General features: G+C 42.8%; 2 protein-coding genes and 1 long non-coding RNA gene across 4 annotated transcripts; 2 read left to right on the plus strand and 1 right to left on the minus strand.

The window, feature by feature from the left end:
* Positions 1-8,046: 8,046 nt before the first annotated feature.
* APOC3 (apolipoprotein C3) lies at positions 8,047-15,483 on the plus strand. The gene is made up of 5 exons (XM_075840809.1): positions 8,047-8,055; positions 8,558-8,858; positions 9,492-9,560; positions 13,684-13,813; positions 15,101-15,483. Exons 1-5 carry the CDS (start codon positions 8,047-8,049, stop codon positions 15,198-15,200), a joined length of 609 nt encoding a protein of 202 aa, XP_075696924.1. The 3' UTR covers positions 15,201-15,483.
* Positions 15,484-15,690: 207 nt separating this feature from the next.
* LOC142662007 (uncharacterized) lies at positions 15,691-48,540 on the plus strand. Of its 2 annotated transcripts, XR_012850860.1 has the most exons (5): positions 15,691-16,085; positions 21,812-21,953; positions 40,537-40,601; positions 41,075-41,154; positions 48,364-48,540. It is a non-coding gene; the product is annotated as an uncharacterized LOC142662007 (long non-coding RNA). The 2 variants fall into 2 exon arrangements; XR_012850861.1 differs by lacking the exon at positions 41,075-41,154 and having other exon boundaries at positions 15,694-16,085.
* A 2,388-nt stretch (positions 48,541-50,928) lies between these two features.
* LOC142662006 (uncharacterized) lies at positions 50,929-54,789 on the minus strand. Its single transcript, XM_075839806.1, has 4 exons — positions 54,754-54,789; positions 54,375-54,453; positions 53,490-53,634; positions 50,929-51,690 (listed from the first exon to the last, which is right to left on the minus strand). Exons 2-4 carry the CDS (start codon positions 54,415-54,417, stop codon positions 51,108-51,110), a joined length of 771 nt encoding a protein of 256 aa, XP_075695921.1. The 5' UTR covers positions 54,418-54,453; positions 54,754-54,789; the 3' UTR covers positions 50,929-51,107.
* Between the last annotated feature and the right edge of the window lie 17,300 nt (positions 54,790-72,089).

A 72,089-nucleotide genomic window follows, 5' to 3' on the forward strand; every position in this document is an offset into this window, starting at 1 on the left:
GTAGACGGCGCCACACAGCGCCCCCTTGTAGATGGCGCCACACAGCGCCCCCTTGTAGATGGCGCCACACAGCGCCCCCTGTAGATGGCGCCACACAGCGCCCCCCTGTAGATGGCGCCACACAGCACCCCCCTGTAGATAGTGTCACCCCCACTGCATATAGTGCTACCCCCCTTCCCCTGTAGATACCACTGAAGCTACCCCAACTGAAGCAGAGGAATCCCCGGCCAGAGCATTGCCGACGCTGTGGCCTGGGATTCTTTCACGAGGACCCCCTGACTCCACTGTCCATGTATGGACAGTGACGTCAGTGGCTACTCCTTGAACGGAATCCCCGTTGCCAACTCTGGCCGGGGATTCCGGCCAGATTATCGGCAACTGGGATTCCGCTGAATCAGTAGCCACTGATGTCACTGTCCATACATGGACAGTGGAGTCAGGGATCCTCCGTGAGGGAATCCCCAGCCACAGCGTCGGCAATGCCCTGGCCGGGTATTCCTCTGCTAGAGGGAGCTTCAGGGCTCCCTCTAGCCTGTCAAGAGATTCCCCGAGCACAGCACTGTGCCCGGGTATTCTCGGCGAGCGGAGGAGGTCCCTCTGCTCCTCCACTCTGAACTCATGCTGAAGCAAGGACCTGATCATTCCCAGCTTCAGTATTAAGTTCAACAGTGTCTGCGTCCAGAGGGCGCAAACACAGTTGACAGCGAGACATACACCCCACCGCACAGAGCAGTGGGACACCGCCCGAAATCCGGGACTGTCCCGCTGAATCCGGGACGGGTGGGAGGGTAGTCATCAGGGGCTCTTGATTGGAATACCTGGCAATGCTATGACCGGGGATTCCGCTCCTAGCTCACATCCAACTTCCCGCTGGGTGCTGCTGGAAGGTGGATGCAGCAGCACCCGGCATACATCCGGCCACCATTTAAATAGATAGGATACAGCACGGGACCTCCCTGGGAGCCGGAATCAAAAACGCTGCAGGTAAAGTTTTTGGATCAAGCTCCCAGGGAGGTCCGGCACCACAACGGATGTCCCCTGTGCCAGAACAGATCCCATAGAAATCTATGGGATCCATTCCAGCATCAGTTTGCCATTAGCTGTTCTTCAACACGCAGGAGGTAAACTGACGCGAACGCCTTGCATATGTGAACAGCCCCTAAGTGAATTATGGAAAAAGTAACTAAAAGCCATATGGCGGCACGCAGACTCCCTATGGGCCTGTACTATAGACCCATTGGCACTCCAAATGATGCCTACAATAGGCACTGTATTGTCCTCTAGGAATATTGCTTCTACGGGAGAACACTGCTGTAATGCAGTATTGGAACATGCCATAATTTTTTTTCTTACTGATTCTGAATAAAACACAATGACACACAAGATGTACAGCATGGGCCAGTTGTAGAGTATTGGTGCCACATTACAGAGCTATACAACACAAATCTATAATATATCTGTGTTCGTGATCCTTTAATACAAAGCTTCAGCTCAATTTACATATGTTTTATGATTTTCCATACAGTATAGTAAACGTCTGAAACTAAACAAAAAAGGTTTCTGGACGTATACTGGATGTAGACTTCTATGGGGCACACGGTTCTTTTGACATAAGTCTGTCAAGTTTAGGCCTGGACACCTTTTTTTTGATTGTGCAAAAGATCTTGGGTTGCAGAGATTTTCAAAGCAGTAGGGACACAATAAAAATAAAAACTTTACCACTAATGTACAGTATTATTTTTTTTATAATGGAAGTATTGCAGATATATGGATATATATTTGAATACATTTTCACAATAAATTTAGATTTGTCTGAAGAAAAGCTAAATAGTCAAGTCAATACCCCTTAAAAAAAGAAAAATGGATGCCAACTGTATGCAACTATCTACCTTTTTTTCTACCGATTAATTTGACGGATGTTTCAAACAGATGGAGAAAATGTGCGCGCTTAGAGACTTTCGTGACGGCAAACGTTCTTTAGTTTCAAACATATACTGTCAGGTTTCCTAGCTAAACGTGGTATGAGCCTAACCCTATGGGAATTTTCATAGAAATCCCAAAGAAATATTATCCCCTATTTGTTGTGTTTACCTTTTTCCTTTTCCACCAATATTAACTACATTTACCGTAAGTCTTTTTATGGATGACCCAGGGGCCTTATAATGGATTTTATCTATATTTACTATATATATAATTTTTCTCTTTTGTACAAATTTACCTCAAGTCTCAGCAAATGCAAACAGCATTCTACTACCTGCAGATTTGGTCTCCGAGGAACTGTATTTTGGGATTAGTTTTTATGGTCCTCGTACACCTGCGAAAAGATTGCAGACAAGCAGCTGGCAAGCAGATGTTTGTCTGAGTCTCTAGTAAATAATTTTTTGTCTGGGCAGATGGTGGTTGATGGTTGTGTTTTTTTTATTATAGAGTTGCTGTAGCCTGGAATGAACTCCTTTTGGAATTCACTGTGAAAATGATGAAAATCATCATCACTTCTAGAGTATTATGCCCCATATATGTTATTCTCTATAATTAAGCAGAACTTAGATGATATTAGGGCAGTGTTTCACATTTCTGGAATTTGGAGCTTCTACAGTGTCATACACGTGGAAGTAAGCAGACAAAGATAAATATGTTGTTAGCACAGAGTCTTATCTCCCTGCGGTTAAAATAAGCTGTGATGTGTATCCTGTACCAAAGTCTGCTCTTTTTCCATGATCTGAGGGCAAAGTATCTGGTGAATACAAAAATTTCACACAGCTCTGATTTTCAGGGCCGGCGTTAAGGGGGGGGGGACTAGTAGGGCCCCCTGCCCACTATAGCATCCGTAGCGCCTGCTACGAGGCCCGAGGGGGTCCGCGCTGCCTGGCACATAACATTTATGGGCCGGGTGCCACAGACTCCTCATGCTCCAGTGCTAGTGACAGCCACGTTCAATTGTATATGCATCCTCAGGGCACAGATACAATTGAACACCATAGGCTGCAGGCCACATAAGGCCTGCAAGCTATAAGGCGCTGGGAAGAATACCTGCGCATGCCAGCATGATGATGTCAATACATTACACCGGCCTGTGCAAGGGTCCCGCCTCGGAGGCTGTGAAGCGCTCCGTCCATCGCGGGAACTGGGCTAGGTAGGTAAAAAAAAATGGGGGGGGGGGGCTGTGTGGCACTATATTCAAGGGGAAAGGGTTGTGGGGTACTATATACAAAAGGGAGGGGGAGCTGCGTGGCACTATATACAAAGGGAAGGGGCTGTGTGGCACTATATACAAGGAGGGGGCTGTGTGGCACTATATACAAGGGAGGGGGCTGTGTGGCACTATATACAAGGGAGGGAGGGCTTTGTGGCACTATGTACAAGGGAGGGGGCTGTGTGGTGTGGTCGTCTATACAATGGAGGGGGCTGTTTGGCACTATATATAAGGGAGGGTGGGCTGTATGGCACTATATACAAGGGAAGGAGGGCTTTGTGGCACTGTGTACAAGGGAGGGGGCTGTGTGGTGTGGTCGTCTATACAATGGAGGGGGGCTGTGTGGCACTATATATAAGGGAGGGTGGGCTGCATGGCACTAAATACAAGGGAGGGAGGGCTTTGTGGCACTATGTACAAGGGAGGGAGCTGTGTGGTGGTCTATATAATGGAGGGGGGCTGTGTGGCACTATATACAAGGGAGGGGGCTGTGTGGTACTATATACAAGTGAGGGGGCTGTGTGGCACTCTATACAAGGGAGGGGGCTTTGTGGCACTATATACAAGGGAGGGGGCTGTGTGGCACTATATACAAGGGAGGGGGCTGTGTGGCACTATATACAAGGGAGGGTGTGCTGTATGGCACTATATACAAGGGAGGGTGGGCTGTATGGCACTATATACAAGGGAGGGGGCTGTGTGGTGTGGTAGTCTATATAATGGAGTGGGGCTGTGTGGCACTATATACAAGGGAGGGGGCTGTGTGGTACTATATACAAGTGAGGGGGCTGTGTGGCACTCTATACAAGGGATGGGGCTGTGTGTCACTATATACAAGGGAGGGAGGGCTGTGTGGCAGTATGTACAAGGGAGGGGGCTGTGTGACACTATATACAAGCGGGGAGGGCTGTGTGGCGCTATCTACAGTGCGCTGTGTGTGGCACTATCTACAGGGGGCTGTGTGTGGCACTGTATGCAGATGGCACAAAGGGGGAATTATTACAGTGGGGGCACAGTTACTGATGGGGCACAGTTACTGATGGGGCACTTTTATTGTGTTGAGCACTGAGGGATCATTATTACCATCTAGGGCAATATGGATTACGAATTTGTTTAGAGGACGGGGTATAGGTGTGGCGGATGCTGGAAAAGCATGTCTGTGTGTCAAATTCTGCCTGGACGAATCGTGGCTGGAATACGTTGTCACAATGGTCTGGGCCGGATGGAGAAAAAAAGGGAAAGTGAACAAATCTAATCAGAGAAAACATAACCTGTGAGTCACTGGATATAAATGTGCTGTAATCACTTATATGGTCTGCAGAGCTCCTGTGTATAACTGGCATCTACCACTATATAGTCACTACATGGTGGTAATATTGGTCTTTGTATGGTGGTTTTTATTCAGTAACAGTATGGGGGTATTATTCAGTCACTATGTGGTGGTAATAGGTGGATATGCTGTGGCGGTTTTATTCAGTAACAGTACGGGGTTATTATTCAGTCACTATGTGTTTATGGTGTAAAGGTATTATTCAGTCACAGTATGGTGGTATTATTCAGTCACTATGTGGTTATGGTGTGGCGGCATTATTCAGTAACTGTATGGGGGTATTATTCAGTCACTATGTGGTTATGGTGTGGAGGTATTATTCAGTAACAGTATGGGGGCATTATTCAGTCACTATGTGGTCATGGTGTGGCTGTATTATTCAGTAACAGTGTGGCTGTATTATTCAGTAACAGTATGGTGGTATTATTCAGTCACTATGTAATGATAGGGGTAGGGAAACGGACAAGTGAGCCCTAATCTACCCACCACTCTGTCCCTGCCTACTTGCAACGACCCGTCCTAGGCGACGGGGTACAACTGGGCGGCGGTCCCTATGCTCAGTAAGTGCACGAGACAAACAGACAAGGGTACACAAAGCTAAGGGAAATGGGGCAGTTGCCCACGGCAACACCGTGAGCAACAAGAGAGGTGAACGAGCCGGGTCAAACCAGGAGTGTATGAGGTACCAAACGCAGAGCAGGAGAGTAGTCAGTAAGCCGGGGTCAATATGGAGCAGGATCAAATAGTCAGAAGCTGTAGCTGGGCCAGGAAACCACACGAGAAGAATCACAAGCAAAGGAGGAACAGGAAAGGCAGGTATAAATAGACAGAGGGAGGGAGCTAGCTGAGTCTGGCCAGGCTGCGATAGGCTCTCCCACACCTAAGCCTGCCAGCCTGAGTGGTGGAAGCTGGAGTCAGTCTCAGAGACATAGACTCAGGTGAAGACTGATTACCTATGGGCGTTAACCCCGAAGCTGTGCCTGGCAGATCCTTTACACACTATGTGGTTATGGTGTGGCAGTATTATTCAGTAACAGTATGGGGGTATTATTCAGTCACTATGTGGTTATGGTGTGGCTGTATTATTCAGTAACAGTATGGGGGCATTATTCAGTCAGTATGTGGTTATGGTGTGGCTGTATTATTCAGTAACAGTATAGGGGAATTATTCAGCCTCTATGTGGTTATGGTGTGGCGGTATTATTCAGTAACAGTATGGGGGCATTATTCAGTCAGTATGTGGTTATGGTGTGGCTGTATTATTCAGTAACAGTATAGGGGAATTATTCAGCCTCTATGTGGTTATGGTGTGGCGGTATTATTCAGTAACAGTATGGGGGTATTATTCAGTCACTATGTGGTTATGGTGTGGCGGTATTATTCAGTCAGTATGTGGTTATGGTGTGGTGGTATTATTCAGTAACGGTATGGGGGTATTATTCGGTCACTATGTGGTAATTGTGTAGCGGTATTATTTGGACCTTATATTGTGTTATTATTGGCAATATTGGTCTTATAATAGTGAGTTGTGTTCAGTAACAGTATGCAGGTAGCATTTAATTTGGTATAGTGGTATGATTTAATAACTATATATATATAAGAATTTTGTGTGAGAGCGGGATGTCCTTTGGGGCTTGCAACACTCCTGGACGATGCAGTTCTCTGCACACCGCCTTCTGAATTGACTGCATTATTGATACAGTAATTCAGCATTTGGGGCCCCACTTTTAACTTAGCCCGGGGTCACACTTTGTCTAAAACCGGCCCTGCTGATTTTCTCCCAAATACCAATATGCATGACACGACAGCTGTAATGGTTATATGAAGTTACACAAGACAAAATCATGGCCAAAAAGCTGTTCAGATGGCTTAGACCAAATGGTCTTCCAAAAAATACTGTATAGCTTTGTGTGTTCTGTTCAATTTAAATTGTCTTTCATAGAATAAGGGTATGTGCACACGATAGCAGGCATTTACGTCTGAAAAGACAGACTGTTTTCAGGAGAAAACAGCTGCCTCGTTTCAGCCGTAATTGCTCCTCCTCACATTTTGCGAGGCTTCTCTGACAGCCGTAAATTTTGAGCTGTGCTTCATTGAGTTCAATGAAGAACGGCTCAAATTACGTCTGAAAGAAGTGTCCTGCATATAATGTATATAAGTGTCCTGCATATAATGTATATAAGTGTCCTGCACTTCTTTTGACGAGGCTGTATTTTTACGCGTCGTCGTTTGACAGCTGTCAAACGACGACGCGTAAATGACAGGTTGTCTGCACAGTACGTCGGCAAACCCATTCAAATGAATGGGCAGATGTTTTTCCAACGTATTGTAGCCCTATTTTCAGACTAAAACGAGGCATAATACGGTCGTGTGAACGCAGCCTCAGAGGAATAAATGCGACTCAAATGCTGAAAATTCAAGAATTCACAAATTTAAAGATGGAAATACCCCTTTAAGAATCAATCTTCCACCTTCCAAATCTCACTTACCCGTGGTTCCATGCTTCATAGATCTTAGGGTCTCCTGTCCTGCTTCCTCCAAATCATACTCAGTGGCAGTCATCTGTAGAGAGAAATTCTTCATCTGCTATCACTGGATCCAGAACAGTAGGGATTTCATGAAATATGTAATATATAATGCACTACTGATCTATTAAAATGTTAAAGGGAACCTGTCAAAACATGTTCTTCCCCTAAACTGCCACCATGGGTTTATACACCTCGCTTTACTGCGCATGCGCCAGATGCTGCCATTGCATGACTCCTCAGAATTCCGGGACCACCCACATGACTCTTCACGGATAATTAACATAAAGTGCGTGCTACTTTGCAACTTCATTTTATACTACAAGGGAAAGTTTAGACAAGGGCATCTTTAGAAACCTATTACGTTGTGTATAATGCAGTGGTGGTGGTGGATTATGTGACAGGCTCTCTTTAAGTAGTGCTGTCCGTTCTCATAAAATCACATCCATTTAATATTTGACCAACCATTTCATACCATATTATCCATAGATATAGCTTGGCTTTCATAAATCTGGGATAAAGATTCAGTTCGCTAGCCTATCCCTGTATCTAAATACCCTAGCCAAGTTGCAGTGTCTTGTTAAAGACTCTATTGGCACCCAACAAGTGCCATGCTCTGCCAGCCCTCCAACAACTAAACTACAGAAGGGCTAGTGGCATGTGTTAATGACGCATCACCATTATTTCTGAACCAGCAACTAAGCAGGATTGCTGCCTGACAAGCACTGGAGCATGGTTGGATTTCTAGGTGTTATTCTTTTTATTTGTGAGCTTTAAAGGGCGCACAAAGAAGAACTTGCAATGAACTATTAATCTTCATTCCAGGTCTTTTTTTAGGTTTTTTCTTTTTTTTTTTTTACTTCTCATTGTCTGTCTGATACTGCAAAATGTTTGATTATCTGGCTCCTGATTGGTCCTAAGGAAGCCAGAACTGAGGAACTTTTGGTGAGCCTAGAAACAAAGATTATACCGGACAGACTTTTGCTTTAGTATGGAAGATGCAGAGAGTAAAATGCATCATTATATATATTTTTTAAAATGTACGTACATTACCGACAGATTTACAACTTATACAAAGACAACCTCTTTCCATATGCCCTTGTAGAGCATATTGACCTCATGAAGGGGGATTCCCTGTTTGGGACCATCCTCTAATAACTCGTCCAAAGAACCACTATCAAAGAGTGGCTCTTGCCGACCTGGACTGTCCATGTATTACATGGTCAGACATTTATTTGAATGGATAGAATATAATGCTACATCTATAGATGTACGGTTGGCCAGAGCTTCCTCCAGTGATGCACCTGATCGCCGTGCTGGCTACAATTTAATAACTGCAAGAGACAGACAGAGGGCAATACATCTTTACAGAAGATGTTCTAGACTTTAGTTTTACTAAAAAAAAAAAAAAAAAGAATTAAAATAACATAATAATATTTTTGGGACACATATTAACATTACTTGTGTTTTTGTTTTTTTAACAACTATACATTTTGACTTTTGTATCAGAATTGCGGGAAAGCAGAAACTGGTAATCCCTTTAATTTAAAGTTAATACATGCAGATAGTTATAGAAAATATATATGGTTTGAGATTATTTCCTATCAGTTGATCCCTTCCTATCTCTTCAATACCATAGTCAGCAGTTCCAGCCGCACATTTTCTGATCTTGCTCTGCAACCTTCACCCCCTCTTTACACACCTCCCCTCCTCCCTTTCAAGCCATTCCCTTTAGGCACAGCCTATATAACACCAGCACCTGTGTATTGGACCAAGAGTCTGGACAGAGCACAAGGTGCAGCATTGCCTGGTGAGTTTCAGTTTCCATGTTAATAATTTGTGACTTCACTTCCATATATGTTAGTGCAATGTTAAATAAAAGGCTGCCTGGATACTATATATTCACTCCATTTCCTTATTGCAAAATATAAAAACATATATGATATTGGCTTAATATAAGCTACTGACAAGCACGATTGATAGCTAAATCAATCAATCAATCAATCAATCAATCATTCATTCAATCAATTGATCACTTAGTAAATCAATCAATCAATCATTCATTCATTCAATCAATTGATAATTTAGTTAATCAATCAATCAAATTGACCAGTTTAAAACTGTGTGGGTCACCAGCGCAGTAGCTGAGCGCTATTGATATGGCACTACAGTCTGAACGTGGGCAGGGAGTGGATAGGTTTCCTTTTCTTTGTCCCATGAGTAATACATAAAAAGCAAAATACCATAATATATGGTGAAGGCAAACACATTATTATATTAACAGTTATCATTGTATTGAGGCTTGTTATAAAACACAATGCAATGATAAATGTGAGAATAATTCTCTCCTCCACCTTATATTATGACTTGTGCCTTTTACATATATACGTCATTTGCAGCATTTTTGTATTCTGTGTATTATGATGCTTTTCTTCTTTTATAGGTCAGCTATTTAACCTAAACATGAAGCTCTTGGTTATCTCTGCTCTGCTTGTCCTTGCTGTCTGTGCGGGTGAGAACTGTCTCCTGTCTTTCTTGTGAAGCTAACAAACTAAAGTTCTTAATGCAACTAAGTGTATTTACATGAGTAATTTTTTTTATAGGTTTTCAGCATATTTTGTTGTTGTAATTTTGTAACCGTGGCAAAACTGCAATTTTTTAAAAACTGCTACGGTTTAATAATTTTTGGAAAAGCGACAAAAACAACTTAAGGAAATACACGCTAAATACTGTAATTTGCCTCTATTTCCTAATATGTCGGCATTGTAGTAGCTAAAGGATTTTTAGTGGAACCAATTGCAACTGGGCCCAAAGACCTGGAGAATTAATAAGCCACTCTGATACATAAACTGGGCAGCCACAATGACATATATAGCCTTGTTCACACAGTGCAGATTTGATGCAGATGTAGCATTTATTTACTAAGTCAAAACCAGAAAGGGAACCTAACAGAAGAAGTATATAAAGGAAGGCCTTAGGCTAGATTCAGACGAACGTTGATTATGTTCGTGTGATCGCCGTTAATACAACGGTCGTCACACGGACCTATGTAATTCAATGGGCCGTTCACACGGCCGTTGTTTCAACGGACCGAGTGAAGTGTCCGATAAAAAATAGGATATGTCCTATTTTTTTGCGCTTCATGCATTCCTCCATAGACTCTACTCGTAGTTTTTCAAGTCCGAGGTTTCATAGGCTTATGTGAATCTAGCCTTAAAGTGTCTCCTCTCCTGGATCCAATTCTTGTTTGACTTAAATAATGAATGCAAAATCTATAACAAATCTGGACCATGTAAACAAGACCTGCAGTCACACCTGGCAGATTTTGTTGCAGAAATTTCTGCGACTGAATCAGCTCTATTCATCTGAATCTCTTTCAGAAATCCATATACCTGCTGTGGAAACAATCACATTCAGATAAGTGGAACTGATATTTTATAGTCCCAAAAATTTCTGCAACAAATTCTGATGCGTGTGGATGTACCCTTAGGGTATGTTTACACGAGGGCGTCCGTAACGGCTGAAATTACGGGGATGTTTCCGCCTGAAAACATCCCCGTAATTTCAGCCGTAACGGCATGTGCAGGCGCTTGAACGCCGCGTCCATTACGGACGTAATTGGCGCTGCTATTCATTGGAGTCAATGAATAACGGCTCCAATTACGGCCAAAGAAGTGACAGGTCACTTCTTTGACGCGGGCGTCTATTTACGCGCCGTCATTTGACATCGGCGCGTAAATTACGCCTCGTGTGAACAGACAAACGTCTGCCCATTGCTTTCAATGGGCAGATGTCTGTCAGCGCTATTGAGGCGCTATTTTCGGACGTAATTAGGGGCAAAAACGCCCGAATTACGTCCGTAATTAGTGTGTGTGCACATACCCTTAGGGCTCTTGTACACAACCGTGTGTGCCGCCCGAGTCCCGTCCTTGATCCATGGAAATATAGGACATGTTCTATCTTTCCACAGATCAGAGATTCGGGTTATTTTCACAGACCAGATTCACCCACTGAAGTGAATGGGAATGAAAACTATCGGGTGCCACTCGGATGCCCGTGAAAAATGGCAGTCATATGCAAGAGCCCTTAGACTGAGTTCCCACACAGCGTAAACACTGCGAAACTTCCGCACCAGAATTCTGTGCTACTACTGTAAATGCTGCGGATTTCAGCAAAGTGGATGAGATTTCTGCAAAAATCAGCCACGCAACGCGAAAATAAAACATAAAAAAGTTGTGCGAAAGTGTTCTGCGGTGCAACTTTCAAATGCGCAGCATGTCAATGCTGCATATTCTGCGCAGAGATGCTGCATGTTTGGCTCTTAGACTTCAATAGGGAGAATAAATTTTGCTCTAAAAATTACAAATTGAGTTGTGTTGCGGCTTGTATAGGGATTCTGCAGTCTACATTTAGACATGCCATTTTTAACCGTTTTTTGCTGTGATTTTTTATACTGGTTGTTGCTTTAATGTTCTCTACCATGCGCTGGCTTCCTCTTTCTTTTGTCTGACTGTGAGTCATGAACTCTGATCAGACTCTTCTAATATTGTACAGTTTTGTAATAAATATATTGATTCGTGTCTGTGGTCTAGAGGGAAACAGAGGAGCAGACATCAATAATGTTATAGGATGAGTTTTCTAGATATATCTGAGCTGTCTCACTCACCGCTGCAACTACAGGCCGGATCCGAGCCACTACCAAATTTAAAGACAAAACTTTAGGGCTTGTCCATACGTGACATCAACTGCAGACAGTCGTTTCATGTGTTTTTTTTACTGCAGAAAATAGTGCCGATTTTTTTGGTTCTGTTTTTGGTGTGTTTTTGAAGCGCTGTGTGCTGGTGATATTTCTTCATCCTGTGATGTCATTTCCACCTCCTGTAAGAAATTCTGCACGGTTTCCGCAGCAAATTATGCAGAACATTGTAGTTTGCTGCGGAATTGTTGCTCATCATTAATTTCCATGGGGAAAAAATGTAGAAGATCAGCCCACTTTCCGCAGCAATAATTGACATGCTGCGGAAATAAAACTACGCACCGCAGGTAAATTTCTGGACAGGGTTTTCTTCCGCAGTGTGTGGATGACATTTGTTGAATCACACCCACTTTTCTGCTACTGTATTACACTGAATATTTTCCGTACGCAATTCCAGATGGAAAATACGCAGCAATTCTGTTACATGTGGACAAGCCCTTAGAGTATAAGGTGTCATTTGCAAAAAATGTTACACAAATAAGACACAAGTCACTCAAGACAGGTCTCTCTAACTATGGCTCATAGATAAAGCTACCCCTTAAAATATACCACCTTTTTGTATAAAAAAAAACTCAACATTGACCTGCATTATGGATCATGTTATCATGTAAACTATAGTTCCCTACTGTAATGATTCCTTTAGGCCTCATTCACACGGCAGGGTTACCCGGCCGGGTGCCGGCCGTTCATAAATCGGCCGGCACCCGGCTGCATTAGGAATAATAGACCCCTAATGGGGCTATTCACACGACCGTTTTTTTGACGTCCGGGAAAACCGTCCGTCAAAAAATAGGACATGCTCTATCTTCGCCCGGGTACCCGGCCGCCCGGCTCCCATAGAAGTCTATGGGGCCGGGTAATACACGGCCATCACCGGGATGTGTCCCGAGTGATGGCCGGGTTTTCCGGAGCTTGCGCTCTATCTCCTCCTCCTCACAGCGCAGAGTGCATGTGAGGAGGAGGAGTTGATGCCATTCTGACGAATGGCATCACTGTACACTGTGTGGCAGGGCCGGGGTGTACAGCAGGTGGAAGGGAGCGCTGCGCTGGCTCCCTTCCCCTGCTTGAAAAGCACCCTGGCCCGGCGACACCTTCGATGGCGCCGCTAACAGCTGCAGCTGCTGCGGCTGCTACTACTGTAGCGACGCCAATATAGCAGAGCGGGGAGGTATCTCCCCGCTCTGCTATGTGCTAGCTGCACTTTAGCTCCTTGAAGGAGCGGAATCCCCGTGTGTTCGGGGATTCCGCTCCTGGACAGAGCGCTTGATGTCTTTGTCCATATCTGGGCAGTGACATCAGGGGAAACTCCTGAAGCGGAATCCCCGAACACATGGGGATTCCCCTTCAGGAGTTGCCGCTGATGTCACTGTCCGGATCTGCCCGGCCCGGCACGGATGCAAAACTTAATGCAAACCGGCCGGGCAAAATGGTCGATTTTACCGGCCGACACTCGGGAACGACCCGGCCCTGTGAATCCCGCCTTAGGCTCCCTAATGGTGTGCACTGATATAGAGCAGTGACCTGAATATGTTTAGCCATTATTTACAGCAGGCACAGTACTCGGATGGCAATGGTGGATCTCCATGCTTCTTTGGAGACCAGTGTTGTCACTTTATAAGGGAAGGTGGCACATGTTTATTAGATGCCAGGAATACTAAAGAACTCAATTCCAAGCAACGAAAATGTTTACTAATCCCCAAAAAAGATCTATTAATTTTTTTGTAAGGACCAAGAGTTATTGTTATCAATATGTCTGTTTAAAAAGGGGGGGGGGGACGATGAAGTTTTTGTTTCCTTGCTAGTGTTTTTTCAATCTTAATTTACTTCTTATTGTAAATTGACTGCTGGTTTAACTGTTTCTTTTCTCTCTCGATCCCAGTCTCTGCTGAGGAGGACACCTTCCTGTCATCATCAATTAACTATGTACAAGACTTGGCCAGTGATGTTGCCAGCAAAACAACAGATGCTATAAACCAAGTTAAGGAATTGCCCCTGGCACAGCAGGCTATGTAAGGATATTAGACATATACCACCAACATAATAGCATCCCTTTACTGTCATTTAAAATGATTTACCTTTGTGCATTCATATAGGTCTTGGCAGGTATACATTTTTTCCAAAAGGTATTCCCTCCATACTCATGTCACCATATGTACTCTATTACGGACCAGTCCCTGTAATATGTTGCACTTGCATACGGCCACATATTAAGCTGACAGATCCGCTTTAATAAGATTTAAAATTTGTGATTTTATATTGGGAAAGTCAGTTCGAAGTACTAATTTTGCATACATAACCGCAATCCTTATAATGTATTTGTTGGTTAGATAAGCTGAGTAGTAGAGTGTCCATATTTAGAACCCCACTGAGAATCATCTTGTAGTGTCTTCACTGTATATACCTTAAAGGGGATTTCCCATCTTTGACAATTATGGCATATCCACCTCTGGGACCCGCACCTATTTCTAGAATGGGGACCCCTAAACCACGTTCTAGCTTACTCGGCTCTCGCTGCCTTCCGGCCACTTCCTGGCTAGGTGTTCGGGAGTTACGGAAACAGTCAAGTTCACTGAGCTACGCTGTCTCCGTAACTCCCATAGAAGTGAATGGGACTTACGAAAACAGCGTGGCACGGCGAGCTAAGCTGTTTCTGTAGCTACCGATTTCCGGAAACAGCGAAGCTCACCGTGCTAGACTGCAATAATACAGTATTGCAGTCTATGGCAGAATCAGTGTATTGCTATTGAGACCTGCCACAGGCAGATCTCAATACCAATCTTCCTATAGCAGGGCTGGGAGCGTTCACAAGGCTCCCAGCTGCTAGAGGATTACAACGGCTCCCGCGATCTCGCCGCGCGGAAGCCGGTGACCGGCATTAAACTGAAGTTGAAAGTGATAACCCCTCAGATGCCGGTGGTCACATCTGACCCCGGCATCTGAGGGGTTAAATGCTTGCGATCAGAGATGTCTCTAATTGCAAGCATTGCTGCCAGGACACGGTGGCTATGGCGCCCCCTCGAGTTCTGAGCGGGCGCCATGTTTAACCCTTTCCCGTAGCTAATCTGACGATTTACGTCGGGAAAGGGTATTTAAAGCGTATTACTGATAATCTTCATCCAAAGAATGAAAACCAAAGTTACCGATTTCTGGAAATGAACTTAAAAAAAATCCTTCATGTTATAACAATGTATAGTTAGGCGATAATATGAGATAATGAGGAATAAGGTACTTTTTTGTCAGACATACAACAAGAATACATGATCCCAGCTTGACTGTGCTGCTCTTTTTTGCTTTAGTGGCTTCTATGATTCCGGATCCGAGTACGTCAGCACTCTGTACACCTCAGTTATGAAAAAGGCGATGGAGGGATGGGATCAGCTGACCACGTCCTTCTAATGTGATCCCATGAGCATCTTTAACAAGCAGAGGGTTTTCCAAGTGTTCACTACTGTATACAAGTGTAGCATATCTCTGATAACGGAGCATGTATAAATCCAGCCATTACATATGAAATATTATGGAAACTGTTTCCTTTGCTAATAAGCCAAGTCCTACCACACCTGCAGTATTGTGCGTCCACACATTGCACTGGTTAACATGGAGCTGTGTGCTCTACATTTTGCTTTTTTGATGTTTTTTTCAAGCGTGTCTTTTGTAAATAAAGTCCCACTGTAGACAACTCAAATAGTATTCATTTATTTATTTAGCTTAAATGGTCACTGTCATTTCAACAAACTTGTTCCCATATTATGGACGATACAACTACAAAAAAAAATCTAATATACTTTATTGACCAGAAATTATGTTTTCCTATTGCAAAATTGCTATAAAGTCCTGGCCACTAGGTGTCTCCCTTCTGTATAACTTGCTGTCCACTGCCTGTTGTCAAGATAAATCCGTCCCTAGCAACAGAGGCACCAAGACAGATTACAGGAAGTGGGGGCGTGTCCTTGTAGGCATTGCAGCTCTCCTCTCTCTTATAAGACATGCATCAATAACAGAGAGAAGGAGTTTTACAGCTGGAGTGGCATCTCATTGGACAATGCAAGAGCATGCTCCACCAAGGGAGACGCTATGCATCCTGGGAAATAAGGGAAAGGAAGTTTCGGCAGGGAAAGTAGACTCCCCCTAAAACAGAGAGGATGCCAAAAAGGAGAGCAACAAAATCAGCACATTTTCTGGCTTTATAGGACAGTAGGAGATACAAAACAAGTTGCAATCATTTTAGGGCACAAGTGCTGCAAGCCCATGCTTTTGCTATGGTTTTTGATGAAATGACAGGTACGCTTTAAATATCAATTTACAAGAAACAGCTTCCCACATTTCATGTACTAAATACATTTCTGCACCCACTGAGGTTGTGCTTTGCCCTCACACAAAACTCTCTGGCATTGTGCACACAGACAAAGACTGAAGCTCCTGGACCCCAATGCAAAATCTGTAACAGGGTCTCTACCTACCAGGGGCCAGGTGGGACTGCAACCTCTGCACCTCCTATTTCTAACCCACATGCGACAGGAGCCACTTCCTATTTTTACCCATCGTCCAACAGGAGAGTCATAGTTGACTACGTTGACACAGTTGACTACGCTATTGTTTCCATCAAAAGAACGGAAATCTTACGGAACGGAGACTTAGCAACGGAAGCATTACCATTGAAATCAATGGTAATGCACACAGGAGCTATGGTTCCCGTTTGCCTTTCCATTGATGGGTTCCTCTGATGGAAAGGTCTGATGGAACCCATCAATGGAAACCGAACGCTAATGTGAATAGGCTTTAATAAACTCTTAGGGTATGTGCACACGACCTATTTTCAGACGTAACTCAGGCGTTTTACGCCTCGATTTACGCCTGAAAAGACGGCTCCAATACGTCTGCAAACATCTGCCCATTGCTTGCAATGGGTCTTACGATGTTCTGTTCAGACGAGGTGTAATTTTACGCTTCACTGTCAAAAGACGGCGCGTAAAAATACGCCCGCGTCAAAGAAGTGCAGGACACTTCTTGGGACGTTTTTGGAGCCGTTTTTCATTGACTCCAATGAAAACCAGCTCCAATTACGTCTGTAAAAGACGCAGCGAAAAACGCGAGTACACGCAAAAACGTCTGAAATTCAGTATTTTGCGTTTATGTGTGAACATACCCTTAATGTCTCTGTTTGATACAAAATATGTCCACAGAGCCTGCTTCTCAAGACACAGATCACACAATCCTTTTTGTTCCTGCACATGTTTTTATGCTGAAACGACATGATTTCTTGAGCAGTTTTTCATGATGAATCTTGTGACTGAGTTGGAAGGATCTGACGCAGACCAGTATAACATAGATATAACTTCTGTCTGTGTATTAATATGGTGGTCCATCAGATAGGAAGACATGGTTGTTAGGGAGTATAAACCAATATAGACCACAAAATAAAGAATATGGAGTCTGCAAAAGAGAAATAATCACAGATTGTGCGAAGGTATCTACAAGGAATTATACTACATGCATGATGTTACTGTAACAGTTTTAGCGTCTAAAGGACCTTTCACATGGGCCAAAGATTGAGTGAATAAGTGTTCATATGAATGCTCGTTCCCAATCATTGCCCTGTGTAAACAGGGCAAAGATCAGACGATGATTATTCATCAGCCAATCACATCTTCTATGCAGCTTAAAATGGACGCTAGTCGGCAGCACATCTCCCTGTGTAAACAGAGAGATATGCTGTAGAAACTATGCAAATGCATGGGGACGAACAATCGTGGTAAAGATCGTTCGTCCCCATACTAACAAACAGTGCTCAGTTTTAATGGATCAAAGGAGTGCCGAATGACAACCTGGTTTAAAGGTGTAAACACAGGCAGGGTGGGCGTTAGGAGGGGGCAACCTGGGCAATTGCGCCCCATCCTCCCAGGACCCTCTGCCCAGTGGCGGAACTACTACTATAGCAGCTGCTACAGGGCCCGCCGGCATGAGAGGGCCCATGCCACCTGGAACATAACATTTATAGGCTGGGCGGCACAAGCCCCCTCATGCCTGGTGGCGGCGACAGCACTGAGGGGCCCCCGGTGCTTGTTACTGACACATTTAATTGTATCTGTGTCCATCCCCAAGGAGCTGCTCCGCCATTCAGTAGGCTACAGGCCACGTTAGGCCTGCAGACTATAAGACACTGGGATAGAATGCCTGCGAAGGCCAGCATGATGACGTCACTGGATCACGCCAGCCTGCACAAGGGTCCAGTGTCGAGGCTGTGGAGCAGCTCCGTCTGTTGCGGGGCTAGGTGAGTACAATGTTTTTTTATTTGTCTGTGGGGCTGTGTGGCACCATCAACAAGGGGGGGCTGTGTGTCACACTATCTACAAGGCGGGCTGTATGTGGTACTATCTACAATGGGGGCTGTGTGTGGCACTATATGCAGGGGGGATGTGTACGGCACTATCTACAAGGGGCTGTGTTTGTGTTTGTTTATGAGTTTGTTTAGAGGATGGGGTATAGATCGGGAGGGTGTTGGAAAAGCGAGAAACCAACATGTCTGTGTGTCAAATTCTGCAGAGACGAGTCTTGGCTGGGAAAAGGGAAAGTGAACGACTCTAATTAAAGAAAATATCACCTATGAGTCACTGGATATAAATGTGTTGTAATCACTTATATTGTCTGCAAACCTCCTGTGTATAACTGACATCTACCACTATATGGTCACTATATGGTGGTAGTATTATATGGTCAGCAGAGCTCCTGTGTATAACTGGCATCTACCACAATATGGTCAATACATGGTGGTAATATTGGTCTTTGTATGGGGGTATTATTCAGTAACAGTATGGGGGTATTATTCAGTAACAGTATGGGGGTATTATTCAGTAACAGTATGGGGGTATTATTCAGTAACAGTAGGGGGTATTATTCAGTAACAGTATGGGGGTATTATTCAGTAACAGTATGGGGGTATTATTCAGTCACTATGTGGTTATGGTGTGGTGGTATTATTCAGTAACAGTATGGGGGTATTATTCAGTCACTAAGTGGTTATGGTGTGGCGGTATTATTCAGTAACAGTATGGGGTATTATTCAGTCACTAAGTGGTTATGGTGTGGCGGTGTTATTCAGTAACAGTATAGGGGTATTATTCAGTCACTATGTGGTTATGGTGTGGCGGTATTATTCAGTAACAGTATGGTGGTATTATTCAGTCATTATGCAGTTATGGTGTGGAAGTATTATTCAGTATCAGTATGAGGTATTATTCAGTCACTATGTAGTTATAGTGTGGCAGTATTATTCAGTAACAGTATGGGGGTATTATTTAGTCACTATGTGGTAATGGTGTGGTGGTATTATTCAGTAACAGTATGGGGGCATTATTCAGTCACTATGTGGTTATGTTGTGGCGGTATTATTAAGTAATAGTACGGGGATATTATTCAGTCACCATGTGGTTATGATGTGGCGGTATTATTCAGTAACAGTATGGGGGTATTATTCAGTCACTATGTGGTTATGGTGTGGCGGTATTATTCAATAACAGTATGGGGGTATTATTCAGTCACTACTGGTGGTATCATTTGGACCTTATATTGTGTTATTATTGGTAATATTGGTCTTATAATAGTGAGTTGTATTCAGTAACAGTATGCAGGTAATATTTCATTTGGTATAGTGGTATGATTTAATAACCGATATGTATATAGATAAGTTATTTTTTTGAGAGGGGGGACATATGCTTTGGGGTTTGCAACACTCCTGGATGCGCTAGAAATCAGCGATGAAGTTCTCTGCACACCGCCTTCTGAATTGACTGCATTATTGATACAATAATTCAGAATGTGGGGCTACACTTTTAACTTTGCCCAGGGCCACACTTTGTCTAAAACTGGCCCTGAACAATGACAAATATCTGCCTGTGTAAAACTACTTAGGGTATGTTCACACGACCTATTTTCAGGCGTAATTCAGGCGTTTTACGCCTCGAATTACGCCTGAAAAGACGGCTCCATTACGCCTGCAAACATCTGCCCATTGCTTGCAATGGGTTTTACGATGTTCTGTTCCCACGAGGTGTAATTTTACTTGTCACTGTCAAAAGACGGCGCGTAAAAAGACACCCACGTCAAAGAAGTGCATGTCACTTCTTTGGACGTTTTTGGAGCCGTTTTTCATTGACTCCATTGAAGCTCGAATTATGTCCATAATGGATGCCGCGAAAAAACGCGAGTACTTGCAAAAACGTCTGAAATTCAGGAGCTGTTTTCACCTGAAAACAGCTCCGTAATTTCAGACGTAATTTGTTAAGACGTATTAACATACCCTTAAAGTCATCTTGACTATATATCAAGTTCAGATATAAAATGGAAGTGAAGCAATACCATTCATAAATTTAGTTGCTTCACATCCACTTAATATCTGATGTTGACCACATTGTTTTTTTTATCTATATTTGAGACTATATTGCTTAAATAATATTGTATAATTGATGGTTGATCATTAACTGATACCTCTCAACTTATTGAATGGTCAAAGAGGGACACTCATGGTTCATTGTGTGAAAGACTGATTTTTGAATGCTTATCTACACACCTCAATAGTTTATAATTTATACATGAGAAAAAAAATCATCTCAATAAAGAAATTTTTAAGGTCCAAATTGCATGAAATCATTAAATAATATTCACACATGGGCCTAATAAGCTCTTATAAAACAGACAAAAGCTTTCTGGAGCAATATAGTAAATTGATTAATCCAAATCTAATTATCAGGCCAAAAAGAGGGACATATAGGTACATGCGAGGGACAGAGGGATTTGGATCAAAAGTAGTGACTGTCCTTCCAAAAGAGGGACACTCGGTAAGTATGCTTAGCCTATGGGACATATGTCATGATATGTTTTGTTACGCTTGAAAAAGATTTACTAAGCCAAAACATTGTACACTAACATTTGCATCGATTATGTGAGTACTCTCTTTATACTTCTCTATTGTTCATTCACATGAGGGGGTGAGACAGACTAAGCCCACCAGGAGACAAGCACCAAGCAAATATATATCTATAAGGGTGCAGCTAGGGTCAGACTGCCCACCAGAGAATCAGAGGATCCTCCGATGGGCCAAGGCTCTAACACAATAATGGGCCTCAAAGGTCCAGCAGAAGACAACCCCATTTGGAGCAAATCACTTTCCACTAGGATCTATTTCCCATGAGTTGATTCATAGATTACCTATTAGAACTTATTCATGATATATCCTGTGTGTACAATGATAACAACAAGGACTATGATGAAATGAAAGTGGACATGTACATGTTCTATATAGATGCGGGTTTGGCCCTCAGAATCATCTCCCTTGGTGGGCCCAAGGAATCCCAGTCTGACGCTCAGTACGGGCCAGGTATACTGTAGATAAGTTTGAGCCATCTAAAGTTTGGGATTTCATGACTTGTATCTCAATTAATGTTTTACATTTTTATCCTTAAATAAATTTTAATTAAAATCATAATTGGATCCTGGAAAGACTTGCCTATTTTGTACTTTTATCTTTTATAAAAAATGTTCCCGGGGTTTGTGGAAGGTGACACAATGTCATGGTTGCCCGCAGCAATATTGATTTTTTTTTTTGCCAACGAATGGAAGATTACACGTGTTGCATACATATTTGGCGCTCTTGTCTCATTGTGCGGAGACTCGAGTATATACTGCACAATGTGCAGAGAAATAGAGTATATATTGCACTTGTGGGAAGCCTTGCTCTATATCCTTGTCTTCCCCGACTTTATTTTATAAGCTTGTTTCGATCAGATAGGTTATCAATTAGCTGCTATATTCTTTTCATTTTGTTAAACTCATAGATAATCTGGATGTCCACCTGTTTTACACACTCATAAGAAAACTGTAAAAAAAAAATTTGTACTGAAAGTCAATATGTTCCTATATTGTAAAATGAAAAAACAATTGTTACTAATAATATTACTTGTATATTACCTGAATTATTTTTAAAAAATGTAATTATTTTTTTTTGCCACCAGATGGAACTGTATTAGCATAATGCACCACCATCTCGTTCCACAATACGTTTTTAAATCATCATGTTATCCTTTTTGGGGCTTAAAAGGAAGAGACTAATGTGCTGAGGACAATAGAGATCCTTTTCTTTTTAGCTTATCAGTGGTAAGTAAATTTTTGACCAATCATATTTCTCTTTAAAGTTTTACACCCTGTGATGGATGTTTATGCACAGTAACAGGGGTAAGCACTGACAGCAAAGGGGACCCTGTGAAAGAACTGTTTGTGGGACCCTCCCTTCAATGACACCCGCCGCATCTAAATCAAATACACACTTTATACAAAACACACATTGGACATGCACCATACACATGCCGGACAGGTGCGACACATTAAACATAGATTAGACACGCTCCGCTCACACGGTTCGTATGTCACCCATACACTGCACATGTTGGTCACACTGAACTATTATCACTGTAGTGAAATTGGATTGTTAACCTCTTTAGGGACAGGGACTAATATGAGCAATCTCTATAAACCCTCTGTTTAGCATGGCGGAATTTGTTGGCACTGTTTAAGCACTGAGACATAAATAAGCTTAGGTGTGTGATCTGGTACATATCCTGCACATGAAACAGCTTACCACCTTGGGAAAATGTGATGCCGCCAATCTTAACAAAACTTAGTTTTATGGGATCCAGTTCACAAGCTCGGCGTTCAACCCCCAGACCTATCTCTGGATATCTCCATCTTTTATGAGTACAGTTTGAATCTTTTTTTCTCTCTCTCTATGTCCTTTTCTTTCTCTCCTCTTCCCGATCACAGTAAGGTTAATTTCATGCAATCCGCCCTAACTATTTGGGTTCTCACTCATTTAGTGCCTACAATGTGCTACATGATTTATAGTTTAAAATTTATGAAACATAGGGGCAGACATACCATTGTTGCAACCTGTGCAACGGCACAGGGGCTCAATAGGTAACGAAGTCCATTGTCACCTTAACCCCTTAATAACAAACGATGGATATATCCGTCACAAGCGGGTGTTAGTTCCCGCATCGTGACGGATATATCTGTCGCTCGTATCTCGTGGGTACTGCCACTGTACTCACAAAATCAGCGGCAGGAGCACGGCTGTTATACACAGTCTGGCTCCTGATGCAACTGCCGGAATCAAAGAGTACTACGATTCCAGCAGTTTAACCCCTTAGATGCTGCTGTCAATAGCATCTAAGGTGTTTGACAGAGGGAGGGAGCTCCCTCTGTCACCCCATCGGCACACCCGCAACTCGATGATGGGGCGACGATGGGTTTCCATGGCAGCCGGGGGACTAACAAAGGCCCCCAGGTCTGCTATCTGTAACAGCCAGAGGCATGGCCTAATAGATTGCCTGGCAGTTCTACACTGACAGGCAATAATGCTTTGTTATTCGAAGTACAGTTAGGTCCAGAATTATTTGGACAGTGACACAAGTTTTGTGATTTTAGCTGTTTACCAAAACATATTGAATATACAGTTATATAATCAATATGGGCTTAAAGTGCAGACTCTTCGTTTTAATTTGAGGCTATTCATGTCCTAATTTGAGGAAGGGTTTAGGAATTACAGCTCTTTAATATGTAGCTGCCTCTTTTTCAAGGGACCAAAGGTAATTGGACAATTATCTCAAAAGCTATTTAATGGGCTGCATGGGCTATTCCCTCGTTAATCCATCATCAATTAAGCAGGCAAAAAGTCTGGAGTTGATTCCAAGGAGCTCTCAATGCAAGTGAAACAGACCATAGTTAGGCTGAAAAAAATTAATTAAGAAATCCATCAGAGAGATAGCACAAATGTTAGGAGTGGCCAAATCAACAGTTTAGTACAGTCCTGAAAAAAAAGAGCGCATTGGTGATCTCGTGAACTCCAAAAGGCCTGGACGTCCACGGAAGACAACAGTGGTGGATGATCGCAGAATCCTTTCCATGGTAAAGAAAAACCCCTTCACAACATCTACCCAAGTGAAGAACATTCTCCTGGAAGTAGGTGTATCAGTATCTAAGTCTACCATAAAGAGAAGACTTCATGACAGCAAATACAGAGGGTTCACCACAAGGTACAAACCATTAATCAGCCTCAAAAATAGAAAGGCCAGATTAGACCAAACAACATCTAAAGAAACCAGCCGAGTTCCTAAACAGCATTCTTTGGACAGATGAAACTAAGATCAACCTGTACCAGAATAATTGGAGGAAGAAAGTATGGAGAAAGCTTGGAATGGCTCATGATCCAAAGTACACCACATCCTCTTTAAATCATGGTGGAGGCAGTGTGATGGCATGGGCATGCAGCGCTGCCAAAGGTCCTGGGTTATTGATGATGTGACTGAAGAGAATTGCAGCCGCATGACTTCTGAAGTGTTCAGGGATATACTTTCTGCTCAGATTCAACCAAATGCAGCAAGGTTGATTGGACATCGCTTCACAGTACAGATAAACAATGACCCAAAACATACTGCGAAAGCAACCCAGGAGTTTTTTAAGGCAAAGAAGTGGAATATTCTGCAATGGCCAAGTCAATCACCAGATCTCAACCTGATCGAGCATGCATTTCACTTGCTTAAGACAAAACTTAAGGCAGAAAGACCTACATTGCCTGCAAAGAATTCTCTACAAAGTAATAAAAAAATTTTTTTTATTTATCGTAATGTTAATTTGTCCAATCACTTTTGAGCCCCTATAATGAGGCGGCTGTGTAGAAAAATGGTCGCAATTCCTAAACGTTTCACAGGATATTTTTGTTCAACCCCTTGAATTAAACCAGAAAGTCTACACTTCAATTGCATCTTAGTTGTTTCATTTCAATTCCAATGTGGCGGCATGCAGAGCCCAAATTATGACGATTGTGTCACTGTCCAAATAATTCTGGACCTAACTGTATGCCAAAGCATTATATCTGCGATCAGAAGATCGCATAGTAAAGTTCCCCAGTGGGACTAAAATGTAAAAGTACAGTGAAAAAAAATAATACACATATATGCTATCGCCAGGGGCGTAACTAGGAAAGACTGGGCCCCATAGCAAACTTTTAACAGGGCCCTCCTCCCTTGAGTGCTACACAACCCCCCTTGTAGATAGTGCCTCTCTGTAGATTCTGCCTCCCTGTAGATAACGCCATACAGCCCCCCTGTAGATAACGCCATACAGCTCCCCCTGTAGATAACGCCATACAGCTCCCCCTGTAGATAATGCCATACAGCCCCCCTGTAGATAACGCCATACAGCCCCGCCCCTGTAGATAGTGCCATGAAGCCCCCCCTGTAGATAATGCCATACAGCCACCTCCCCTGTAGATAACACCATACAGCCCCCCTGTAGATAACACCATACAGGACCAACCCCCCAATAAAACAAACAAATAAAAAAGCGGCCTGTAGCTTATGGGTTCTCCCACAAAACACATGTATCCCCTATCCACAGGATGGGGTATACATGTGTGATAGCTGGGGGTCCGACAGCCGAAAGTCCCCCGAAGTGTTCCATGAGAAGCCTTGGACTTCCGGGTCTGTGTCCCTCAGCTCAATAAAAATGAAAAGAGCGCCAGCGACGCATGCACACAAGCGTGACCGGCGCTCCATTCATTTCTACGGAGCTGCCGTACACAGACCCTGAAGGTCCAAGGTTTCTCATGGAGCACTTCGGGGGACTTTCGGTCCCCCATTCTCCTTAACGCTGGGGGTCCCAGCGGTCGGACCCCAGCGATCACACATGTAGACCCTATTCTGTGGATAGGGGATACATGTGTTTTGTGGAACAACCCCTTTAGTGGCAGAGCGGGGAGATACCTCCCTGCTCTGCCGTAGTGTTCAGTGGCGTCGCTACCGCTGTAGCAGCCATAGCGGCTGCTGGTGGAGCCTCCGGCCATGGGGGGGCCCCGTAGCAGCCACTATGGCTGCTAAAGCGGTAGTTACGGCACTGGGTATCGCCGCAATTGTAACGACTTGAACAATAAAGAATAACATTGATTAACCCACTGGATAAATTACGTACTAGTTACAGCTCTTAAAATGCGGCGATGCAAAAATAAGTATTTTTTTTAAAAGGGTTTTTATTTAGCAAACCCAGTAAAACATAAAACAAACCTATACATATTTAGTATCACTGCAATTGTAACAAACCATAGAATAAAGGTAACATGTTATTTACGCTACATAGTGAACGGTGGAAATTTAAATGTGAAAAACAATGCTGAAATAGCGGTCTTTTTTTACTTTTCTCCCAAATAAAAATTACTAAAAGTTAATTAATTTAATAGGTGCTCCCAAAAATGGTGCAATTACAAAATACAACCTGTCTCACAAAAAACAAGCCCTCATATGCCTACATCGACGGAAAAATTAAAAAGTTATGATTCTTAGAAATGTCACGGTGAAAAAAGAAAAATAGGGCTTGCTCGTTAACACACAACAAGGCCGTGTCATTGAGGGGTTAAAGCAGCCTTCTTCTATCTAATAGATTGCATGAAAATACCTGAGGTAATGAATTTTATGACTCACAATGGATTTTTAGAGAAACATAAGGTGGTGCTCTATGATGAGATATTGAAGAGCAAGGGGCAAAGATATTGCTTTTGTGGGGGCCCTCAGCTGTCTGTGTCCACCCCTTATGGGGCTGCCACCTGCCATGTGCCATTTTGTGTTTTCTTATGTGGCTTTTAGGCCCCTCGGGCACCAGGGCATAGGTGCAACTGCTACTTCTGCACCCCCTAAAGCTATGTATGACCAGAGCAACATCTGAATCAAGTTTTCTAATGTGCATATACTTCTAAAGTTCATATGTGTTTCCATGGGGTGCTCCTCCTACACTACAAACAACATACTTAGGTTCATTGCAATAAAATGAATTGAATAGTAGATTGGCTATTGAGTGAGAAAGTGGGAGAAAAAGAGAGATTGGCACTATTCACATGACTGGAACCCTAAAGACTTATAGCTTTAAAGGTGATATACACAAAGAGAGTGTGACTGCAGGATCAGACTACAGTGGGTTTGTTTGTTGTCTGTTACTATGGAGACGCAATGATCTGCATAGCAGCTATGGACACAAAACTATAGAAAATTTTAACTGAAGACTATTTGAAAAGTTGTTTCATTTTTCACTTTAAATGCATTGATATTGCGAGGGGAGACTTAGCCTTTAAGCTTCTGTATGAATTTCTACATTGGTTTCAGGTTGGTGATGCATCTTGATAACTTGTCTTATCATCGAATCAACAGCATGGTGCTAACAATTTTCATACAGTTTTCCTTTAAGTAACAGTGCTGTGTATTGATTTTTGACATGTTTATAAGTCAAAAGGGCAAATAAAATCAATAATAAATTAATGTTGACTGGTAGCTCCAAATACAAATTTTACAGCAGACAAATGTGTCCTTGTTTCTACTGTGATAGTGTGCTTAACTCCTCTGCTATCACAAGGAACTTATTTATGACATTATATGGCACTTATTACAATCTTGCCACATATCCATGAGTCACACCTGCAGGTCAAGGTCCTGACTGAGTTTCATCATGCTGACCACATGTCTTTCTTATGACTAGATGTCAAAATAGCTTATTTACTCCAGTTAAGTGTCTAAATATGTTTGTATAAAGTGGCACTTCAGGTGGTGAACTCCGTTTACTCAGTTGTCCGAAAGTGATCATTGCAGTTCTCTGTCTATAAATTTACTTGGGTTTAAAATGTATTCTACAAACTTCTTCAAATGCCATTTAGACTTTTGTTTTAAAATATACTATTATTTCAATAGGAAACAGGTCGTCATTTTTCATTATACTTTTTCTTTAGTGCACTTTAAAAATGTGCTGAGTTAATGGGGTTTTCTGCTTTGGACAATCTCTTTTTGTTAAAAGAAGGGCCAGCTCCAGGTTTATGTGGGCCCTTGGGTGACACAGACTTAGTGGGACCCTTTGCGGGGGAACTCGCAGCGGCAGTAAAACAGCAGAAAACGTCAGTTTGTGCCCCCATATAGAAGTTAGGCTCTGTTTATGCCCCATATACAAGTTAGGCCCCCAGTTTGTGCCCCATATATTCAGTTCCCCCTGTAGATAGTGCAACAAAGTCCCTGTAGGTAGTGCCACACAGCCCCCTCATAGGTACTGCTACACAGCCCTTCTCGTAGGTATTGCCACACAGCCCTCTTCCAGGTAGTGCCATATAGCCCCCCTCCCAGGTTGTGCCACACAGCCCCCCTCCCTGGTAGTGCCACACAGCCCCGCTCTCTGTAGGTAGTGCCATTGGCGCTCCCTCTAGGAGTAGACTCCCCAGCCAGAGCATTGCCAGTGCTCTGGCCGGTGATTGCGCTCCTGGAGGAGCCCTTGACATCACTGTCCATATATGGGTAGTGACGTCAGGGGTTTCTCCAGGAGCGTAATCCCCGGCCAGAGCGTTGGCAACGTTCTGGTCAGGGATTCCGCTCCTAGACGAGCCCCTGACGTCACTGTTCAAATATGGACATTGACATCGGGGGGCACCTCCAGGAGCAGAATCACCTTCCAGAGCATCGGCATTGCTCTGACCGAGGATTCCGCTTCAGGAGAAGTCCCTGATGTCACTGTCTATATATGGATAGTGACATCAGGGACTCCTCCTAAAGCGGAATCCCCGGCCAGAGTGTCAGCAATGCTCTAGGGGGATTCTGCTCCTAGACATGGGCTCCCTCTCTAGGAACGGAATCCCCGGCAAGAGTGTCGGCAATGGTCTGCCCTGGGGATTCCACTCCTGGAGGAGCCGTGACGGCAGCGGAAGCACCTGATGGCCAAGTGGGCCCCCCCAAGGGTAGTGGACCCGGCACTTTCCCGGGTTCGCCGGGTGCTGACGCCGACCCTGGTTAGAAGGGTACCCCAAAAATTAGCTAAACACTCCCTCTGATAAGACCGTAAGGAATAAGCTGAAATCTGCATGGGATCCTAGCAGATAATGTTAAATTCACGTGCAGCAACATCACAGGCAAATTGAAGCATTACATGGTGCCTATTAACGTCAATGGGCCATCTGTGTAATGTACAGATGTGACAGGTCCTTCAGAGCAAACAATGCTCTCTGTGGCCACTATCTGCTCTAACTAATACATGAGGGTCCTGAGCAGGGGACCTCCATTAACTATCCCATAATTCCCTAATAGGGTATTTGAAAATGTAGATTCTCAACCAGATAACCCCTTTCAGATATTTGGAGTCCTATGGAAACTATAAATAACACATCATCCAAAGGACAAAGCTTGTTCTACTACATCTGTATATCAATGAATAACTGATTGTATGAGCACAATTTAATTTACTAAGTTTTAACAGTGTCTGTGACCTTATTTTCTTCTCAAAAATATGCTGTAATTTTGTGTAGCCATAAATGTGCTGAGAATTGCATATGATAGCAAAATAATTAGTTCTGATTATTGAAAGTCTATTTAATCAGTCAGATATTTTTTTTGGTCAGCAAGCCTTCTTTTCGTAAAGACTATGTAAAACTTTGTAGCCAGGCTCATGCGCAGTAAAAGCAGTGTGTATATACTGTGATAGTGGTGCTAAGACACATCTACTGCAAATGCAAAGGACGAGAGCACACAGAGTCATAGAGTCATAGACGTGTGGGTCAAGTGACCCCCAGGGCATGACGTCGTATAGAGAAGAAGCAACACATGACCAGTAAAAAAAAAAAAGCAGAAATTCAGCAATTACAACTTTACATGTTTAAAGAGGCCCTGTCACCACATTATAAGTGGCCTATCTTCTACATAATGTGATAGGCGCTGTAATGTAGATTACAGCAGTTTTTTTTATTTAGAAAAACGATCTATTTTCACCAAGTTATGACCTATTGTAGCTTTATGCTAATGACTTTCTTAATGCCCAACTTGGCTTGTTTTTACTTTTGACCAAGTGGGCGTTGTGGAGAGAAGTGTATGTCCCTGACCAATTAGCGTCATACACTTCTCTCCATTCATTTACTCTGCACATAGTGATCCAGCGTTGTTCACTATGTGCAGTCACATACACACACATTAACGTTACTGGTGTATTGACAGTGAATAGACATCAGTTCCATACAGGACGCGATGTCTATTCACAATCCCGACACTTCGGTAACGTTTGTGTGGGACTTAATGACAGCAAGAGTGATCTTGCTGTAAATGACAGCTTACAACGTGATCTCGCGAGATCACGCTTGCTGTGCTGTAAGTCCCACACAAACATTAGCGAAGTGTCGGGATTGTGAATAGACATCGCGTCCTTCTTGGGACGCGATGTCTATTTACTGTCAAGACACTTCAGTAACGTTAATGTGTTTGTATGTGACTGCACATAGTGAACAACGCAGGATCACTATGTGCTGATTACATGAATGGAGAGAAGTGTATGACGCTGATTGGTCACTGATTGGTCAGCGTCATACACTTCTCTCCACAACGCCCACCTGGTCAAAAGTAAAAACACGCCCAGTTGGGCATTAAGAAAGTCATTAGCATAAAGCTAATATAGGTCATAACTTGGTGAAAATAGATTGTTTTTCTAAATAAAAAACACTGCTGTTCCCCACTGTTGTATGTGCTGGTTATGGAACATCTCATGGCCTCCATTCAGAACAGCACAGATATTAAAGGTATTACCATAGGAGGGACGGAATACAAATGCTCTGCATTTGCTGATGACTTATTGGTTTATCTCACAGACCCGCATGTCTCTCTCCCCTCATTGATGTCCGAGCTGTCCCGTTTTGGAACATGGTCTAACTTCAAGATCAACTTCTCCAAGTCTGAAGCGTTGAATGTTTCTCTCCCGGTCCAGTTAGTGTCGCTTCTCAAAAGCAATTTCCCCTTCTCCTGGCCCTCCAGGGGTATATCATACTTGGGTGCCCGTATAAGTAGTGACCTCACACAACTGTTTACAAATAATTTCATTCCCCTACTAGCCAAGTTTCGCACAGATCTCAATTCCTGGCATAAGACTGAATTTTCCTGGTTTGGCCGTATTAATATTATCAAAATGTCTCTTCTTCCCAGCTTACTATTTCTCCTTCAGACGATCCCCATCTCCATCCCATCTTCTTACTGGTTGCGCATACAGCAATGCTTTGGATTCTTCACATGGCCAACAGGTCGTCCACGTTTGAGTCGAGCTCTTCTTACTCGATCAAGAGATGCGGGTGGGGTTGGTCTGTCGGACTGTCGGCTCTATTACGTGGCGTCGAGTCATGCGCGTGTTTTGGATTTTTTTCATAATCGCGAGTCAAAACTGTGGGTTTGTTTAGCCCAACAATTCTGTCCTAGTACCTTATCTACCCTGCCGTGGACCCTGTCTGGGAACAGACCGACTCAAGCCTCATTTGTTGTTTACCATACACTCTTGGCATTGCGGTCTTTAGAGCCGGGAGGTTCGCTCGTAGACCCATTGGGTCCTTTAACCCCTATTACTGACAATCCAGCCTTTCCTGCTGGTAGGGCTGGTCGCTCCTTCCTTGGCAGGTCATCCATCAATCCTATGTATTTTGCTCAGGTCCTCTCGGATTCTTCTCTACTCCCTTTAGCCTCCATCTGCCCCGCTGATACGCCCTATCCTCACCATATGTTTGAATACTCCCAGTTAAAGCATTTTTACGGTGCTATTAATCGCCGCGCCCATCTTCACCGGTTGCTGACTGATTTTGAACGCTTATGTGTTTCCACCCTGCCCCCTACCCATACAATCTCCACATTATATAAACTACTCCTTTCCCAGCGGTCCCACCAACTCCCTTCCTTCTGCAGGGCTTGGGAGAGAGAATTACATACTAATTTCACTGACGTACAATGGAAGCGGTGTTTCTCCCTTTCTCAAAAAGCCTCTATAGCCATCAGGGCCCAGGAAACTAGTTACAAAATTGTTTCTAGATGGTACCGGGTCCCGGCTGCTCTTCATAAATGGTATCCGTCCGTGCCTGACAATTGTTGGCGTTGTGGTGCTATGGGAGGTTCCATGTCTCATGTTTGATGGAGTTTCCCCTCGTTGAGGAGTTTTTGGGATGCGGTACTTAAAATAATATTAGAAGTTACTGGTGTCTCTGTTGCCAAGTCTCCTGAAGCGGCTCTTTTATTTATGTTCCCTATGTCATTACACATTTATAAGAGTTCTCTAACTAGACATCTCCTTCAGGCGACAAAGTCAGTGATCCCGCGTAGGTGGAAAACGGCGATACCCCCAAAGTTAGATGAGTGGTTTCAAGAGGTTGCCTTGATATGGAGAATGGAAAACCTGGTGGCCCATTCCCCGGATGCTTCTGTAAAAAAAACGTCTACGTGGTCTCCTTGGATTGCGTTCCTTTCTTCCTCCTCCTATCTTACTGCTGTAACTTGAGTCAGACTATACCCCTGTTAAGTGTATTGCGGTTCTTGCTCTTTTCTGTTTTCACTCATGATACCCCGGAACTGGAGTCCAGGCTCCCCATGTTTTCCTTCCTCCCTTCCCTCTATTCCCCCTTCTAGGTGATTTATTCTATTCTTTCTCTTCCCCTCTCTAGGGTAATGTGCCTCTCCTTCTCTGGTTGTATTCATTGGCCTCATTGTACCTTCTGATGTTTAGGAGTCTGTATTGTTCTAAGTATGTTTCATCCTTTGCAGTGCTCCTCTTATTTGCTTTTTAGGCTCATTCATGCTGCTGCTGTATAATGAATAATGTCCTTTGTATTGGGATGTGATGCACACTTTTTTTTTTGCTTTAGGCTTTGTCCTTATTTGTTGTTTTCCTTTACTGTATGGAGGCCTTCCCTCCACTATGTTCTGTATTTGTATGTATTGAAACTCAATAAAAATTTTGAATATGAAAAAAAACAAAAAACAGTGCTGTAATCTACATTACAGCGCGTATCACATTATGTAGAAGATAGGCCACTTATAATGTGGTGACAGAGCCTCTTTAATAAATAAATTTATAAGAAAGTGGCTAACCCCTTTTTAGGGCCCTTTCACATCAGTGTACCTTTCCGCTGAGGGAGTTCCATTTGAGGTTTCCGTCGTGTTAACCCCTCAACGGAGAGGCAAACTGAAATCTTAGCTTCCGTTTCCCTCACCTTTGAACTCAATGGTGACAGAAACCTAGCTAATGGTTTCCGTTTGTTACCATTGTGACAGGGATCCGTAGTTTTTGACGGAATCAATAGCGCAGTCGACTGACAGAACCCCTCAATGGAAAAGAACGCTGATGTGAACACAGCCTATGTCTATGGCCAACTCTACTATCAGATAGGTCCACAATTGGTTTTACTAGTTGAATCCCTGCTGCTACTGATTTTGCAAACTGTCCAATGAGGCAAAATAAAATAACATACGGCTCTTTGGTTCCATTTGTTCTTTCTTCTTTTCTCCTTGAGAATCTAACAAAAATTCAATTGTCTATCAGATCTAAGACAATATGTATCAACACAGATACATTTTCATCATAGATGATATTGTAATATTTTCTGCTACTTTTTGTCCTTCTATATAACAACTTACATTGGTTAGTCTTGGGGTACGTTCACACTGCCTTTTTTTGTCTGGCAAAAAAAAAATCTTCCTTAAAATTCCTAAATTTTCAGGCAGAATTTCAAATGTCAGCGTTTTTTAAAGCTTTTTTTTTTCCCCACAGTTTTTGCTGCTTTTTTTTCCGTGTTTCTTTTAGCTGTATGAATCTAATGTAAAAACCGCCAAGCAAAAACCGCGGCAAAAAAACAATCCAAACGAGCTACACAGGTTTTTTCTGCTTCCCATTGATTTCATTGTACAGGGTGGGCCATTTATATGGATACACCTAAATAAAATGGGAATGGTTGGTGATATTAACTTGTTTGTGGCACATTAGTATATGTGAGGGGGGAAACATTTCAAGCTGGGTGTTGACCATGGCGGCCATTTTGAAGTCGGCCATTTTGTATCCAACTTTAGTTTTTTCAATGGGAAGAGGGTCATGTGACACATCAAACTTATCGAGAATTTCACAAGAAAAACAATGGTGTGCTTGGTTTTAACGTTACTTTATTCTTTCATGAGTTATTTACAAGTTTCTGACCACTTATAAAATGTGTTCAAAGTGCTGCCCATTGTGTTGGACTGTCAATGCAACCCTCTTCTCCCACTCTTCACACACTGATAGCAACACCGCAGAAGAAATGCTAGCACAGGCTTCCAGTATCCGTAGTTTCAGTTGCTGCACATCTCGTATCTTCACAGCATAGACAATTGCCTTCAGATGACCCCAAAGATAAAAGTCTAAGGGGGTCAGATCGGGAGGCATTTCTTCTGCGGTGTTGCTATCAGTGTGTGAAGAGTGGGAGAAGAGGGTTGCATTGACAATCCAACACAATGGGCAGCACTTTGAACACATTTTATAAGTGGTCAGAAACTTGTAAATAACTCATGAAAGAATAAAGTAACGTTAAAACCAAGCACACCATTGTTTTTCTTGTGAAATTCTCGATAAGTTTGATGTGTCACATGACCCTCTTCCCATTGAAAAAACTAAAGTTGGATACAAAATATCCGACTTCAAAATGGGCGCCATGGTCAACACCCAGCTTGAAAAGCTTCCCCCCTCCCATATACTAATGTGCCACAAACAGGAAGTTAATATCACCAACCATTCCCATATTTATTTAAGTGTATCCATATAAATGGCCCACCCTGTACTTGGTATCATGTATGATTGGCATCTAGTGTAAACCACTGCTTCTCAAAATCTGAAGAATTTGTTCTAATATCTACATAAAAAACAATACATCCCTTCTGTTATAGTGGATGAGGCGTTGATAGCTGATGAAACGTTATAGGAATTATTGTAAAATCTGGATTATGGAATGGTGGTAGTTACAGTAATATAGTTGTTTCAATAGTATAATAGGTTAGTGACTTGATTGTTACTAGTTACTTGTTGATGAAACTTACCGTAAATCAGAAATGTGCAAACTCCGTATTAAAACCATTTAAACTTACTATCTTATGTGCAAAATGTAACAAGGCTCTTTTGACAGTGATCTGGTGCAAAAGTCTTTTTCCATTGATCTATTCCATCTAATATTCTATCTACCAGATATTGGCAACCAGTTAATACCGGTGCTTGCTATATAACTACATATATCACCTACCACACACAGTGTGTCTATGTTTCACAGTCTTAATGACAATGGGGCATAACCTAAATATCCTAATTCTTCTTTCATAGTAAGAGACTGGTGGCACGTTAGCTAGGATAAGTCACCGCAAAAAATGGAAAGAATTAGAGAATACACTCTACTCCTGGTACTAGAGGAGCAAAGACCAGAGTCATGTGGAGTTGAATGCAGTGCCTCATAGACATTTCCATACAATATACAATATAGAATTGCATGAATTGCATCTGAATTAAAAGAATATATTGAATCTATTGTTATTTAAGAACAATTATGGTTCTTTTTAGAATATATTAGAGTATTCTGTATTGTAATTATCAAAATTATGAAATGATCTCTCCCATTACAGTAGCAATCCAAACATCTGGCTATCTAGGGAATGAAACTTTCCAAACTAGGATTCCTAGATATTTGTCAATGCATGTTCAACTAATTCTCAAATCTACATTTCACAAGTCAACATTTTCTCTTGTGCTTATGCACAACTTATAAGATGTAGGCTATCCCAGTGTTTTGTTGCATCTTTGATTACCATACGTTTAGGCTGCAGTCGCTGATCACTCCACATAAATAATATGTTTCGCTGTGCTTTATGTAAAGTGTATTATGTAATCTGAAGTTCTTTCTGTGCATTTGGGGAGTATATATAGCATAAGATATATATATAGCATATATGCTCCCCAAAATGTAGTACATGGCTTTCAATCCATTTTTGCCCAATATTCTAAGTCTCAAATTCATAAATTGTTTACCCGATTCTGTAATTCTAGACTAACCAATCCATAAACCATTCTGCAAATAAATTTAATGCAAATCGTATTTTTAATACCCAATATGTAATTTCCTACAGTACAAGTTCTATTATGAAGCTGGTTATTTCTTGCCTCCTCATCTTGTCCCTGGGTGTTTGTACAGGTGAAAACATATATGGGTGTTACTCGGTGGGTGCAGCAGATCTATGAGGGATAATAATAATAATATTTATATAGAGCCAACATATTCCGCAGCACTTTACAATTTAGAGGGAACATGTACAGACAATATCAGACATTACATAGTGACAAAGCTAATCTATAATTCAAACAAGAGGAGTGAGGACCCTGCCTGCAAGGGTTTACAATCTATGAGGGAATAAGGGAGACTCAAAATGTAAAAACTTTCAAGTATCGCATAGAGGGAAAAATTTTTTCCCTTTTAAGCCATGCCTCTAACCCCGTCCAATCCCCGCCCATACATACCCAATTCAGCCCAACAGTTTTCATGCTCCCATAGTGCTTCCCCACAGTATATTGCTCGCATAGAACCCCCCACACACTATAATGCCCCTTTAGCTGCCTCCAACACAGTATAATACCCTATAGTGCCTCCCACACAATATAATGGCAAATAGATGCCCCCACACAGTATAATGCCCCCATAGCTGCCCCCATACTGTATAATGCCCATACAAATTGCCCCATACAGTAAAATGCCCAATAGCTGCCCCGTACAGCATAGTGCCCCAATATAGTATAATGCCCCCTTAGCTGCCACCAGATAGTATATTGCCCCCTTAGCTGCCCCCATACAGTATAATTCCCAATAGCTGCCCCCATACAGTATAATTCCCAATAGCTGCCCCTATACAGTATAATGACCCATTATCTGTCCCTAGTGCCAGTGCCCACATAGTGCCATGGTGCCTGTGTAGTTAGTGCCACACACCATGCCCATGTAGATGGCGCCACAGTGTCCCCTGTAGATAGTGTCCAGTGCCTATGTAGACAGTGCCACACCCTTGAAGCTAGCACCAACAATCCCCTGTAGATAGCGCCATTGGGACAGTGACGTCAGGGGCTCCCTCTATGAGCAGAATCCCCAGCCAGAGCGCCGGCCACATTGTGGCCGGGGATTCCGCTCCAGGAGTAGCCCCTGATGTCACTGTCCATATATGGATAGTGACGCCAGTGGCTTCTCCACGAGTGGAATCCCTGGCCACAGCGTCGGCAACACTCTGGCTGGGGATTCCGCTCCAGGAGTAGCCCCTGACATCACTGTCCATATATGGGTAGTGACGCCAGTGGCTTCTCCAGGAGTGGAATCCCTGGCCACAGCGTCGGCAACACTCTGGCTGGGGATTTCGCTCAAGGAGTAGCCCCTGACAGCACTATCCATATATGGACAGTGACGTCAAGGGCTTCCCCGGGCTAGGCGCCTAAAGTAGTGCTGTTCCCAGGGAGTCCACTACTAGTGGACAGTAAATGCTGAAGCAGGGAGCTGATGGATCCTTGCTCCAGCATTGGACTCAACTGTATGTGCGTCTTGAGGACGGGACAAATGAATCCGGGACGGTTGAGAGGTATGGTTGAGTACATTGTTCCATCAATCTTTTATACACATGGGGTATTACACATAAAACTGCATGAGCCTGTCACCAGCCGGTATATGTGTATGACAGATATAAAGTGCATAACGGTGCAAGGAGTGTGGGGGATACTGCTGAATGAGTGGGTCAAGTTCTGATGTAAAGGGGGGGCCAGAGAAAGGAGTCAGATTATGGAATGTTATAGGCCTGTCTAAAAATATGTGTTTTCAGAGCACGTTAAAAACTGTGGATGTTGGGAATTCATCTGATTGTTCGGGGTAGCGCATTCCAGAGGATTGGGGCAGCACGAGAAAAATCTTGGAGACGGAAGTGGGAGGTTCAGATAATGAAGGATGTTAATCTAAGGTCGTTGCCGAACATAGAGCACAGGTAGGGTGGTAAACTGAGATGTGGGAGGAGATGTAAGGAGGTGCAGCACTGTGGAGAGCTTTATGGGTGAGAGTAATAAGTTTGAATTTAATTCTGACGGGGATGGGCAACCAGTATAGTAACTGGCAAAGGGTAGCAGCATTGGAGTATGTACACATTGTTTTTAAGATTGCAAGACTGAAATAATGAGGTTTTGTATATTATTAACACAGAAATTATTCATTGATTGTTTCAAGTGGACATGCCTTGTCATGGATGAATAAAAGTGGTCTACCTAAAATGATCATAGGGTGGGAGTAGTGTTGAGAAGGTGGGAGTAGTGTTGAGAAGGTGGGAGTAGTGTCCGGTGGGTGGGAGTGGCGTCCGGTGGGTGGGAGTGGTATTGGGACTTCTGGTTCTCATTTGCAACCAATACAATGAATGTTGTATAATGTGTTCAGGATGTAAACTCTTTTTGCAAGGAGAACTTGTTCTTCAACATGGACCTGATCCATTGTAGAGCATCTACATGTTATGGATGTATACTCCGGTATACTCGTCAGTTGACTGCCTGGTCCAAATTCAGTAGGTTCAGATTTAGCGTGCGGTGTGATATATGTGCAGGATAGATTCTTGGCTCTCTGTTTTAAACTGATGGCTGATGAAACCAGTGGAAAAGTATTGATTGCAATGTGCACTGTACAATACTTTATTCTGCTGATAGCAGGGCTGCAGACAAAATGAGCATTGACATTGCCTTTCCCCCAGAAAAAATGTCATTCCAAAAATGCCAGAATTTTTGCCAACTGTTAGGGTATGTTCACACGCAGTGTTTTCAGACGTAATTCGGGCGTTTTACTCCTCGAATTACGCCTGAAAAAACGACTCCATTACGCCTACAAACATCTGCCCATTGCTTGCAATGGGTTTTACGGTGTTCTGTTCCCACGAGGTGTAATTATACAAGTCGCTGTCAAAATGCGCCGTGTAAAAAGACACCCGCGAAAATAAGTGCCTGTCACTTCTTGGAACGTTTTTGGAGCCGCTTTTCATTGACTCCATTGAAAAACAGCTCCAATAACGGCCGTAAAATACGCAGCGAAAAACGCAAGTTGCTACAAAAACATCTGAAAATCAAAAGCGGTTTTCGCCTGAAAAAAGCTCCGTATTTTCAGACGTTTTTGGTCACTGCGTGTGAACATACCCTAACTGCGCTTTGCAGTTTAGGTGCCAAGAGCAATAAACATTTAACAATTAGGAGCACTTTATCCAAAATTGATAAACTGCTATGCCTAGGGTCGGACAGGAGGGGGTAGTAAACAATGGGATTCTCTCTTTGGTGGTATTTGAATCTCTATGTCATGCACCATCCCCTCAGGTCCAAGACTAGGCAGTACACAATGTAAATGTTTTGCCTGAAGGGTTTCTTCAAGGCCTCATGCACATGGTTGTATTACAAATCCGTGTTGTATGGATCACTAATATGGTAGTCTGGTAGCCACCGATGTTTTATTGTATGCTGTATTACTCAGGGATCCTCCCCTAGTAATACAGACCTGTAGGGATTCCTCGTGCCACCGTACAGGGTCCGTTAGCAATAACTGTGTCTGTTAAATTTCCTAAAAACATGATCAAATGCAAAGCTCAGTGGAAAGAACATTGTTTTCAGATAACAAATCAATTTATCCTGCTAATCCAGCAATGATTGTGTTTGTTGAGATAAAGAAGCGTCATATTTCTGTGGAACGGCTGTATCAGGTTTGTTTTCCAAACAAACTTGCTAAAAAAAATTGTGTCACTATACATATAAAAATAATACTTCAAATATAAAAATTTTCATACCGGCCACTAGAGCAGTCACAATAGCCTGACACTTCCTTTCATCTGTAGCTCACTAGTTAATTTTTCTATATAGACAGGGATATAATGAGAATGAGTCATCACATTGCCATTAAGGGTATATGCACACGCTAGCTTCCTTTTACGTCTGAAAAGACAGACTGTTTTCAGGAGAAAACAGCTGCGTCGTTTCAGACGTAAAAGCTCCTCCTCGCATTATGTGAGGCGTCTTTGACGCTCGTAAATCTTGAGCTGCTCTTCATTGACTTCAATGAAGAACGGCTCAAATTACGTTGCAAAGAAGTGTCCTGCACTTCTTTGCCGAGGCAGTCAATTTACGCATCGTCGTTTGACAGCTGTCAAACGACGACGTGTAAATGACAGGTCGTCGGCACAGTACGTCGGCAAACCCATTCAAATGAATGGGCAGATGTTTGCCGACGTATTGTAGCCCTATTTTCAGACGTAAAACGAGGCATAATACGCCTAGTTTACGCCTGAAAATAGGTCGTGTGAACCCAGCCTAAAGGTTTCGGAGATATATTGACAGCCCTCTTGGACTGCAGGAATACACACGGATAAGTCTCTGTGTGCATCTCCTGTCGCTCTCTTGGGTAGGGGGCTGTTCTTCATCTTTTCATGGAGACTATAATAATCTAGTATGACATTTCTCTGTCAATTGACTCCCATTCATTTCAGTTGCCATAAAGCACACACACCCTGCTGCACTGTATTACAGACAATACAGGAAGGAAGCATGTGTCTCCAATATAGCCATCCCAGGATTTAAAAAAAAAATATATATATATATATATATATATATATATATATATATATATATATATATATATATATAGAAAATAAGTAGCTAAAACAAACTATTAAAATAAGTAGCTAAAAAAAAATAATTATTGTACAGACTTACATCTAATTAGTGAATCTACAATTAAATATATGATACAGTTCTTTTAAAATATCATTGTACAGAAATGCATGTCTGTAAAGTACAGATATTTTATTGCCTCCACTTACTGTTTCAGGGGCAGCCGATGCAGAACAGCAGCCCAGTGAGACCCCAAATCCAAAGGAGGAAGATTCAAACATGGTACATTGTTGAATATTGGCTCAAATATTGGCTCAAATTTTGAAATTGTGTCAGGATGCCAGGGGAACACTTAGAGTAGGCAATCAGGCGGTGTCTTAGACCCAAAGACCCTTCTTCCACCTCATGTAGGCAACTGGGCCCATCACCTCTATACGTCTAATGGAAAGAGTAAGCACACTGCAGTAATGGCTTCCAATTTTACTGGATTCATAATGGATATGATGGATCTGTAAAGATCCATCATGATTTTTTTTCCATTGACTTATAATGGGTCAGGTATTTGATGTTCTTACTAGATAGACTATTGCAGCAGACTACACTATCCTGCCTGTTTAAAAGAAATTGAAACCTTTGTTTAGTAGTGAATACTTGACTCATATTTCATTTCTTAAGGCAACCCGACGTTCTTTTAAATGTCCTCCATACAACATCCAGATAAACCTTCCTCCACATATTTTCTCTTGTCCTTTCAGATGTTATTTTCTGTAATTGAAAAATGGTTTGATGTAGCAAAAGGCACAGTGAACTCTTCAGTAATGGTAACAAAAGCCAAGTAAGTTCGCAGTACAATATAACAGTAATTATTACAAGCTATCAAGATATAGAAAGTAGTACGATGAGCAGAGCAGACTATTCTACTCAGTTAGGAAGGATACGTAACATGGGCAACACTGCTGCTCTCTGCTTGCATATGTGTATTTTATCGTTCATGCCTACTTTATGGTCCTAGTTTATACTTCTATAAATTACAAGGATACCCCTACAAAATATTATAGCTTCTGTGATATACTCCATTCTAAATTCATGTACCCCATGATGATGATGATGATGATGATAATAAAATCAATACATACACAATATCCCCATAAACAGATAAAACAACTAAAATTTAATTGGCCAAATTTAAGGGTTAATAAGCCTATAAAATAGAGGGTAATAATCATTGGTTAATGGCATAAGTTGTATAGGAATATAGCTAGAAGAGGGTAAGGGTATGTTCACACGCAGAGTCAAAAACGTCTCAAAATACGGAGCTGTTTTCAAGAGAAAACAGCTCCCGATTTTCAGACGTTGTTTGTGCCACTTGCGATTTTCACTGCGTTTTTTACGGCCGTTTCTGGAGCTTTTTTCAATAGAGTCTATGGAAAACGGCTCCAAAAACGTCCCAAGAAGTCTCCTGCACTTGTTTTTCGTGGCCGTTTTTTTTACGCGTAAACATAGCCCGCGAAAAACGCTCCGTCGGAACAGAACGTTGTTTTCCCATTGAAATCAAAGGGTAGATGTTTGGAGGCATTCTGCTTCTAAATTTTGGGCCGTTTTTCATGCTTTTACCGTCCGAAAAACGGCTGTAAATAGGCCGTGTGAACATACCCTAAATACCCTATTACACCGGCCAATAATCGGCCGGTGTAGCGAGCTCGTTGATCGGCGCTCATTTGCTCCTGTCAGAAAAAGCTTTGTTACTCCAATCGCTTGTCCCCATACATTATTATCATGTCGGCAGCGCGTCTCCCGGTTTACACAGGGAGATGTGCGGTCGACAACAATAATATTTTACTTTTTAAAACTATACGATCAGCAGATGATTGAGCGTTTGCTCGTTCATCTGCTGATCGCTGCCAGATAATCGCCCAGTGTAAAACCCCCTTAACACTGAGTGTGCAAAAAAAGTTTAGCGCCTATGTTTAATAGGTGCTCATATTATAACACATTTATATAGTCTCTATAATGACATGGCCTGTCAAGTAGGCATATTAAAACTTAGTGATGCACTGTGTCATAGTTCATTGGTTTAAGCTGGTCATATACAGCATATAAGCCTGATGAGAAAGTGGTTAAACCAACTGCACCTAAGGCCTATCATCAAAGGAAACAAGGGATGGGTATGTTGAATTTTAACATGTCCGATCCTCTATTCCAAAAAAAGATAAGCACTAACAATAGTAGAAAATATGCATGCCCAGCTTGTATGTTCACATTTGCAGTCAATTACTTGTATTGCTCCATTGTATCTAAAGTAAAAAGTAAAGCAAATTTGCAAATAGTCCTGATTGATAATATCCTATGATTTTATGTATACAGCTCCTATGCAGACCTATGTTACATAGTTACATAGTTACATAGTTAGTACGGCTGAAAAAAGACACATGTCCATCAAGTTCAACCAAGGGAAGGGAAAAGGGAAGGAAAAATTTCTACACATAGGAGCTAATATTTTTTTTGTTCTAGGAAATTATCTAACCCTTTTTTAAAGCCATCTACTGTCCCTGCTGTGACCAGCTCCTGCGGTAGGCTATTCCATAAATTCACAGTTCTCACTGTAAAGAAGCCTTGTCGCCTCTGCAGCTTGAACCTTTTTTTCTCCAGACGGAGGGAGTGCCCCCTTGTTTTTTGAGGGGGTTTTACAAGGAACAGGATTTCACCATATTTTTTGTATGTGCCATTAATATATTTATATAAGTTAATCATGTCCCCCCTTAGTCTTCTTTTTTCAAGGCTAAATAGGTTTAATTCTTTCAATCTTTCCTCATAACTTAAATTCTCCATGCCCCTTATTAGCTTCGTTGCTCTTCTTTGTATTTTTTCCAACTCCAGGGCATCCTTTCTATGAACTGGAGCCCAGAACTGAACTGCATATTCTAGATGAGGCCTCACTAATGCTTTGTAAAGTGGCATTATTACATCCCTGTCCCGCGAGTCCATGCCTCTTTTAATACACAACAATATCCTGCTGGCCTTTGAAGCAGCTGATTGACACTGCATGCTGTTATTGAGTTTATGATTTACAAGTACACCCAGATCCTTCTCAACAAGTGAATCCGCCAGTGTAGCGCCCCCTAGGACATATGATGCATGCAGGTTGTTGGTACCAAGATGCATAACTTTACATTTATCTACATTAAACTTCATTTGCCAAGTGGACGCCCAAACACTCAGTTTGTTTAAATCTGCCTGCAATTCATGAACATCTTCCATAGACTGAACTATATTACATAGCTTGGTGTCATCTGCAAAAATAGAAATAGTGCTATTAATCCCATCCTCTATATCATTAATAAATAAGTTGAATAATAGTGGTCCCAGCACTGAACCCTGGGGTACACCACTTATAACCGGGGACCATTCAGAGAAGGAATCATTGACCACAACCCTCTGGATACGGTCCTTGAGCCAATTCTCAATCCAATTACAAACTATATTTTCTAAACCTATAGTCCTTAATTTACCCATTAGGCGTCTATGGGGGACAGTGTCAAATGCCTTTGCAAAGTCCAAAAACACTAAATCCACAGCGGCCCCTCTGTCTAGACTTCTGCTCACCTCTTCATAAAAACAGATTAGGTTAGTTTGACAACTTCTGTCCTTAGTAAAACCGTGCTGGCTGTCACTTATAATGCTATTTATTGTCACATAATCCTGTATATAGTCCCTCAATAGCCCCTCAAACATTTTCCCCACGATGGATGTTAAGCTTACTGGTCTATAATTACCCGGGGAAGACCTAGAGCCCTTTTTGAAAATAGGCACCACATTTGCCCTGCGCCAGTCCCTTGGCACTATACCAGTCACTAGAGATTCTCTGAATATTATGAAAAGGGGGACAGAAATAACTGAACTAAGCTCTTTAAGAATTCTAGGGTGTAACCCATCAGGTCCCGGAGCCTTGTGCACATTTATTTTATTTAATTTAGCTTGGACCATCTCTACATTCATCCAATTCAGTATATCAACTGATATATTAACAGCACTGGCACCGGCTACATCAGCTGCTCTTTCTTCTGCTGTATATACAGAGCTAAAGAACCCATTTAGTAACTCTGCCTTCTCTTGATCCCCTGTGATCAACTCCCCATTACCATTATCTAGGGGTCCTACATGTTCAGACCTTGGCTTTTTTGCATTTATATGCTTGAAGAATTTTTTAGGATTTGTTTTACTATCCTTGGCCACCTGCCTTTCATTTTGTATTTTTGCTAATTTTATTACATTTTTACAGATTTTATTAAGCTCTTTATATTTTACAAAGGCTACAGCTGTACCCTCAGATTTGTATTTTTTAAATGCCCTTTTTTTGTCATGTATTGCCCCTTTCACAGAAGGTGTAAGCCATGTGGGGTTTAATTTGAGTCGTTTATACTTGTTACCTGTAGGAATAAATTTTGCACTATAATAACTCAAAGTAGATTTGAAAATCTCCCATTTATCATTTGTTCCATTATTTGACATTAGTTCTTCCCAGTCTATATCCTGAATTGCAGCCCTCATCCTGGGGAAATTGGCTTTCTTAAAATTAAATGTTTTTGCCCTCCCAGCCTGCGTTTGTTTTTTACAGTATAGGTAAAATGTAACTATATTATGATCACTGTTACCGAGGTTTTCACGAACATTGACATTCCCAACAAGATCTGCATTATTAGAAATGACCAGATCCAACAGAGCTTCACCTCTAGTCGGGTCTTCCACAAACTGGCCCATAAAATTTTCCTGCAACAGGTTGAGGAAATGTCTCCCCTTTGCAGTTGAAGCCGAACCATGACACCAATTAATATCCCGGAAATTAAAATCTCCCATTATCACTACAGTACCCGCCTGTGCAGCCCGCTCCATCTGTTTATATATCTGACCTTCCATCTCCTCAGTTATATTGGGGGGTCTATAGATTACACCAAAAGTAATTTTTTCAGTGTTTACCTCCCTTTCTAGTTCCACCCACAAGGTTTCAACCTCCTCACAGTCTTCACCCACTATTGTCTCTTTCACACTCGCCTTCATATCACTTCTCACATACAGACATACACCACCACCTTTCCTATTTGTCCTGTCTTTACGAAAAAGTGTAAAACCCTGTAGATTTACAGCCCAGTCATGTGAAGAGTCCAGCCATGTTTCAGCAACACCAACTATATCTATATTTTCTTCCAGTATCAAGGCCTCCAGCTCCCCCATTTTGCTTGCTAGACTTCTGGCATTTGTGAACATACACTTTAACTTGCCTGTCAGTTTTTCACTTTTATTATCAGAAATGTGATTTGACATTAATCGGTCCTTTTTATTTACACTGATGTTTTGTAACGAAAGGATCTCCTTATCTTGTTGTCTAGTCCTCTCCCCACATTCTGTTTCTCCCCCCACCAATATAGTCTGACCCCTCTCTAACCTGGCTACCCCTTTTTTTTCTACATTGACCTCCCTCCTCAGCCCTAGTTTAAATACTCCGCCACCCCAGCTAGAATTCTCTCCCCCAGCACAGCGGACCCCCTTCCATTTAGGTGCAAATCATCTGCAGAATACAGTTTGTACCCCAATGAAAAGTCAGCCCAGTGCTCTAGGAACCCAAATCCTTCTCCTCTACACCAAGACTTCAGCCATGCATTTAACTCCCTGAGCTCCCGCTGTCTTTCCTGTGATGCGCATGGCACAGGCAGTATTCCTGAGAATACAACCTTGGAGGTCCTTCCCTTCAGCTTGTAGCCTAGTTCTTTAAAATTATTCTTAAGGCTCCTCCACCTACCATTTATTCTGTCGTTGGTACCGACATGGACCACGACAGCTGGATCATCACCAGCCCCTCCCAGCAATTTGTCCACCCGTTCCACCACATGCCGAACCCTGGCACCAGGGAGACAGCAAACCATTCGGTTGAGGCGGTCTTGGCGACAAATTATTCTATCCGTCTTCCTGATTATAGAATCCCCTACGACTATCAATTGTCTTGGCTTACCTGCATTACCATCCCGCCGACTACTAGCTGGGCTGTTCTGCCGGCTGTTAGGGAGATCAGTATCCACTAGGGCTGCCTTTTCTGAGACTGACACCCTCGCATCATCACCCAACCTGGCAATTTTGCTTGGAATGCCAGAAACCGGATCGGCCTTCCTTGTCTTTGACCCCTTTCTACTGCCCCTAACTACATTAACCCAGCTACTTACCTGATCCTGCTCACCCATGTCTTCACCCTCCAGTTCTAACCCACTAACTGCATGCTCTGTGAGCAGCAAGCTCCGCTCAAAATTGTCTATCCTCCTCAGTGTTGCATTTTGCGCCTCCAGATCTCTTTGCAAACTACAAACAAACCCTGTATATAAACTGGATACACATTCTTCTGTATAGGAGCTGTATACATAAAAAAGAAGATATTTTTAATGAGGACTATTTGCAAAATGTGGTCATACAAGAAAGGCTATGTTCACATCTGTGTCAGAGGCAGCTATTATTACTGTTAAAACAATGGGTGGACGCAATGACAGGACCCATCAGAGCTCATTGTAAGTCAGCTGTCCGTCAGGCACCAGTGATACCAGTCGTAGGACAGATCAGGCACTGTGTCGAGTGTTACCGTTTTAAACACAGGGGCCCGCTCACATAATAGATGAGATTTGAGATTGTTCGGGTATTGAGGCAAATGTGGACCAAGTTATTAACTAAAAAGTCTTATCCACTTATTTCAGTCCTCTGTAATTCACTTTGATTTTGCTGCTGAGAGGGTATGTTAGAGGTGGGAGGCAGAAAAGGAGTTTGTTCACGGTTGTTAGGACAGAGCTCAGTACATTGACAATGGCAATAAGTGCCCTTTTTTTCTATCACAGCATGTTTTTGTACATATGACTAAAATCTGGGCATTAAAGGGGTTTTCACACGAAGGACATTTATGATATATCCACAGGATTATGTCATAAATGTCAAATAGATGCGGGACCCGCACCTATCTCTAGAACGGGGTCCCCTAATCTAGATGTTTGTTCCCTTTTCTAGCGGTTTGTGTTCACACTGCCTCCCGGCCACTTCCTGATTACATGGTTGGGAGTTACGGAAACGGCGTAACCCGCTGAGCTACGTTGTTTCCCCTAACTCCCATAGTGGTGAATGGCAGTTACGGAAGCAGCGCAGCATGTGAGCTACCCTGTTTCCGTAACTACTATTCTGTTCTATGGGAGTTACGGAAACAGCGTAGCTCAGCTAGCTATGCAGTTTCTGTAACTCCCAACCATGTAATCAGGAAGTGGCTGGGAGGCAGCGTGAGCATAAAAAGCTAGAACGGGGTTAGGGGGCCCCGTTCTAGAGATCGGTGCAGGTCCACGAGGTGGGACTCGCATCTATCTGACACTTATGACATATCCTGTGGATATATCAGAAATGTCCTTCATGGGAAAAGCCCTTTAAGGTAAGACTGGCCCATCAATGTACAAAAGGATTGTCCAGTGGGTCCAGGCTCTGGCACAATAATGGGTCCCCAATATAACAGGGTCACAAAGGTCCAGCATAAGAAAACTCTAGCTAAGGGGGACATTGGAGCCAACCACTTGGCATGTGGATCTATTTCTTACTAGTTGAGTCACAAATAACTTATTAGATCTCATTGATGTCCTGTGTGTGAAATGATAACAACAAAGATCAAGCTGAAATTAATACTAGACATGCACGTGTTCTGTATAGATGGATGGTGGTCCATCAGAATCATTTCCTCTGATGAGCCGAAGGAACCCCAAAACTGCTGGTCACCTTAGTGCATTTAGTTTTCAACTTATCTGGGATATTGCTAATAGGGGTACGGACAATCTGTGTGGGTTTTGAGGTAGACAGGTGATAGGTCTACTCATACGGTATGAATATTTTTAGGGCAGGACTTCTCAAGGCAGAGGCATTGTCATAATGTGAGAACAGGCTTATGAAGTAATAACATAGGGATTCTTTTTAGGGATCGAAAAATTTTATGTCATCAGATTCATGAAATATTATTAACCAACCGTATGTGTTTTCTCAGGAGAATATATGGTGTCAGCACTGATTATCTAGAGAATGTATATGACTGGACAGTGAACACAGTAAAGACTCATTGGAAGAAGCTCACTGAATAAGATGACCAAGTATATCTCCTGTCAGACCTAGGATAAGTCCATTCTTGAGTAAAATTAATTAAAGAATTAATTATTCCACATAACAGTATACAGTTATCCTTTTACTAAACATCTATTCACATCTCAAAAAACAGGAACAGATCCTGATGGGATCAACAGAATGGGGATTTCTAGGGAAGCTCTGAAGAATGGATGTATGATATATTCTCTGATTTTACAAGTATTACGTATTTAAAACTGCTTCATAAAATTGCATCTATGCGGCACCCAATGGTATAGAAATCCTGATGATCCAGCATGGAACAAAAATACTCCCTTGCCGGATTATAATAAAGCTAACCTGATAATGGTCCTGCAGTCAGTATGGAGCGCTCTGAACATAAAGGATAGAGACCATGAAAACTGAATGTAATCTATGTTCTCCATATTTAGGAGGCTACATTAACTACTACAGGCATTTAATGGGAGCCATGAACCTCCACACCATGACATCATCACATTGGTGGCAAAATCCGGATGCAGACATTTACGAGCCATATAGGAGGCCTGTAGTAGGTAACATAGGCCATTGCATGGAGAAAACAAAGCATGCGTAGATTTGATTTTCTGGTGCACGGACAAAGATGCGTCAAATACAAAAAGAGGCGCAAGCCTCTTAATAAATTTGATGCATTTTACTTTAGCACATTTTAGTTTAAAGGGGTTGTCCACTACCGGACAACTGATGACCTATCCATCGGATAGGTCATCAGTATATCATCGGAGCCCGCACCGATCAGCCGCTCCGGTGGCCTGCGGGAACCGCAAGTTATTGTCCATTATGCAATGTACAGATCCGGAAGCAGTTGGCTCCGTACATAGCATAGCGGCTGTGCTGCAGAACTGCAGCTCTGTTCCTATTCAGTTGAATAGGAGCAGATCTGAAGTACTGCAGCTCGGCTGGTATTCCGTGGCCGGAGCCAACTGCTTTCAGCATGTACGTCCGGTGCCTAGAGGCAGCCGGAGCGGCTTAACAATGCGGGGTCCGAGTGTCGGACCCCCACATATCATGTACTGATGACCTATCGGTGGACAACCCCTTAAAGACTAGCGTTTGAAACGTTAGTCTTAATAAATTTCCCCGAAAGTCTTTTTCAAGAAGTTCATGTAGTTATGTCCCACGATGAGTCCAATAAACGTGTTCCCCAAATTGTCAGACAAGGCCTTTGTGAACATTCTAACTATAAAGGCTATGTACGCCTTTGAAAATGTTTTTTTTTATTTGTTAATACAAATGTGTATCAGTGTGTTTGGTGCAACTTTGCAATTACATTTTATTAAAAATTATTTTTACATTTTGAGATACAGCTGGTTTGTATCCTGTATACAGAGAATCTGTATCTAGCGCTGAGACCTGAATCCATCAGGTCAGAGGCACTAATGGGTTCAGTGACAGCGAGCGGGTCACGCAGGATCCATCTGTTATCAATCCCATCTAAGTTATGAACTTAGGTGCGATCGATAATAGCGAGACCCTGCATGTCAGAGACACTTGATACAGCTGCTCTGTATACAGCATACAAAGCAGCTGTATCTCAAAAAGTAAAAATTATTTTGAATAAAATGTAATTGCAAAGTTGCACCAATCACACTGATACACTGTTTAATTTATTTTTTTAAAGTTTTCAGAAGGTGTACATAGCCTTTAATATTTGTCTTTAATTTTACACTACAGTTTCACACTGGGGCAGTGCTAGCCAGGGGAAACTAGCTCTCTATTGTGACATTTATCACAAGCTGATCTGAGTCTGGGCACCAACCAATTACCTGATCGTCTCCTGGACAAATACAAGATACAGCTGTTGAGTACCATGTATTTAGAAAATGCGAGGACAGAGTTGAAGAGCCCCTACAAGTCAGTGGCGGAGCTTTCAAAATGCATGGTAGAGTTACAGTGGCGCAGATTTAAAGTCCAGAATGACATGCCGTATATTTATGGCACACAATGGTTAATAAGTAAACACCTACAAGCTCTACTTTTCCTTCCACTTCTTCACCAATGCCAGATGTAGTTTCTCTTGAATAAACTACCAAAATTGACAATGTAACTCTGATCACTATATTTTTTTATGTATCCCATATATTATTAGCCAGTGACCTTCCAGTAAATACATGATGGAAGTATTCTACTCTAGAAGTATGTGTCCATAATATGATATATAATGGAGCATTGTTCTGCTGTAAAAAAAAAAAAAACTTCTGCCTGTTTTCATATGACATTGTAGGTATACAAAGGTACAACGTGGTTTTAGAGACTGCTGTGGGCGCCTTATTATGGCTCCGTACAACTTGGTGGTTGTATGGAGTGTAATACACCTGTGTGCCCGGCCCCAAGTGATCAGTCTCTTATATAACCTAATCCAGCTTTGGTTTATAAGTCCCAATAAACTCAACAAGCTAAATAAACTATATTATAAATCAGGGATCTAGTATTTAAGCATTGATGAAAGTTTAATATCATGAGTTGAACGGAGATATTACACTGAAGATATTACAAAGACATAGGAACGTAGAATGAAAATGCTAGGAATGAATTCATTTTGTCATTTGTATGTCAATAGGGTTAGGAATCAGAAAACATTTCTTCCTGGTTTGGTCTCCTGAGTTGCCTTTATTCTACGCTGGATAAAATTTCTTGAAGCTTCTTAAGAAACTCATCCACTTTTTCCTGAACTTCTTTACCATCTGGGAATTTCTTTCTTATGTTATCGAGATGAGGCTTAGCCCGTTCCTTCAGCATCTCCATATTCTTTTCTACATCTTGCTTTAGATCCTTATAATCTTTCTGTATTTCACCTTGCAGACTGTTGCGATATTTCTCATATTCTGCATGGACATCTTCAACGTAGGGTTGCAGTTTGACGCGCAGGCTGTCCATCTCTGAGCGCAGTCTGTCACGACCCTTTTCTGCAATACTTTCCAGATTTTCAAAGAAATTTAACATATGCTTAGTTATCCCAGATACAAGATCAGATCCTACCGGCACGACATCTTTTACAAGTTTCTTCAGCTGCTCTTCTAAAGCATCATCAAATTCTTGCAAAATAGGGACTACATTCTTCCTGAATACTGGGAACTTTTCATGAAGCTGTTCATCAAATTTCTTCCAAACTTCTTCATAGTACTTTTCCATGGCTTTCTCTAGTTTTTTGCCGTGTTTCTTTGCAGCTTCTAACTTCTCTTTAACATTATATCTGGGAATAAAAAAACATAAATATTATTACCTAATTATAAATTTTTACCCTGACTTTAAAAAAAATAAAAAGTAATAAATTATCTTTTAAATGTCTTCATATTTAGCACATTTGCCTTTTATGTGTCAATACTTGTATTTCCATTTCATGTATTAAGAGGAATACTAGTATGTTATTCCCATTCCTCTGTGTTACATTTTAGAACTGTTTTTCACATACGCATAATAATATGACTTCAGCAGATAACTATAAGTTCCTGGGCTCCAATGCAAAATCTGTAACAGGCCACCCCCCCCCCCAACCTACCACGTGCCATTTATAAGACTGGTGTCTTCCAATGGGGCAGAGGACCATTGGGCCCCTTAATTCACCAAGGTCTTGGTGTAACTGCAACCCCCTCCCCTGGACTTCAACCTGCAAGTCATTAATCTTCAATACTTTCTGTGCTAGAAGTGCTGATACTACAACAACTGGACAGCTCCGTGAGATTTCTGAATCGATAGTCTCCAGCGCTTGATCCCTTGAATTCCCTGGTCTGTAAACCTATAATGCTCTGATGAATTCTTGAAAACACATGTCTTATCATAACGGAACCCAAACAGTTAGGGTATGTTCTGACGCTTACTAAAAAAACGTCTGAAAATACGGAGCTGTTCAAGGGAAAACAGCTCCTGATTTTCAGATGTTTTTTCATTAACTCACGTTTTTTACGGCCATTTTTGGAGCTGTTTTTCTATAGAGTCAATGAAAAAAGGATCCAAAAACGGCTCAAGAAGTGACATGCACTTGTTTTTCGTGGGCGTCTTTTTACGCGGCCGTTTTGAAAACCGGCTGCGTAAAACACGCCCCATCGGAACAGAGTGCCGTATTTCCCATTGAAATCAATGGGCAGATGTTTGGAGGCGTTCTGCTTCTGATTTTCCAGCTGTTTTTCGGGCCATTTATGGCCCAAAAAACGGCCGAAAATAGCCCGTGTGAACATACCCTTACCCTATTTTTTTTACCTTCATTTCACTTTATACAGTCGCTTTTATCTAATTGACAACACCTGGTATTATGAGATCACTAACCCTTGACATACTACATTTCAACCCTATTGCTGGTAAGTCTGAGCAACTCCTAAAGGTGGCCATACACATTAAATAACTAAACAAGTTATTTCTCCTGAAGCTACCATGAACATGCACCATTTGTCGAGTATGCATGTTTATTTTAATGGGAAAAGGGCAATAAGGTGTTGCCAGACTACTCAGGCAGAGGTTTATCTCCCATGGGAACAAAGGATTGTAATCCAACATGCCTCATCCATCTGCCATCAGAGAAGAGCTGGGTGGACCCCATAAAAAATAGATCATTGGCCGATTCTATCCAAATCGTCTGGTTCGGAAGAGCTTTGTCTAATGTATATGGACTCCTTAAGCTTCTAGTGTCTTTTATTTATAATCACAAACTACAACATATCTATACTTTTCTACGACAACTGATCGTCTAGGACCACTGACCTACTGCATTGTACCATTATTGCGGTTATTCTACACTTGATCATTAAATTAAGTTTCTTGGCAGCTGTAATTTTAAGAATGGTGTACTGATAGGCTACCAAGACCACTTTGCCATCTCAGTAAATAGCCTATAACCATTGAGACAGAGTGGTAGACCCTTAAATATCATTAACAATAACCCACCACTGCAAAATCTCAAATCTACAGCTTGAGACTTTATTTTACACAATGTGTTGTGTGACAAATCATGTTCATATTTTACATTTATTTTTATGACAATTGAGTTAAAGTTCTTACTCCTTTGCAATGTCTGAATAATCCAGGTTTTTCAGAAGATCTGATACTATTGACATCCCATCGTGCAGAATAGTCTCTATAGATTTGTCAGCGGTTTCTCCTTGGTTAGGTTCATCTTGTTGCCAAAAGTAGCGCCCCTGTGCCCCTGCAAGACAAGTTCGGGACAATCTTATAAGGAGATGACATATGTGAATAGTGATTTCTAAAGCAAGCCATAGATATTAGCTATCAGCTCTGATTTTTCCAATAACATGCATGGTCAGTGTGGCTGAACATGTAGCCATGCCTCCATGTAACTTTAATAAAGGGGAGTAGATGAGTGGTTGATAGTCACCGGCCAAACTATTATTCAGCCCACAGCTTTCTAATATTTATGCTCAGTTTAAGACCAACTAGTTAAACAATAAAGGATCCACACTTACTGAGATGTATGAGCTTTATGGGTAGAGAGTTAAAGGGTTTGTCCCAACTGGACAAGCCCTTCTCTGAAGCAAACTATGGGTACGGCTGTGAAATCCCCAATGATCAGCTATTATCACCAGTGAAAAATATGGTACAGCCTCACATTTACTCTGCAGAGGGTGCTGCAAATAAAATGTCATATTACATGCCGTCTATTCAAATGATTGAGTTACCATGTAATACAGAGCATTTGGACAGAAGTTGTCTAGTTGGGTCAATCTCTTTAAGAATATAATCTTCAAAATCAAATACAAGGCGATTCCATGACCAGTAAAAAGTAAGAAACTAGTTCTAACAATACGAAAAACAGAAGTCAATGATTACATAAACTTTGGAGTACATAAGTAGATACAATTGAGAAGACACCTTTAAATAAGTGTTCCCTGGTATTATTGATCATACAAATGTCCCATGTCATTATACCTGTAAAGAAGAGCAGGGCTACAGACAGTAGCAGCACTTTCATGCTTAGGCAGACCCTTCAAAACTCCAGTTAAGCAACCTGTAATAGACATATAATAATGAACTATATTCAAAAATGTTATATTATCTGAGAAGAGTTTCTTTTTCTAACTATTTATATATACATTTTCAATTTATCCAGCAATTTGTCATCTTACCATGTCCTTTATTGCTTTACTGTCAATACATTTGCGGGCAGGTTAGCCCCTACTTGATCTATTCACACACCAGTAAAGTGCATCTTTATGTTGAGTAATTACAGTTTTTTCCAATACAAATCTTTACACTAATAAATTATAATGAAATTATAGCATAATATTCACATAAACAAATAACTTACAATTTTGCGAAAATTCAGGATGTCATGTGAACTGTGGTTGCTCAATGACTGGCATATATAGTTATTCTACCACTGATGGGCACCTACCCAATCAGATTATAAAGACACGTTTAATACAAAGTTCAAAAATGCTGCCAATAACACAGTCCATGAATATAGATCGAAGTTTAAATCAGAAGGGGGACACAAAGTGGAGGAGGAAGAAGCAGGGATGCACGATCTATCAGATAATGTGGCAACTTTACCTCAGGTGCCCCAGGGGGCAGCTTTGTGACATATGTATAGTCCACTTTTTCCTTCTCCAATTTGGAGAGGGGGCACCATTTAAATTTTTCTTCTTAGGCAACAAAAGCAGCCACATCTGTGGAGGTTTAAAATGACCCTAACCGATTAAGGACGCAACCTAATTGGGCCTTCAGGACGAATAAACTATATGGGTAAATTTATTGAGGCACCTACATAGTACACCTATAGGAGCTTTTATGACGTCTCATTCTAAATCCATAGGTATTAATATGGAGTTGGTCCCCCCCCCTGCCTTGTAGGTAGTGCCACACGGCCCCCTTGTAGGTAGTGCCACACAGCCCCCTTGTAGGTAGCACCCCCCCCCTTACTGTAGATAGCACCCCTGTAGCTCCCTGAAGGAGGGGATTCCACTCCTGGACAAAGCGCTTGATGTCTCTGTCCATATATGGACAGTGACATCAGGGGTAACTCCTGAAGCGGAATCCCTGTCCACAGTGTTGCCGACCCTGTGACCGGGGATTCCACTCCAGGAGAATCACAGCGCCAGCAACGCTATGGTCGGGGATTCCACTTCAGGAGTTGCCCCTGATGTCACATATATGGACAGAGACATCAAGCGCTCCATCCAGGAGCGGAATCCCCGGCCTTCATCGAGCTACAGTGGTGCCTTCTACGGAGGCTGCAAAACATCTCCTCTTCACATGCACTTCGCACTCTGAGAAGGAGGAGAGAAAGCACGGACGGGGTGTTGAAGCACCCCTAAAGGGTTCTTGCGGCACCCCACTTGGGGAACACTGGTCTAGTAGATAGCAGGGAGATACCTCCATGCTCTGCTTTAGTGTTCAATAGTATCTGCGTGCTAAGGATGATTTCATCCTATTCAATGTGGCGTCGCTACCGCTGTAGCTGCCACAGCGGCTGCTAGCGGCAAGAAGTGCTCAGGCGGAAAGGCAGCTACTAAGTCGCCGGGCCTTGGTGCTTCTGAAACACAAGCAGGGTAAGGTAGCCAGCGCAACGCCCCCTTCCACCTGCTGAAGTGATGCGCCCAGTGCAATGGCACAGGTCACACACCCCTAAGGCCGGCCCTGACTGGAACTAAGGGGTCTAGGCCAACTCCTGACAAACAACCCCATAGCATTATTCCTCCTCCACCAAACTTTACAGTTGCCACAATGCAGTCAGGCAGGTAACGTTCTCCTGGCATTGGCCAAACCCAGACTCGTTTAACAGACTACCAAATAGAGAAGCGTGATCATCACTCCACAGAAAACGTTTCCACTGCTCCAGAGTCCAGTGGAGGTGTGCTTTACAGCCCTCCATCTGATGCTTGGCATTGTGCTTCGTGATGTAAGGCTTGCATGCAACTGCTCAACCATGGAAATCCATGCCATGAAGCTCAGTTTTTGTGCAGATACTAATGGAGGTTTGGAACTCTGCAGTTATTGAGTCAGCAGAGCATTGTCGACTAATTCACTATATGCCTCAGCACTCGTTGACCCTGTTCTGTAACTTTACGTGCTCTGTAACTTCACGTGGTCTGCCACTTCGTGGCTGAGATGCTGTGGTTCCTAAACGCCTCCACTTTGCAATAATATCACTCACAGATGATCGTGGAGGAAAGAAATTTCACAAACTGACTTGTTCCAACGGTGGCATCCTATTACAGTCCCACGCTCAAAATTAATGGGCAACGGTTTGTAAAAGCGACTGCATGGCTAGGTGCTGGATTTAATGCACCTGTGGCAATATGACTGAATGAAAGACCTGAATGTAATGATTAAGAGGTGTGTCACAATACTTTTGTCCAGTGTATAGTGTATATTTAGAGAGAAAGGGAGAAAGAGAGATTTATTTTGTCCTGTACGAATTAAATTATCATCCTTGATTTTTTTTTTTTTTAACTCTGCCACTTAAATCAGAAGGTGTAAAAATGTAATGTGATTAGAAAATGTTCCTGATTTATCAGCGATAGGTGTCAGTGACTGCTGTAAGAGATAGTAGAATGTCAAAACACTGGTTTCTGTTTACTAACCAAATATCAAAGTCTAAAAACTGTAGTTTCTATAGATAATAGTACAATGATAGGTACTTTTTATAAGTACAATTATAGGTACTCTTTATAGTGAAAATGCAGATATTTTTAATGAATTAAATGGGCTTTGTACATTTAACACATCAGCTACTATACTTCTTTAAGAGTGCCCCTCACAAGCTCCTTCTCCTTAGCCATATTCTTAGCCCAATGCACACAACCGTAGTTTTATCCTTAATTATGGATTCGTAATTGGTGACGATCTGCGGACCCATTCTTTTCTTTAGGCCACGGACTCCTTTCCGTATATTTACAGATGTGTGTCCAGGCCGTAGAAATTATCCGCAAAATATAGAACATGTCCTATTCCTGTCCACAATTGTGGCACAGACTCGCCCATGGGCTATTGTCGCGTGAAAAATTTGCGGAAATTGCGGAAGCTATGCGACGGCAGGGGATTCCCCAAGATAATGGTGCCTGAGTGATCATGTGACCTATTCAACGCGTTGGGACATGTTGGTGACATCATTGTAGCCTCACTTTTTTTGTGGATCTGTAAATACGGCTACACTACAAATGCACTATGGACGCACTGCGGACCGTATGTGCGGACAGTGTGCCAGATATGCGGATGACTGCAGATTGTAAATTGCAGAAAGTGCCCTCTTTTTGATACGTGAGTAATCCAGGAATATTATGGGAACCTATTGTAATACTATCTTTCTCCAATATTTTTGTGATAGCGTGACAAATTTGATAATATCTAATATACTTATACTTTTCCTCAATATCAAAAAAACGTTTAAATTATTAAAACTAAATAAATTGCTTATCTACAAAAATATAAGCAACTAGATTGATTTTCAGGAATATTTTTAAATCAATATTTTCCCATAAGGCAAAGAGCTTACAAACAGACCGTTTTTTAAATATTCCTTGATTTTCCTGAGTCTAATAAACCAAAAACATCCCTAGAACCCCCCCCCCCCACCACCCGATTACTCCCAGCCAGGAAGCTCAATAAAGGGGATTCCTTGCAAAACATTAATCTGCAATTGCGCTGCTACAAAAAAATAAATCTGAAAATTTGGCAAGGAGATCCCTCTCTTCGCCCCTAAAACACAGAACATTTTTTGTTTTAATCTGATGTGTTCTCTGACCCAAATGTATTCACTTAGAATAACCTTTATTACCTTAAAAATACTTTCATTGATGCAAACAAGCACTAGGGTAGTATAACAATTATGGTAAGACCACCATTTTGATTATTGAAACGCCATCAGTCCTAAAAAAAAAGGTTATTTTTGCTTTCAAATAGATTTTTATTAAAGTTTTCCATATAAACAACAGGGAAACAAGGGCACATAATAGACAAAGCATTTGTTTACAATGACAAATCCAGCATTATGTGACAAAAATAAATAGGCAAGAAGAGAAGGGGGAAAGGAAAGAGAACATAAGTATACCTGAATATAGAAGTACGAAATCAAGTCTTTGTAGGATTTTAGCAGCACCGATCAAAATGCAAGTTTAACAATCATATACTAGTATATCAGAAGAGTCAAAAGTGTACATCCCCATGAGCCTATATGTATATCGTATATACAAAAGTGTAGACGCATTTGACATCCTGCACTATAGATAGGGTAGCACAGACATATTGTTACATAAATACTCAATCGGACACAATCATAACAGACCGCAATGTGTAACTACACAGAAACAACAGCTTGGAAGAGCGTCCATGGATGCCAAGCTGATGAGTTCGAATGAACCCCGGGAAATCTAGCACCATATAACCTCTTGAAGCAAGGGGGTGGCAGGGGACTACCAATGTCTAGCAATAACCAAACATGTAGTGTATATGGCTAATTACCACTAAGAGGTCCTTCGGAAGGTGGTTTGCTCCCAGGAAGCAAGGTGCCAATGCTGGGTTAGGCGAAATCAGGTGTTTAGTTACCGAATGTATAAAAGAAAAGATTGAAACCCATAAAGACCTGATTACTGAGCACGACCACCACATATGGAAGTAAGTTCCCTTGAAACCACATACCCTCCAACAAACCTCAGGATATGTACCTCCTATTTTTGCTAATTTAACTGGGGTGAGGTACCAACAAAGGATACGTTTCTGTGCAGAATCCCAATGGTTAATTCCATCAGACACTTTTTTTAACCCAAGAAAGAGCATGCTTCTAATCTACCATAGAGAAGTGTTCACTAAAGTCCTGTTCCCAGGTAAGCATACGTGAAGACTTGTCTAGTGAGGCAGGTATAAAAAATAAAAAAAAGGAATTGTAGAAGGTAGAGATTCCCTTAGTCCACCGAGGGGACAATGAAAAAAAAACAAAAGCAACCTTGGGAAAGATAGGGGTAGGGACATCCGTAGAAGATAAAGCATGCATGACCATAAGGAATTTATAGAAATCAACATCCAGAATCTTAAATTCGTTTCAAGCATAGAGAAATCAGCCAATACATCATTTTCGTAGATGTCACTCACTCTCTTAATACCCAAAGACTCCCATTTGGAGAAATCAACTTGTGGAATAAGTGTACTTAGGTATCTTAGGGGCAGGACCGAGATTAGTACCATACCAGAAGAGTCCGAAGACCACGTGGATACGAGATGTGACCACACCTGAACTGCTGCTCTGATTCAGGCTACCTGTGGCAAAGAATGTGTAGGTGGTGTGGTCAATAAAGAAATCAGAGGAGCTTTCAAAAGAGCAGATTCTATAGGAACCCAGAGTTTATGTGTGGAAGATGGCCACCAGTATTTAAGTTAGTCCAAGACGGCGGCGTAGTAATATTTTTTTAATGTCAGGAGCTCCCATCCCACTAAGCACGTATGGCTTAGACATCGTAGAGAATTTGATTCTAGCTCGGGAATTTACCACATATATCGATTCAAGGGGATTGAAGCTTGTCATGGGAATGGGGACAGGCAAAGTTCTAAATAGATAAAAAAAATACGTGGGAGGATCATCATTTTAAGTACTGCTATTCGCCCAGCTCAAGAAATAAATGGTTTATGTAAACTTGCCAATAAGTTTGGGATGGAAGATAATAAAGGAGTAAAAATTGTTGTGAATGTCAGGGAGCTCATGCTTGATAAGGAGATACCTAAGTTAGAAATATGTGAGTCACTCCGCTGAAATGGGAAGGAAGTCTGTATTGTATTTTTAGTAGGCGAATCTATACCTATGTTAAGAAGGATTTTGAATTAATAATTTTATAATAGGAGACTTTACCAAAGTCATTCAAAACGGTTAGGGCCAGTTCACACAGGGTTTTTGTGGCACGTTTTTAACGCAGAAACCGCGTCGGAAAAGACGCCAAAAATGCCTCCCATTGATTTCAATGGGAGACGGAGGTGTTTTTTCCTGCGAGACGGAATTTTGAGCCAGAATCACATCATTGGAATTGAGTCCAATCTTGTGTTCGTGTTGTCCCACCTTGATAGCCTATGACAGGAGTAGAGCTAACCAATTCTGCTAAAGGTTCCGTCATAAGTTCAAATTTGAGATGCAGTAAGATTTAGAAATATAACCAGACGTGAAAACCCAATCAGAAGGGGCCGAGTATAGTGCTAGTATAGCAGTTCTGATGGGACACGAAAAACCAAATTTCGTTAACGTCACCTCTAAAAATCCCCAATTAATACGGTCAAACGTCTACTCTGCCTTCCAAAGTGTGAAGCAGAGAAAGGGTTAGAGCAAGTTCAGCAGATCTAATGAGCAGTGTTCCCTATAAGGTGCGCGGCTACGCACCTTCCATAGTTCGCCCGCTTAGTAATGTTTAAACCCTTTGCACAGTCACGAGCGATGGGCGGATGCATTTGTGTTGCTAGCACCTTAGGGGGGTTCAGTGTTAGCGACAGCCACTATCACCGGGGGGGCTGTGTGTGGCAGTATCCACAGGTAGGGGGTGTGGCGCTATCTACAGGGGGTCTGTGTGGCGCTATCTACAGGGGGTCTGTGTGGCGCTATCTACAGGGGGTCTGTGTGGCGCTATCTACAAGGGTCTGTGTGGCGCTATCTACAAGGGTCTGTGTGGCGCTATCTATAGGGACAGTGGCAAGGCCGACCTTAGGTGTGTGCAACCTGTGCCTTCGCACAGGTCGCATCACTTCATCAGGTGGAAGGGGGCACTGCGCTGGCTCCCTTCCCCTGCTGGTTTCAAAAGCGCCTGGGCCTGGTGACTCAGCCATCGCTTTTCCGCCCAGGCGCTTCTTTACTCAGTGCCATCGCTACCGCTGTAGCAGCCATAGCGGCGACATCCGGGCATGAGGGCGATGGCGCCGCTAGCAGCCGCTTCAGCTGTTACAGCGGTAGCGACGGCACTATAGCCGAGCAGGGAAGTATCTCCCTGCTATGCTATCTACTAGCGCCACTGTAGCTCCCTGACAGAGCAGAATCCTCGTGCGGCCGGGGATTACGCTCCCGGAATGCTCCGCTTGATGTCTCTGTCCATATATGGACAGAGACATCAGGGGAAACTCCTGAAGCGGAATCCCCGTCCACAGCGTCGCCGACACTGTCACCGGGGATTCCACTCTAGGAGAAGCCAATGACGTTACTGTCCATAAATGGACACAGACGACAGGAGCTTCTCCTGGAGTGGAATCCCCGGTCATAGCGTCGGCAACGCTGTGGTCGGGGATTCCGCTTCAGGAGTTTCCCCTTATGTCGCTGTCCATATATGGACAGAGAAATCAAGTGGAGCGCTCCAGGAGCGGAATCCCCGGTCACACGGGGATTCCGCTCCTTCAGGGAGCTACAGTGGCGCTATCTACAGGAAGGGGGGGTGCTATCTACAAAGGGGCTGTGTGGCACTACCTACTAAGGGGCTGTGTGGCACTACCTACTAGGGGGCTGAGGAATGTGTGGCACTACCAACAAGAGGACTGTGGGCTGTGTGGCCCTCCCTACCAGGGTGCTGTCTGGCACTCCCTACCAGGGGGCGTTGTGGCACTCCCTACCCGGAGGCTGTGTGGCACTCCCTACCAGGGGGTTATGTGGCACTCCCTACCAGGGGACTGTTTGGCACTCTCTACCAGGGGGCTGTGTGGCACTCTCTACAAGGGGGCTGTGTGGCGCTATCTACAAGGGGGCTGTGTGGCGCTATCTACAAGGGGGCTGTGTGGCGCCATCTACAAGGGAGCTGTGTGGCGCTACCTACAAGGGGCTGTGTGGCGCTACCTACAAGGGGGCTGTGTGGCGCTACCTACAAGGGGGCTGTGTGGTGCTACCTACAATGGGGCTGTGTGGTGCTACCTAAAAGGGGCTGTATGGCGCTAGCTACAAGAGGCTGTGTGGCTCTACCTACAGCGGGAATCTGTGAGTGGTGGGCTGATGGTCATTTTACTGTGAGTGGGGGGCTGATGGTCATTTTACTGTGAATGGGGGGCTGATGGTCCTTCAAGTGATTTCCGCCTCTGACCTCCAAGTGAAATTAATAGGAGGCAGAAAATACCTGCGGCGCCCGTTTGAAGCTTTTTTGCCTGTGTCTTTTGCATTCGTTTCAACGGCTTAAGAAAAAACGCAAAAAAAAAAAAGGTCAAACAACGCTGTCAATACAAAATCTGCTTCAAAATTCCTGAAGGAAGAATTTTTGCCTTACAAAAAACGTGTGTGAATATACCCTACGAGTGTAGTGCTTGTTTTTAGCCGTTTTCTGTCTTTCTCAAAACAAGTTTTGGTAGGGGTGCCCTGAAGAAATGTTATTTTTCCAGTGGTGCCTCGAGTCCAAAAATGTTTGGAAACTCTGTACTAGGCTACAGTATCACGCCGGCCAACGCAAGGATCCCGTCGTGGAGCAGCTCAGTTCGTCATGGGAACGGGGCCTAGATGAGTAAAATGTTTGTTTTTGTTTGGGGGCACTGTCTACAAGTGGGAGGTGGGGGACTGTATGGCACTGTCTAAAAGGGGGAGGTGGGGGGCTGTAAGGAACGATCTACAAGGAGGAGGTGGGGGATTATGGCACGGTCTACAGGGAGGCTGTATAACAAAATCTACAGGGGTGCACTATACTGTTTGGGGGCCACTAAGCAGACATTATACTGTGTAGGGGTACTACGGGGGGCATAATACTGTGGGCACAATATACTATGTCCTTGAAGGGGTTATAATAGATTATATTATTAAATATTATTATTATACTGTATGGGGTACTAAAGGGGCATTGTAATTTTTTTATGGGGCTTTTTTTTTTTTTTAATGATGGGGTGGTGCGTGGAAAAATCATTTTTCACAGGGCGCCATTGATCCTAAGGCCGGCCCTGGACAGTGGTGTAAGAAAGCGATGCTTTCATTGATGCCTATAATAATAATCTATTTTACTGGTGAACTCGTAATATTCTAGTATTTAAAAAAGTAATTCAAACTGATTTAAAATAAGTTTTCTTATTCTCTTATTTAGTATGCTATATTAGCATTTACTGGGGGTATTACTTTTGGTCATCAGATCGCCCACCATTGATGGAGATTTGCCCTGCTCCCTAACTGCTCCGTTTAAGAGCTGCCAAGGCGTAGAGGGAACATTGCTAATGGGTTCAGAAACCTTCTTGTTCCATCAGTGGCTTGTCTTTGTGGCACAAAACCTACCTGATCAGGTCGGGCAGCACTTCAAAAAGACGGGTAGATAATATGTTGGCGAACAACAAGAAAGGCATGTACAGTGAAGGAAATAAGTATTTGATCCCTTGCTGATTTTGGTTTCAACTGTGTTTTTATTGAAAATTTTTCTAAAATATACATATAACTTAGAGCAGCATGAAGGGCCATGCAATTCACATAGTAAGACAGTAACTTTCAATAGACAGACAAAACATCTGGGAAAAAACACAGGGGTTTAAGGGTGTGAGGGGGGGGATAGTCGGAGCTCCACCTACAACCTAATCTTGAGATCCCTGTATCCAATACTTGTCCCACGGATCCCACACCACTTTGAACCTGTCCAGTTCATTGTCAATAGAGGCCGTCATATGTTCCATTGTACGTATTTCCCTAATTCTAGTTACTAAGTCGATGTGGGAGGGAGGGGCTGTCTGTCTCCATTTCCACGCTATCAACGTCTTAGCGGCTGTGAGAAAGTGTCGAAACAGTCGAGCTGGTGATTTCCCCAAAGACCTAGGGGGAACATTCAGGAGGTAATGAAGAGGATCTAAGGGAATATCCTGCTGCAACACCGCCAATGCCAAGTTCTTAACTTCCAACCAATACTGTTGTACCAGTGAACAGCTCCAGAAAATATGGAACAGATCTCCTCTCTGACTTCTACAACGCCAGCAATCCGACGGAATACCCGGATTGAAGCTATGCAGAAAGGCAGGGGTGTGGTACCAAAACATAAGGATTTTATATTGGTTTTCCTTATATGCAGTGCAGATGGAGGTTTTAGCTGCTTGCGACCAAATAATCTGCCACAATGAGAGAGGGATGGATTTATTCAGTAAGGCCTCCCACTTCAACATGTATCTATGCCCAGGCGGAGGGGAACCCTCCGGGGATAGCAATAATGCATAAATGGCTGAGATAAGCCCCCTAGTGGTGGTAGCATACCGACATAACCTTTCGAAGCTTGTAGGTGCAGTAACCCGCGTGGATCTAAAAGTTTGCTGCATGTAATGTCTGACCTGAAGATAGTGAAAGAACGCAGCGGAGGGAATATTATGATGTTTTTGAAAGTATGAAAACGGGTGAAGCTCTTGCGTGCGGGGATCAACCATATCAGCCAGGTGAAATACCTCAATTCCCGTCCACAATCTGACTATTCGGGAGGTAGTGCCCCCCGGAATAGTGGGAGTGTAGAGTACCGAAGTCAAGGGCGGGCAACCCGACGCCAAATGAAAGCGGTTTTTACAGGTTTCCCACACCTCCCTTTGAAATCTCATGGGACCCAATAAAGATGCAGTCGGCATTACCAGTGGGTCGCCCCATAACAGGGAGTTTGGGTGGACCGGGGCCATCCATAGCTTCTCTATTTCGGTCCATTTATTGTACGCCCTTAAAGACACCCAGCTGGGTATGCGACGGAGGTGTGCCGCCCAGTAGTACTTCACCACATCAGGGACCGATAGCCCACCCGCAGATCGACCCGATAATAAAACTGATTTCGGAATTCGATGTCTGCCGGAGTGCCATATGAACCTGAGGATAGAAGACTGCATGGCCCGCAATTCCTTCATAGGTACTGCTACCGGCAAAGTCTCAAAGTAGTACAGTAATTTAGGGAGCAAGGTCATTTTGACCGCTGCTATCCGCCCAAAAAATGACATGGGAAGAGGATCCCACCTGGCCATCAGCTGACGTAGCTCTACAAACAGAGAGGGGAAATTAGCCTTGTAAACCGACGTATAGGAGGGAGTGAGTTGAACTCCTAAGTAAGTCAGGGAGGTTTCCTTCCAGTTGTAGGTGTAGTTGTGTTTGAGTAGCTGGAGCTCCTGGTATGGGACATTAAGAGGAAGCGCTTCCGTTTTAGATGTATTAGTTTTATACCCTGACAGCCTCCCATACCTACGGAGAACTGTAGTAAGGTTAGGGAGGGAGGTATGAGGTTTAGTGATAGTCAAGAGGACGTCATCTGCAAACAGGGAAACCTTAAACTCTTTATCTTGTATCTGGACCCCCGCTATATCACTGGATTTCCGTATTTGAGCTGCTAAAGGTTCAATGCATAGCACAAATAAAAGTGGGGATAGGGGACACCCCTGACGTGTACCATTCCAGATTTGAAACAGAGGGGAGGTGGAGTGTGGGAGTTTAAAGGGAATGTGTTGCCAGAAAAACATGTTTTTTTTTTAAAAATTAAACATTTAGTGTGTGGGTGATTAAACATGGTTCAAATTTTTTTTATTTTTTTCACGAGTCAGGAAATAGTCAGGAAATATTATAAATTAATTCTAATTTATAATACTACCCATTTTTGGTCACTAGATGGAGCTAGTTCCCAAAATTGCAGCATTGCAACATTGGGTTAAAAGCCCTCGCTCTAGTGAGCTCTCAGCATCCCCCCCTCCTTTATCCTGGCTAGTGCCGGGATAAACGAGGGGTTTGAAAGGTTTAACCTCCTACACTGTGTGTCGCCATTTTTTGAGGTAACCCACAGTGTAGTAGGTTTACATACAGTAGTAAACACACACAAACACTAACATACATTGAAATCTCTTACCTGCTCCTGCCGCCGCGGCTCCCTCCGGCCCGTCCGCTCCCTTTGCTGCCGCTGTTCCATGTGCACAAGTCCGGAAGCCGCGACCGGAAGTAGTAATATTACTGTCCGGCCGCGACTTCCGGTCCACAGGAAAATGGCGCCGGACGGCGCCAATTTCGAATAGGACTGTGTGGGAGCGGCGCATGCGCAGTTCCCACACAGACGCCGTACACGGCAGTCAATGGGACGGGAGCCGTTCGCAGTCCCTATGGGACTGTGGCTGCCGTACTCCATGTCTGTGTGTGTCGTTAATCGACACACACAGAAATGGAACAAAAAATGGCAGCCCCCATAGGGAAGAAAAAGTGTAAAAATAAGAAAAAGTAAAACACAAACACACAAATGAATAAAAACGTTTTTATTAAAGAACTAACATCTTTAACATATAAAAAAAATTATTTGCCATGACACTGTTCCTTTAATTGCCGCTGTCGGTTTGGAGTAGAGACCACGCAGTGCTGTCAAATAAGGGCCCGAAATCCCAAATGAATTTAGAGTTTCGAACATAAACGGCCATCCCAAGCGGTCAAACGCCTTCTCTGCATCTAGACTAAGAAGGATCGCCGATTCCTTTTGCTTTTGGAGGGCATCAATGAGGTCAAGGGTCCTTCGTGTGTTGTCTCCTCCTTGCCTAAGAGGCACAAAGCCCACTTGGTCTTTGTGAATCAAAGAAGGGAGCCAAACATTGAGTCTAGTAGCTAGAAGACGGGTGAAAATTTTTAGATCCGAATTCAGAAGGGCTATGGGTCTGTAATTGGAGCACTCTGCGTGGTCTTTACCCAGTTTAGGGATCAGCGTGATATGAGAATGCAGGAATGTTTGAGGGATGGAAGAACCCTGTAGGAATTCATTAAATAAGGAAGCCATCCGTGGAACCAAGATCTCCGCAAAGGTCTTATAATACCCATATGTAAAGCCATCTGGTCCAGGGGCCTTACCACTAGGGAGGTCCTTCAATATATCAAACAATTCCTCCGCAGAGATCGGGGCATTCAGGGATGAAAGCTCCTCATCTTTCAGTCTAGGGAGAGCACAGGAAGAGAGATATGCTTGCAGCGTTTCCCTCCGACGAGCCGGATCAGGTGGTAAGGTATTCGGCAGGTGGTATAAGGATTTATAATAGTCATGAAAAAGTGTGGCTATCGTGTCTGGGTGATGCTGGAGTATTCCCGCCTTATCCCGAACCGCCTGTGGAGTACGAACAGTCGCCTGATCCCGCAATAGTCTGGCCAGAAGCGAGTGCGCCTTATTACCTTTGTCGTAATATTTCCTTTTTGTGTATAGTAATGACTTTTCTACCCCCTTCATAGCTAAGTCCTTGAGTTGTGCTCTAGCCTCTATCAATTTCCGTAGTGTCGGGACCGCCGGTTTAATCCCCATTTCTCTCTCCAACTGTAATTGTCCGATGGAGAGCCACCCGCTTGGCCCTAGAGTCTCTTTTCAATCTAGATCCCATTACTATGCATTGCCCCCTCATCACTGCCTTATGCGCCTCCCAAAGAGTGGATACAGAAGGAACCGATCCCTCATTAAGTGCATAAAATTCCCGTATATGTCCGGCCAGGCTGTCCCTAAGAGCAGGGGACTTAATCAAAGTTTTGTTTAGGCGCCAATGACATACTCTCGTATTTGGTTTCCCTATTTGCAGGGACACAGAAACTGGTGCGTGATCTGACCAAGAGATGGGGTCTATATTCGCCCCCTGGAGCGCCCGGAGGGCAGGGACATTACCAAAAAAGTAATCTAAGTGCGTATGAGTGCTGTGCGTATGGGAGAAGAAGGTAAAGGACCTAACACCTGGGTGATCCACTCGCCACAAATCATAGAGCTGGTGCTCTCTAATTAGTTGCCTAAAACGTGTAGAAAGTCCTGTAAGGGTGGGCGTCGGAGTAGCGTGTGTAAGAGAGACCCTATCCATGGACGTGGAGAATGGGACATTAAAATCTCCTCCCACCAGCCATGCCCCCCTAGGAAGCTTCTGGAGTTTAGAGAGGAGTCTACGTAGGAATGGAATCTGTGCGGTATTAGGGGAGTAAACGTTACATAAAACAATGGGCTGTCCAAGCAAAGTCCCCTCTATTATAAAATATCTGCCTTTCGGATCTAGATGTGAGGTGTGAACTTGTATGGGGCAGGAAGCTGCTATCAAAATGGCCACCCCCTCCCTTTTGCGACCTGACGAGGCAGAGTACACAGCAGGATACGCCCCTCGAGCAAATTGGAAAGTTCCGGATGAATCTAAGTGTGTTTCCTGCAAAAAAGCGACTTCCGCTCCAAGCGATTTCAACTCCCTGAGAAGCAAGCGTCTCTTCACATTGGAGTTGAGACCCTTGACATTAAGTGTGACAAATTAACCATGGTCAAAGATGTATGAAAGAGCAAAGAAGGATGTGGAAAGTGCGGATGTATACAGCTCACAGTTATGTCGGGGCCAGTCCCATGTCGGTTTCAAAGCAAGCAGTGTTCTATACCTTGCTGATTTTGTAAGTTTGCCCACTGTCAAAGACATGAACAGTCTAGAATTTTTAGGCTAGGTTAATTTTACCAGTGAGAGATAGATTATATATTTTTTAAAAACTGAAAATCACATAGTCACAGAGCTCAGCCGAAAACACACGGGGGGAACTTCTTAATGATCTCAAGTCAGCTGGAACCACAGTCCCCAAGAAAACCATTGGTAACACATTATGCCGTAATGGATTAAAATCCTGCAGTGCCCGCAAGGTCCCCCTGCTCAAGAGGGCACATGTACAGGCCCGTCTGAAGTTTGCAAATGAACACCTGGATGATTTTGAGAGTGATTGGGAGAAGGTGCTGTGGTCAGATGAGACTAAAATTGAGCTCTTTGGCATTAACTCAACTCGCCGTGTTTGGAGGAAGAGAAATGCTGCCTATGACCCAAAGAACACCGTCCCCACTGTCAAGCATGGAGGTGGAAACATTATGTTTTGGGGATGTTTCTCTGCTAAGGGCACAGCACTACTTCACCGCATCAATGGGAGAATGGATGGAGCCATGTACCATCAAATCCTGAGTGACAACCTCCTTCCCTCCACCAGGACATTAAAAATGGCTCGTGGCTGGGTCTTCCAGCACGACAATGACCCGAAACATACAGCCAAGGCAACAAAGGAGTGGCTCAAAAAGAAGCACATTAAGGTCATGGAGTGGCCTAGCCAGTCTCCAGACATTAATCCCATCGAAAACTTATGGAGGGAGCTGAAGATCCGAGTTGCCAAGCAACATCCTCGAAATCTTAATGATTTACAGATGATCTGCAAAGAGGAGTGGGCCAAAATTCCATCTAACATGTGTGCAAACCTCATCATCAACTACAAATAACGTCTGACTGCTGTGCTTGCCAACAAGGGTTTTGCCACCAAGTATTAAGTCTTGTTTGCCAAAGGGATCAAATACTTATTTCTCTGTGCACAATGCAAATAAATATATATAATTTTGACAATGTGGTTTTCTGTTTTTTTAAAAATATAATCTATCTCTCACTGGTAAAATTAACCTAGCCTAAAAATTCTAGACTGTTCATGTCTTTGACAGTCAGCAAACTTACAAAATCAGCAAGGGATCAAATACTTATTTCCTTCACTGTATATCGTCTATAAGAAGTCGATGTGTGTCACAGTCCTGATGAAGGTTATAAAGTGAGTGGTAATAGGTAGCAAACTGGTCCACTATCTTTTGGGGGTACCAGATTTTACGGCCTTGAGAGTCTAGCAGGTAGCCAATTTTTTAGCTGCTTAGCCAGAAGGGCACCTGAACAGTTGTCATGCACTTAAAAGTTCATTTGGGTCTTTCTAAACGAGCTTAAAAAGTTCAGAAGTTAAGTGAGTAGAAGGAGAGGTCTTATTTTGAGTTTCCAAGAGTTTAATCTGTGAGGTCAGAGAGTAAAACTTCTTATCCCTCTTCCGCTTAACTTGAGCACAGGATTTAAGAAACATATCCCTCATGACTGCCTTATGCGCATTCCAAACCGTAAACGCATTAGGAACAGAATGGAGATTACTAGTGAAATAATTTTCCAGTTCAGATTGCAATAAATGTTGGTGTTCTGGGTGTGATAGTTTATACTCGTTAAGTCTCCATGGGGATATAGGGGAGAAATAGTTTCATTGAGGGTGATCGGTGCGTGATCGGACCAAGTAATGGTGCCAATCTCGGTGTTAAGTACATCTCGCAGGCCCTGGCATTCTAGAAGAAACGCATCTATCCGAGAGTAAGATGAGTGTACATGAGATAAAATGGTGTGATCCGTGATGACAAGGCCAGGCATTATATAATGATATTTTTGTCAACAAAGGGGCTATGGCAGCTGGGGATCTTCGTGATATTGAGGAGGAATCTAACGAGGGGTTTAGAACAGAATTAAAATCCCCTCCTATAACCAATATTACATATCTAATGCTCTCAAACTTTTAATAAGTCAGTATTGTCGCGTGTGAGGGCAATAAACATTTATGAGAGTGTAAGTCACATTGTTAATGTCACAGATATAAGATATCTGCCCAATGGGTCACTAAATGTAGAGTGAAGTGAGAAAGCCACAGAATCTTTAATCACTATGAAAACTCCTCTTTTTTTCCTTTCCCTATCTGAGGCCAAAAAAACATGAGGAAATTTAAAGTGAGTGCATTTTGGATGGTTGTCATGGAGAAAATGAGTTTCCAGAGCGAAAAATATATCATAATGAGAGGTAAGGGCTTCTCTCCAAAGCATACTACGCTTGAAACGGCTGTTCAGGCCCTTTACATTGAGTGAAACAATAGAAATTGGCATGAGACTAGAGAGGAAAATGCCTGGCGCTCACCATGGATCCAACAACAGAGAGCATGATACAGTGTAAGCCACAGTTGCCAGTAAGGTGTCAGTAAAAGGCATACATCACATTCAAGTATGCAACAGAAAAAGGAATAAAAATGCAGTAACCCATATAACAAAAATTAAGCATTCACCAGGCGACATGCGCACGAGTGGTGGGAGGAAAATATCAACAGCTATAGCACATAACGGGCTACAGTATCCTATGATTATCCCAAATTAACGGTAGCCTATGAGAGAGAACAAATGCGTTCAAGAATGACGACCTTTAGTACTCAGTACTGTCCATTCTGGTTGGATACGAGTCAGAGAACCCCTAGGTTGAGAAGTAGATGCAGTCTCTGCTATAATATTTCACTTTTTCAGGAGGGATATACCGTCTTCCACAGATGCGACACTGTACGAGGCGCCATTTCGGGTGATAAAGAGCGTCGTCGGAAATCCCCATTTGTATTTGATGTTTGCGTTGCGAAGAGACGAGGTAACCAGATAGAATCTATGGCGCATCTGCTAGGTGGTTGAGGAGAGGTCTGGAAACAGAGAGATCTTATCATATGGAGCCGGAGGAGCACCCTTCCGCCTACACTCCACCAAAAGCTTTTCTTTAGTCTGGTAGAAGGGAATGCATGCAAGAACGTCACGAGGAGCAGATTCCGGGGCCGATTTGGCTTTAGGGATTCTATTCACTCTGTCGATAGTGAAATCTAATGCAGAGCAAGACTGGAGCAATAGTTGAGATAACTGTGTAAGGTACTGGGTGAGGTCTTGAGACAAAACGTACTCTGATATGCCGTGGAACTTAATATTGTTCCGCCTAGACCGGTCCTCAAGGTCCACAACCTCTTCTTCCAGCACGGAGTGGGCATCAACCAGCTCATTATGAGCAATGGAGAAATGTCCCATTTTTTGTTCGATATGCGCTGTGCGAGAACCAAGACTATCTATGTTCGCTTGCAGTCATTGAGCAATATTGTTGAACTCTTGAGATATGTCTCTATGCAGAGAGAGCAAC

The sequence above is a fragment of the Rhinoderma darwinii genome, chromosome 10, assembly GCF_050947455.1.
Source record: "Rhinoderma darwinii isolate aRhiDar2 chromosome 10, aRhiDar2.hap1, whole genome shotgun sequence".
Lineage (NCBI taxonomy): Eukaryota > Metazoa > Chordata > Amphibia > Anura > Rhinodermatidae > Rhinoderma > Rhinoderma darwinii.

Excerpts from the sequence above, each read along its gene's own strand:
- APOC3 (XM_075840809.1), top strand. Across the intron at positions 8,859-9,491 it reads ACAAGGTGCAGCATTGCCTG|GTCAGCTATTTAACCTAAAC; the intron begins GTGAGTTTCAGT and ends CTTCTTTTATAG. Across the intron at positions 13,814-15,100 it reads CCCCTGGCACAGCAGGCTAT|TGGCTTCTATGATTCCGGAT; the intron begins GTAAGGATATTA and ends TTTTTGCTTTAG.
- LOC142662006 (XM_075839806.1), bottom strand. The coding sequence starts at position 54,417 with ATGAAAGTGCTGCTACTGTCTGTAGCCCTGCTCTTCTTTACAG. Across the intron at positions 53,635-54,374 it reads AGCCCTGCTCTTCTTTACAG|GGGCACAGGGGCGCTACTTT; the intron begins GTATAATGACAT and ends CTTGTCTTGCAG. Across the intron at positions 51,691-53,489 it reads TATTCAGACATTGCAAAGGA|ATATAATGTTAAAGAGAAGT; the intron begins GTAAGAACTTTA and ends TTTTATTCCCAG.